The 60,948-nt window shown below is 36.5% G+C and overlaps 3 protein-coding genes across 3 annotated transcripts; all 3 read right to left on the bottom strand.

The window, feature by feature from the left end:
* Window positions 1–11,229: 11,229 nt before the first annotated feature.
* LOC107815092 (uncharacterized) lies at window positions 11,230–13,121 on the bottom strand. Its single transcript, XM_016640608.2, has 3 exons — window positions 12,672–13,121; window positions 12,513–12,586; window positions 11,230–11,749 (listed from the first exon to the last, which is right to left on the bottom strand). Exons 1-3 carry the CDS (start codon window positions 13,000–13,002, stop codon window positions 11,465–11,467), a joined length of 690 nt encoding a protein of 229 aa, XP_016496094.1. The 5' UTR covers window positions 13,003–13,121; the 3' UTR covers window positions 11,230–11,464.
* A 4,249-nt stretch (window positions 13,122–17,370) lies between these two features.
* Window positions 17,371–25,102, bottom strand: LOC107815093 (agamous-like MADS-box protein AGL8 homolog). The gene is given in 8 exon segments (NM_001325944.1): window positions 17,371–17,668; window positions 17,863–17,978; window positions 18,059–18,100; window positions 18,483–18,524; window positions 18,626–18,725; window positions 18,841–18,905; window positions 18,994–19,072; window positions 24,723–25,102. Coding segments are annotated over 8 exon segments (738 nt in total). The 5' UTR covers window positions 24,908–25,102; the 3' UTR covers window positions 17,371–17,559.
* Window positions 25,103–46,627: 21,525 nt separating this feature from the next.
* LOC107819058 (MADS-box protein EJ2-like) lies at window positions 46,628–53,172 on the bottom strand. Its single transcript, XM_016645132.2, has 8 exons — window positions 52,780–53,172; window positions 50,836–50,914; window positions 50,174–50,235; window positions 49,991–50,090; window positions 48,914–48,955; window positions 47,797–47,838; window positions 47,553–47,686; window positions 46,628–46,967 (listed from the first exon to the last, which is right to left on the bottom strand). Exons 1-8 carry the CDS (start codon window positions 52,962–52,964, stop codon window positions 46,883–46,885), a joined length of 729 nt encoding a protein of 242 aa, XP_016500618.2. The 5' UTR covers window positions 52,965–53,172; the 3' UTR covers window positions 46,628–46,882.
* Between the last annotated feature and the right edge of the window lie 7,776 nt (window positions 53,173–60,948).

Here is a 60,948-nt window from a genome sequence, read left to right as displayed (position 1 = left end):
CAGACCATTGACTCATTAACCCTTTCCTCTCTTTATACCCTAATCCCTCACATAAAAGGGGAGCTAAGGCAACAAGAGATCAGATGAGACCCCTTAAGAACGGCGCTCCTCTCCTCTAAAAAAGAAAAGAGAATCAGACCTTCAAAAAAAAGAAAGAAAGAAAACTGCACCTGCTTCCTCTTCAACACTATAATTCTCTGAAAATTTTAGGATCCTTTCTTCATTTTATACATTGAATTCTCGGCGGAAACATTGCATTTCTTCTTATTCACACAAATTTGAGCAGTCAATAACAACTGAAATTAGAGGTCCAGATTTAAAAAAAAAAAAAAAGAAGGAAAAAGAAGAAACAGAGACCGGTCTGTTTCAAAAGCTTTAGTTCCCTTGCATTTTCTAGATTCTTCAAAGGATTATCCCGGTGTAGACTCTAGCTTGTTTGCTGCTGTTTCTCGTTGAATTTCTGGGATCTGAATCTGTGTATTTGTTGATTATTCAACTGTTATTAAGAAAATTTGGCCTAACAGATACCTGCTTATTACTCCTACCTTGTTCTATTTCTTGGTCGTGGTTGAATGAGAGCGTGTTAGTAATAATGGGTTCGACTATTTTTGCCTATTAAACCTTCTTTGTTAGTTTCCATAAAGCTTTAAACATGATATAGTGACTGTATTTTGGTGTTTCTTTTCCAACTCAATTAGGAGTTTTTGGATTCGCATTTCTGTCCACCGTTGATAAGTCTGCAAAAGGAAACAAACAAATACTACTATTTTTATCGGCATGTTAAATCTATTAGAATAATAGTGACTTTGCTAGCATTTTAGATGTCTTTTTTTATGTACTAGTTTCAAGTTAATTTATTTTGGTGACTTTGTTTAAAAATCAGTGGCTATAAGACAATACATCAAATACACTATGTAGCTAATGAACCGTTTTTTTTATACTCAAATTTCGATGCTGTTAGATGCACCGCAAATGAAGTGTTGAATTGGAATATAAGGAATGATCAGATAAATTCATCTTTGTGTCTTACACTCATGAATATTCAATGTTGTCGACGTGGTTGAGAACAAGATTCACCTATTGTAGTTACTTAATTTTGTTGATTTATGCTTCTTGGAATAAATTCAACCTTTTTATAATGCAAATTTTGCTTCATTGGAGTTTAATAGCAGAACAAGACAAGTTTGTAAGAACATTTAGTATTTGGAGCATATGGCTCATTTATGTGAAACTTTAATCCAAGCTCCATGAATTTGGCTTTCACGCTGGAATCAAAACATAGGATATGAACAATTATGAACACACGCTAGTTACTTTAGGCGCGATTAATAAATCATCATGGCCATGGGTACGGTTCTCGTGACATGGTCATGATACGAATCCAATTCGGGGGTGCATTTCATGTGACCCGATTATAACAATTTCGAATAATAAAATCTTTTGAAATAATTTGAGGCATGCCATGCCAAATAAAACCCCTAAATTCATGGCCCTCACTTAATTAATTTTAATCCTTTAGAAATCGAGGTGTGCCATTTAGTTGACTTTTCCATGGCCCTCGCAAACTTAAAAGTGCGTAGTTGTTTTAAGCGCGTAATTTAATTTAATTTCCTTAAACTCGGGTGTGCATTTCATGTGACCCACATCCAAATCTCAACAACTTTAAATAAAATATGTCGGGGACTGCGGGTGCATTTATGTGACGTGGTTCATGACATGTTTTAAATAACGTTGAAATCTTCCTAAAATTTATTAAATAAAAGCGGCTAATAAGTTAAAATGCACATAGGTTAAAACATGTACTAAAATCAAATAATAGGCCAATTATAACAGTTGAGCGACCGTGCTAGTACCACGGAACTCGGGAACGCCTAATACCTTCTCCTGGGTTAACAGAATTCCCTACCCGGATTTCTGTGTTCGCGGACTGTAAAATAGAGTCAATCTTTTCCTCGATTCGGGATTTAAACCGGTGACTTGGGACACCATAAATTATCCCAAGTGGCGACTCTAAATTTTTAATAAATAACCCCGTTTCGATTGTCACTTTAAGTTGGAAAAAACTCCCTCATATATACCCTCCCGGGATGTAGGTAAAAAGGAGGTGTGACACCGACATACCGATACCGTACCAAAATATATATTATATCATGCAAAACACATATTATCAATTATAACATAAATATAAAATATCTAAAATTTTACTTTTCTTTATTCTCAAAGTTCATCAATTAACTCTAAACAAGTAACAAGACATTTCTAATGATCAAATACTCTTTTATGTACAATTTTCTCTATTTGGGTCAATATTTGCTAGTTTTGGACAAAATTTTTGTCAACAAACATTTTCAGTTTTGTATTTTTGAGTACTTTAATTAAGAATAATAGAGTGTATGGCTCTATGCACTAGTTAATATTCAAACTGAATAAACCGAAACCGAAAGGAGAAAAACCAAACCATACCGAATTTAATTAGGTACGATATTGGTATAGGATTTTAAGAAACCGAATACCAAAAATACCGAACCGAAATGTCTAAGTACCATATCGTACCGACCAACGAACACCCCTAACCGAGAGTTACACTCAATTGATGAAAGAATATATTTATTAAAATAATAATTAATAATTGAAAAGAAAGAAGTATCACATCAAAGTTAAAATGAGAATAGATTAATTAATTAAGATTCTAAATTAAATTGAAAATAGTAGTATAAAAATAAAATGATGTCAAATATTTTGAAACTTCCCAACTTTCAAATGAAAACTGATACTCCCTCTGTTTCAATTTATGTGAACCCATTTGATTGGGCACGGAGTTTAAGAAAAAAGATAAGACTTTTGATTTTGTGATGTAAAATGAGGCACATATATTTTGCGTGGCTATAAATCATTGTGTAAAGGTAAATTATTTCCAAATAAGGAAAAGGGTCATTCTTTTTGGCACAGACTAAAAAGGAAATAGGTTCACATAAATTGAAACGGAGAGATTAGAATATATGGGTCCACCAACGTCTATTCAGGTTCAACGGTTACACACAGAGAGAACAGAAGTTAAAAGACAGGAGGAATTTGGCGTTGAAAATTCCCAGCTCAACGGGATTAAAAATCACGATCTACCCTTGTAGGATTTCAACTTCACTACTGAGCAACTTTCAGATTACAACCTATGCAACATAGGAATTTAACTCGTAATCCCTCACTAACTTGTAATACACCTATTACAAGCCACTTTGCAATAACTCTATTACAAAGACTTTGAAACTTGACTAACTCTAGCCAAGACTTAAACACGCAGGTTTAAGGTTTACATAAATAAAGTGCTTCTAAATAAGCTAGATAGGAATTCCAATTTGAACAGCTATTACAAAGTTGCAACTCAATTAAGGACACACAATAACTCGATGTGGAAACTGGTCCGTAGTTGCTTTGTTCTTTGTTCTTGAGGCACTTGAAACTTACTCGCTGAATGGTAACATGAGAGAGCTTTTTGCCAAAATCTCTAAGTGTTCAAGTAAGTTGTTTTACCTCCCGTGAATACATATATACATGTGTGACCTCATCAAGAATGATGCAATCAAGATAGGTAAGAAGTCTTCTCTAGAAAGTTGACCGCATCACTGTTCTGCACAGTGGGGTGTGTAGGCAGAACTTTCCAGCTGTAGAATTGACTTCATACAGTCTCCTCGGGAACTGATAGGGACCTAGTCCCTCAGCTGTTCCTTCCACTCTGAGGAGTTGAATCGTATTCCACGCCGAGTCCCAATTTGGAGTCTTGTGAACTTGAGTTCTTGTGAATGTGTAACAGGTTCCTTGTCTGGTTCTGGATAGTAAGTTTGTTAGATTATCAAAACATAAGTAAAGTACTTATAATTGAAGTACATGTAACCTGTCAATTTCTCCCTTTTTGATGATGACAAACTCATAATTGAAAATCCTAGAAGGAGCCACAAAAGAACCAGATTGTGAACCGGAAGAGCCTTAAGTTCCCCACGAAACTATGCATTCACTCTGTTATTCAATTAAGTTCTTCTCCCTTACGTTCCCCCTGAAACTATGCATTTATCCTTTGTCAGTACCTGAACTTTTGTGAGTTCCCAGTTTCCCTTAGTTCCCCCTGAATGAGGTTCCCACAAAGGAACCAGATTGTGAAGGACCTTAAGTTTCCCCTTTCCTGTCTCTATTTTGTTTAGTCAATTCAATTAATAATCAGCCTCATCTTCCTCCTTTTGGCATCATAAAAAGATAGAACAGGTTAGCAGCATAAAGAAATCTAGCATAGTTAACTCATGTCACTTATATGCTCATAACATGATAAAACACAGAAGTAAAAGAGCAGCATCATAGATAGCAAAAGCGAAACAACTTGCATTAACCAAAATTGGACTATTACAGGCGGGAGCAGAGTCATTGTGTTACACCCACAGTTTAGAACAAACAAAAAGAATTACCAGAAATAACAAAACATCACCACAACAACTTAAAAGGATAGACATTGAAAAACTAGACACCAAGGGGATATTCTTTAAGGGACACTAGAGGAAGGGGGCTTGGAAGAGGAAGCAAGAGTTTAGAGGACAAGATCCATGCGAGCATTCGCGGATAATTGCTCATTGAGTAGTCTTTCCTTCAGGCCCTCCACCTGTTTCCTTAGTTCAGCATTCTCCTTTATTAGGCGTGCAACCTCTGCGCTGTAAGAACCACTGGAACCAGGTACCTCTTGCAACTGATTGAGCTGATTCTCAAGAATCACATTCCTAGCCTTCAACTTCCGGATCTCCTCTGTGGCACTATTCTGAGCATTTATCAGCTAAGAGATTATGGAAGTGCTTCCAACTCCTCCGACTTTATCAATACACTCACACTCCTACAGAGTAATTTTTGAAAAATGTTTCTTTTTGGTCCCCACCTTGGCCTGACCCAGAGGTACTTTGAAAAACTCAAAGACTTTTGTGAGAAGGAACCCATAAGGCAGTCCAGGATTCCCGTCTTTTAGGTTCTCTACCTTCTGCATATGCTCAATTATTATGGGAGGAGAAATCGTCCAAAGTCTCCATAAGGAATAGGTCATCTTTGGATGCAACAGACCTTCTTTCAGCGCGGGGAAGCAATACTTTGTTAACTATCTCAAAGAGCAGCTGATAAACTAGAAGGAGTGCGTTTTTATGCACTTGTTCCCCATACTGTACTGTCTTGTCCTTGACAATTGTATTTCTGAAGTTTGGTGTGAAAGCACCCTGAAAAAATGACACTCCTTCGGTAGGAACACCCAAAATTTGCCCCAATATGGTAGAATCCATCACTATGTCCACCCCATTTACCAACACACAAATTTGATCACCATCTACTGTGAAGAGACTGGTGTAGAAACTCCGCACCTCATCCTCATACACTATAGGAGCCTCACTTGTAAATAAATTGGTCCACTATTGAGCATCACACATAGCCACTAATTGTCTCATCCCAGCACTCTCTAGAATGTCAGAGGCAAGTGTGCGGCCCCACATCACTTTTTGATTCCCCCGCTTCGTTTTATCAGACCTCAGAGTTTCACTCACTTTTCCTTTCTTGACGGAACCAGGTTCTTTATCCTCCTCCTCATCATCCCTCTTTCTTTTCACTAACTTGCTAACAGACTTTTCCTTTTCCAACAACTTGCTCTGTCTATGTTCACCGGATTTCTCCACTTCTTCCTCATCAGACTTGTCACCATGCTTCTTCACTATTTTGTCACTAGAACTTTTTGCCACTTTTTTACTGGAACCAGCAACACCACTCTTGGAAGAACTCTCAGCACCCTTAAAGGTGTGCTTTTCAGAAAGAGAGTGCTTCTTCCTTGAAGACTTTCGGGACAGGGAACTAGGTTCCTCTTTGGTTTCCTCATCCACATTCACTACAGGAACATCCTCTGCTTGTACCACTTTTCCATCTTTGACCAACCTTCTCCTTTTTTACTCCTTTTACTCTTCTTGAGGGCAGACTCTAGAGCCTCCTTTTGCTGCAACCTAGTAGTGGGTCGCTTAGGAGGTGGCCCTGAAGCTACCACTGGCTTAGTCCTAGCCCTGATGAAACTAGAATACACCAAATCATTTGCGTCTTCTTCACTATCAGGATTTGTCTCATGCACCACCATATTCAAGGGCTCAACATCAAAGTGGGGAGAGGGAGCAGGATCAACACTGACTTGGTAAGATGACTCCTGACCTGGATTCTCCATGGAGGGATCAGGTTCATCATTTGGATCCCCAATAATATCATCTTGTGCCGGCTGTTCAAATGGCACAATTGCTCCCTCTTCTTCTGTTCCTCCCTCCTGTGGCTCAAACCCTTCTGCACATTTTTTCTATAATGACCCCTTCTGACGCAATGGACAACGTATTCTCTATTTCCTCTTTTTCTTGTGGTTCCATGGTGATTTCAATAGACGAAGAAGTGATGCCTTCAGACTCATCACTTGTCCAGGAGATCTCATACTCTTCAATATTAGTCACCGGTTCTTCACTCAAGTGCTCAGCCATGGATAGAGTGGAAGGTTCCTGAACGAGGTTCCCTTGTTCACCCTGATGACTCTGTTTTTCTGGTGAGACTAGAGGAGGACAAACATCTTCAGACTTGCTTAGAGGAGAAGTGGACTCAGAGAGGGTATGAATGGTAGTGGAGTGTGGAGAAGAGTCTTCTTTAGGGTTTGGAGAGAGGTTTACCTTTGAATTTCTCACTGGTGAGGACTCAATCGCAGTGTTATCAGGAATACTAAAGGTTGCTTGATTTTCAGACATGATGAGATTTTTCTCGAGGGACTGTGGATTTGAGAAGAGAGAAGACACACAGGGAATTTTAGACTTTGGAAGAGAAAGGGTTGTGATATTGGTTTAATTATGATGAAGGACCCGTTCTGAAACGGAGGCACCCTTTTTGCTTGGGAGATATATCGATTAGAGAAAAGAGTGACGTTTGGGTTGTGACGTATTGGATGAAAAGACACGACTTTAAAGAGACCGTCACACTGATGTTGATGTGGCATTGTTTTTTTGTTCATTTTAAATTATGTATGAAAGAACAAAGAAACCACTAACCTACGTTAGAGAACGAGGTTCCCTGATAGGTCTGGCAAGTGAGTTTTATCCCCTTATTCATCATGTACTGTAGCATCTGCTTCTGTAGTCATCCTGCGTGTCTACCTGTAATGGTATAAATGTGAGTTAGACTTAGCCAGAAAACACTTTAGCTAGCTTTTACCTAACTATGACTTTCATAACCAATAATGAGGAACCAGGTTCTCAGTTGTGTTTCATCATTCCCTAGTGCAAAGTGATCTTTCTCAAAATGCTTTCTTCCCAGGACTTTTGGTGAAGATGTCTACAGCTTGATCTTCAGCAATCACTTTATTTGCGCTTTTTGAGTTGGACTCAAGCTCTTACAATTTGTTGCTTGGTCCATAGCACTTTGTTGCTTAGTCCATAGTACTTGACCACAACAGGATGCTGATTATACATATTTTGCTTCAGCTATTGAGAGTGACATTGAATTCTGCTTCCTTGAGCCTTATGAGACAAGATAGGAACTTAGAGACTGTCCCTCCCTGTCCTAGTTCAGGCGAGCTTTTCCTATCCATTTACTTGGAGGATAGTAGAGAATCAGGTCCAATGTTCTACTAGGATACCTCAAGATACTTACACCATCCTTCAGATGAGAATACCTTGGATTTGACTAAGACCCTGCACATAACTCAACTCTGACCCCGATGTCCAGTCTACTTGTAGTGAGATACAGGAGTGATTCAGAGATGTCTCTATGCAAAAGACTTCTTTCCAACAGCTTATTTTTCAGCTTCTGTTTTTGTAGATGCGGGACCTGGTTCCTAACTGGAATCAATGGGCGTTCTCTACCTTGATCAGTATTTCTATTTTCTTTTGAGACGAGTATGTCAGAGGGATTCCTCCATCTCTTCTACCATAAGATTTTCAAGGCTGACCCTTCCCATTATTGAGAGCATGACAGTTATACCCATATATCCTCACTTGAGTCACCAGCTTTAGTCAAGATGTTTGCTAACCCTTCATCAATCAATATTGACCGTGCCTAGATTTTCAAGAGTCCCTTTCTTCTCTTCAACATAGAATTCATCCACTTATGGCATTGTCCAAACCTATTCCATGATTTAGTCTGATGAAAGCCACTTTTGTTTTTCTTGGTACCTGGATCTTCTTGACAAAAGCCACAGTTTCTTGAAAGATCTCATCTTTGGTTCTGAAGTGCTGTTTGCCTCTTTTTGGCTTGAATAAAGTTCTGACATGCTTTTCTTTTGCACAAATAGTGTACACTTCATGATACTTGTTCCTCAACTTGATTAGACCACGAACCAGGTTCTTCAGATCTAGTTTGTTTAGAGATAGACAATGTGCATGCTCCAGGACTTTGTCCCATGATTTAGTATTGTTTTCAACAGCTTCCAACCAACTTATGTCTCCACTCTGCAGAGGCTTAATCACAGCACCATACGTACACTTGTGTCCTTTTGGCTACAACAACACCTCACCAGTCACATGCTTTGAGATTATGAATAGCCTGGACAAACATTCCACCTTATTTCCTTTGGCACAAATTTTCCAACTCCTAGAGCGTACCCACAACCACCATTAAATCATCTTGTTCATGTTCTATACTAGCAATTTTCTCTTCTAAGGCCTTCTTATCTCTTTTCAGGTTCTCTATTGTCCATTTCAAATCAACTACAACGACTACTAAGTCATCTCTGGTTTGTTTAGCTTTCCCTAGTTCCAAGTTCTCTACCAGGTTCGCTAGTTACACACACACAAAGAACAAAAGTTTAATGACATGAGGAATTTTACGTGAAAAATTTCCAGCTCAACGAGATTAAAAACCATGACCTACTCTTGTAGGATTTTAACTTCATTACTGAGCAACTTTCAGATTACAACCTATCTTAATCCCTCATTAACTTGTAATACACCTAATACAAACCACTTTGCAATAACTCTATTACAAAGACTATGAAACTTGACTAACTCTAGCCAAGACTTAAACAAGGATAAAATTCTTGACCATTAAACCTAGAAGGTCTGTACGTGGACTGGCCTTTTTCGAAGTTTGGAGGAGCACACATGAGGATCCTTTCTAGGTGTTAACCTGATAGAAAGAACCTGCTCTGATACCAATTAATAAAGTATATGGGTCCACCAACTTCTATAGAGAACCAAGTTCTCTATCAGGTTTGACAGTTACACACATACAGAGAACAAAAGTTAAATGACATAAGGAATTTTACGTGAAAAATTCCCAGCTCAACGGGATTAAAAACCACGACCTACCCTTGTAGGATTTTAACTTCACTACTGAGCAACTTTCAGATAACAACCTATGCAACCTAGGAATTAAACTCTTAATCTCTTATTAACTTGTAATACACCTATTACAAGCTACTTTGCAATAACTCTATTACAAAGACTTTGAAACTTGACTAACTCTAGCCAAGACTTAAACACGCAGGTTTAAGGTTTACAGAGATGTTCCTATAAAGTGCTTCTAAATAAGCTGGATAGGAATCCAATTTGAAGAGCTATTACAAAGTTACAACTCAACTAAGGACACACAAATAATTCGATGTGAAAACTGGTCCGTAGTTGCTTTGTTCTAGAGGCACTTGAAACTTGCTCGTTGAATGGTCACATGGGAGAGCTTTTTGCCAAAAATCTCTAAGTGTTCAAGTAAGCTGTTTTACCTCCCTTGAATGCATATATACATGTGTGACCTCATCAAGAATGATGCAATCAAGATAGGTAAGAAGTCTTCTCTGGAATGTTGACCGCATCACTATTATGCACCGTGGCGTGTGCAGGCAACAACTTTTCAGCTGCAGAGTTGACTTCATACAGTCTCCTCGGGAACTGATAGGGACCTGGTTCCTCAGCTGTTCCTTCCACTCTGAGGAGTTGAATCATATTCCACGCTGAGTCCCAACCTGGAGTCTTGTGAACTTGAGTTCTTGTGAATGTGTAACAGGTTCCCTATCTGGTTCTGGATAGTAAGTTTGTTAGATCATCAAAACATAAAGTAAAGTACTTATAATCGAAATACATGTAACCTATCAAAAACAATGTTTAAATAAATTGAAAGTGAATTTGTGATGCCCGTGACAGAGGGCAGGCCGATGGGGGCGGGTTAAGCAGGACCGATAAGGGTAGGTTTCTAGGCTGACAAGTTTCTGAATAAAGGGTGCATATGTCACCTTAAGCGAATCCCACATCCGAATAGGAGAGGAAAATGAAGAACTTTATAAGGCATAACACAAATTCACATAGTACGCTCGCTTTTGGGCTCGACGTGGCTTAGCCCAGAAAGACAAATCCATGTGTGCCTAGGCCCAAAGCATATAATATGTTCCATGGGTTTGGACTGTGACACATATGGTATCAGAGTTGAATCTCCCTCGTTATGATAGTAGGACATTATATATAGACCTTGTTGGTGCAAAACTTGAGTATGATAAACAAGTGTGTCTGTAGCTAACCCCCAGATATGGTGAACTTGCATTTGCTAGGTTAGTGAAAACCAAAGTCTCGTAGCATCCCACAATGATCTTGTAGCACAATCTCCAATATGGCCGCTAGCACAGGTTTCATACTAGCTCTACCTTTATTATTAGCGCCTCGGCGATTCGACATGATAATGTGCACGATTCCATTGTGAATTATGGATCTATCTACTCTCTTGATTGTTGTCTTTCAGTGTTAGCTCCATCACAGCTACAAATTTGAACGAGCTTGGACTTGTTAATTTTCTAGTAGTGAGCGAGCCTTTCAAAAGACATGGGGCAGACTAAGACAAACACTTTTTCTATTGTTTTGTTTGAACAACACTGGAAGGATCTTTGACATATTTTTTTGGGTATGTAATTGTCTCCTCTTGTTGTTTAAATATGAAATGTCATCTTTTCTGGAGCTCAAATTAAAGCATTTTAGATTCTTGATAATATTATATGTCGTATCATCATTGTGTTCCTGTAAAAATAATCAGACATACAAATGTCTTTCTAACATGTTTGCACAACATATATTTTAGAAAAGTCACAGAAAGAAAGGGCAGTTCGGTATACGAAACATCCCACGACGTTAAAATTAGCTTAAGTTTAGAAGGATTTAGATCTGAAAGAACGAACGATCAAAACAGAAGTTTTTGATGCTTTCATCATAAGGCAAATAAGCAGGCAATGAATATGCTATTTCTTGATCAGAAGAATAGAGAACATCTATGTCCAACTAAAATTAGTTCCTCTCACTTTTTTTGTTTTGTACAATTCATTTTCTGATGTAGAAAGCAGATGCTTGCTTCGTGCCAGCACAACAGAATGAAAACTGAAAAGATTCGCTCAGTCCTACGTACAGAGATTTTGTTTACTACTACCATAAATCCAAACATTGAATCAAATTAAAGTAAAACAATTGGATTAAGCTAAGAGCCAAAAATCCTTGTGACGCTTAGTAGTAATGAGATATCCTCCATACTTCCTGCTCTTCCTTCTCACAGCAATTGTCATGCACTTTGCATTCTGAATACAGTGTTCTACTACTCTGCCTCTTGACTTTTTCCCTGTCCAAATCTTGCGTAGGCGCCACATTATCGATCTTTTTCTTTGTCCCAACACCAGTAATGAGACTTTTCTATGCTTGGCTGCTTCAACAATTACATGACCTTTTTCCTTCCCTTCTTGTACTGCTATCTCCACTTGGACCTGTTAAAACACAAATCATCACAATTAAAAGCCGAAGCAGATTTAGGTTTGGTCTTGTGGGTTTAATTGAATTCATCGCTTTCGCCTCTGAACCAAGTTTACATAAGCAAGAAAAAATTAAAATGTAAAATCGATCGAATTGGTACGGAAGTTGTAACATGGGAAAACCACAGAAAACATGACTTATTTGAATAACCCGATGACCTACCAATTGTATAAGTAGAATTTTTGGCAAGCAATAAGCACTAAGATAACATTTATTCTAAAATTATTGGCTTTAAATTCTGAATTCGCATTTAACTAACATCAAGATTGAAATCAAATGCATTTTGTTCTTGACATTTCTCTCTCCCTACCTATCTGTCTATCTCTCTCTCACCCTCAGCTGATTGAATGATTGAATAATGAGACAAATTTCTTAGTAGAAAATAAACACATGCAAACATGAAGCCAAAAAAAGTACTAGGAGTTTACTTGTAGTGTGGAAATGTTGCCTAGAGAAAAAGATTGTTTTTCCTAATAAGACTTAGCCAGTTGGCTTAGGCCAACTAGAAATATTTTACAGCACTAATTAGTTAGGTTTGTTAGTAACTTTCCATGTGATTTGGTACGGACATATTTGGGCTGACTCTGGCCTCTGCATCTAAATTAACACCACTTGGACATTTTCTACAGCTTTCTTAGGTGAAAACAATAGTTTTATAACTTCAGTATCCAATCAATCAAAAACTCAGATGCAAAGCAATTTCAGAACTCAACTCACCCCTGGTCTCTTTGTTTGGCACATACTTTTCATGGAGTTAACAAGTTCATAGGCCCTCTGATTAGTGTTTTCACCTACACATATAAATAACAAAAAGGATATTAGTATAATGAAAGAAATGTGGTGTTTTTTTGGGTTAAAAAAGAAAAATTTACATACATAGTTGAGAGGGCTTGGTTACATAAAGCAGAATAATGGTATCCTGGATTTGAACAGTATGAGTAAGCGCCCATTGAAGAGCACCTTTGGCTTCAAGACTTTGATCAACCACAACCATGACTCTATTACTAGTGTCAGAATCCGGCCTAGATTCGTCGCTGTTGTAGTTCATCTCAATGCTATTTTTGCTGGAAAATTCAGACTTGTTATCATCGGATTTGATCAAACTAAGTGTCTTCTTGTATGGTTGACAAGGCGAACCGCGGGGTCGAACATGGACTACAGTTCGATTCATGCAAAATCCTCGTAATTTTACACGTACACGCATCATCTTTGATGCTTTAATTTGTTCAAAAAATAGCTTTGAGGAAAGGAAAGAAACAGAGGAAAATTTGTGGTGTTTGTGGGAAGTTTAGTGCTAAGTTGTGTATGTGATTTGGAATATGTTGGAAGATGCGAGGGAAGAAGGGTGTGAATTTATATATATGTTATGAGTCTTGTGACCAAAGTTAATGGCTTAGAGGTCATGTCAATCATTTTAATTGAATTTGTTTTTATCTTGGATTTTCCAAAGGGATAGGTGGGCTTCTTAGTTCCTTGACGTGCTTAGCATGAAGTTGGAGTAGACCGGTACTGACTAGTTGTTGAATTAAATGTTGTCACATTTAGTCAAATCTGAGGGAGGAAATATGCATTTCAATTTCACCCAAGCATTACTCATTTTGTCCAAAATTAGTTGTCGGGGCAAACCTTTTTAAAACAAAAAAAATAAGAATCATTTATTACTCCGCTTCTTTTCCAAAATTTATCCTTACTGTTTTAATTAGTGGAACAGGTTGTAGTCATATGTACTCAGCAGATGTATATATACAACATGCATTTATCTATATTCTGAATACAATCCTTTAACAGATTGTATTCATATATGTGTGTGTGTGTGTCTATATATATATATATATATATATATATATATATATATATATATATATATATATATATATATATATATATATATATATATTTTACTATTATTTTGAGAGCGGTTATACATTATCATTTTTTTCAATATTATTTATTAAGTCGATAGTTGAAAGAAAGATAAATGGTAACTTAAATTAGGGACCGACAAACCGCACCAAATCAATAAGCCAAGTCAAATCGAGAAAAAAAATCTGACTATGGTTTGATATGATTTGTTTGATGTTGGAAAAAAAATCCAATCATAATTGGTTTGATTTGGTTTTAACTAAGAAAAGTCAAACCGAAACCAAACCAATCTGATATTACATGTATAGAAGTTTTAAATATATTTAATACATAAAAATATTATTATAGTGTAGTTTATAAATATTTCTTAAATTTTTTCATAATTTTATCTTTTAACATATTATTTCAAGCTTGAACTTATAATTTTTGAATGCTCCAATAAGTTTTATATTCCAGAAATGTTAGTAACTCAAATTAATCCCAAACCAAAATCAAATTAATATTAATGCTAACAAAAGACATTCAATTCAATTATACTAGGAATGACAACAGTGTTAAATATCTATTTTTAAGGCTTTCCATGGTTTAGATAAAATGCGCCACTTAATTTATTTATTTTAGTGTTTAGTTAAGTAAATAATAGTAGTAGTTATTAGTCGTACTTATTTTAGCAACTTAGTAATTTTAGATTATGTTTATTTTCATTATGACTTATTAATAATATTTGTTGTATGTGATTTTGTTATCTTTGTTGTAGAATATTTTAATATATGTACAATACCATTGCTCATCTCATATTTTTTGTTATTTTCTTCAAAAACACCTTATATAGTTATCTCTTACCAGGATTAAAGAAATATTTGGAACTATGAAGACTTCATGAAATAAAACTTGAGAAAAATCTAGATAAAAATATCCGACTTTTAATTGATTTGGTTTGGTCTTTAGATTTAATAATCCGACACAATTGGTATGATTTGATAATTGAAAAATTCGAACCAACCTACACCCCTAACTTAAATAATTACTATTATGATTAAGGCTATTATATGTTTTTTAAAGATATCCAAGGATACTTAAAAAACAAATAATATGGATTGAAGATAGTAACAGGTTCCTTCATAGGCTGGACTCAATATCATTTTGTTTGACATTTTAAAATGAGAAAATTGGGTTTTCCTTTTGATGAAATATAGAGAGTGGGTTCTAGTGATATGACATCTTATATTCAGAGAAAATGAAAACAAGAACTTCTGTGTAAAGATGTCACAACTTAAAAGGCAGAATATTGGAGTGCTCAGATTTTAAACAGTTGTAATGTTCTTGTGACACAGTAAAAAACAATTCATATTCAATAAAATTTAAGGACTTGTTCGCTTGTCACATTATTAATCTAATGGTTTTCGAATTTTTCACGAATCTTTTTTAACATTAGGTGCTGGAAGGAATAAGATTATCTTGTTTTTTGATTATCTGGCAAAGGCGTGAGGAGCTGTTTAGTCTTAAGAGCCAAACGTGGGCAAGATTAATTAGTGGTCGGTATCACAAGATTACAATTCGTAATCTTTTTCTATTTTATATTGGTACAAATCCATGAATGCTGATTTAGGAACATATATAATATAAATAAAGGTGTGGATGGAGTAGTTTTACGACAATTCTGTTCAATGTGATTGCCCCTCCTCCGTAATTATACCAAACTATTTTAAGCTCAAATGTAATGCCACATACTCCTAAATTTTTGGTAGAGTCCCACATACGTAGGATACTGAGTCAATTTGTTGAATTTATCACCCAAAAAAAACAACTAAGAGGAAGCAGGCAAAAGTCAACTTTATTTGCAAGCTGTAGTTTTATTAAATAGTGTTCATTCTCTTTTTCCAAAATTTGTAGTCTAGTTCCAAGAATGTCAAGCTTTAACAGCCTCGATGTCCGCCCGACCACATAAAACCAAAAATTGTTTATGTTCTTTTGTTTGGATTAGGAAATTTAGAGCTACCAGTTCGGCGAAATTCCATATTCTACTGTTTCAATCATGACTTGCATGCATTTCTCATTGTCTTCTTTGTGTCCAATACCTAAATGCCCCAACCCCCACCCACCCGGAGAATGCCCCAGTGGAGATGTCTATAGGTCACATAAATTTCAGTTTCATGGGTAAACTCTTCTCCACCGCTGGAGTCAATTTTTCACATGGGTAACAATGGGGGAGATAAGTATAATAGTATGTTTGATCAAGTTTTTTCGGACCTAGAAGTATTTGTTTTTAAAATAAGCTGATTTTTGAAATTTGGTGCCAAACAGACTATAAGTAACATAGATTTTGAACTAGCCTGTTTGACCAAGCTGCAAAAATCAGCTTATTTTGAGAAGTGCTTTTTTTAAAAGTGCTTTTCTCAAAAGTACTTTTGGTGAGAAACAGTTTGTGTTTGACTAATTAGTTTGAAAAGCACTTCTGAGCAGCAATTAGTGTTTGGCCAAACTTTATAAAACTGCTTCTAAGTGTATTTTTCTCAAAAGTGCTTCTCAAAAAAGTGCTTTTGAAGAGAAGCTACTTTTTTCTGCTTCTCCAAAACTGCTTCTGCTTCTCCAAAATTGCTTTTGCTTCTCCTCAAAAGCATTTTTTTCCTTCCATAAATTTGGCCAAACACCTCAATTTTTGGCCAAAAGTGCTTTTGACAAAAAAAAAAAAAAAACTTTATGCCAAAAATAAGCTTGGCCAAACAGGCTATAAGAGACGTGACCACGGACCATTTTGGACAAAAACCAGTACCTATAGTAGTCAATGTCTTTCATGATAGTCCCTAATGGTCAATTCGAATAGTAATTAGTACTTTTCATGTGTTTCAATTTGCGTGGCACCGTTTGATCGGACATGGAATTTAAGAAAAAATTAATTTTTTGAAAATTATGGTCTAAAATATGCTATCGAGAATAATGTGGGTAAAAAACATCTCATTAAGGTTAAGTAAGAATTTTGAATACATTGTTTCTTTATATAAAAAATGATATTCTTTTTGGGACAAACTAAAAAGAATAAAATGTCACATAAATTGAGACGGAAGGAGTAGTAATATTCTGGAAACATGAAAAAATTAGTTGCTCGAGATGGAGCTAGTGTCGTGTTTACGAGTCAACAAAACCCTGTAGCTTTGGCTTAAACCTCATATTTGTGTTAAAAATTTACTTAATATATATGTATAAATAATTTATCCAGAATCTAATAAACATCATTTTCTAGAATAAAATCATAAACTCAAAATTTTAGCTCCGCCTCTATCCGTTGCCCTTCAGGACTAAAATGGATCCCTTTAATCACTGAGCCCTTCTTGAATTAAGGTGTACCTGTCCAACATCTGATGGAGCCGTGTATTTGAAGAGTTAATCAAAGCCCTTTCGAAATCTATGCTTTTGATCTATCGACGTGCACGCACACACTATAGATATATATATTTTTATATATGTATAGTATCTTTAATTTATTCCTTTATGTTTGATGAAACTATATATTTTTAAAAACAATCAGTACTCGCTTAGCCATTGCTGTCGAAAATCTACTCTAATTATTAAGCAGCAATCTGTCAAGAAAGTCCATGCCATATATACCTTTGACGAAGGCAAGGAAATACATACACTACTTAGATAAACTAATACCAAATGCATGGAACAAATAAACTAAATAGTAGTCATAAGAAGTTAAAAGCCTAAAATATCCAAGGCGAGGATGATATGGTACTACATTATATATATTTTGGATATTGTAATACAACACCAAATATAAATAATTAATTAGGATAAAAGTTGTGTTTGTTTGATGACATATATGTACATATTCTTCCTAATCCGTAGAAGACAAAACATAGCATAATATTGTTCGCTTCACGCTTATACTAAATTAGTATCAGCCATTAAGATGGCGAAGCATCCATGGCGGCATCACAGTGTTTTGTTGTTGTTGCCGCGATGATCCTTCCACTTCTCCGTTGTCTCCTGCAGTCGGGTACGCTTCCCTGCATTTTTCACGTCCGATCAACGTTATATATTACGCGTTCATAAGTTTTTGGTACTTGACAAAACTAATGAAATGGTTGGCTACATGAGATTCTGGCACTTCCATAATTAATAAGCATGTTCTAAGACAGAAATTGAAAGCTAGCTAGCAGTAAGATAGATGATATATATATAAATATATATATATATATACCCGAGGTGAAGAGAGCTCAAGGGCTGTGTTAAAACGAATGAAGATGAGTTGAGATGATCATGGCTCTGTTGCTCCCATTGAGTCTGCTGAGCTAGCTCTTTCTCCCTTTCTTTCACCTTTTCAAGCAATTCTAAAGTTACAACAAATGCCCTTCTTTTGGATTGAGATGTAGACATTTTAAAAATATAATTACTACCTGCTTTGAGAGATTGTTGTTTTGCTCTTGCAATGCCTTGTCCTGTGCCATACAAAAACAATGTTACAGCTCAACTTGTTGCTATCATGCACAAAGGCGAAGGTAGAAGCCCGCATGCGGGTTCGGCCAAACCCATTTATTTTTATTTATGTTAAGAAATTCTTTAAATATGTACAAATATTAAATTTAGAACTCAGTTATTAGCACTTGAAGTTGTCGTTCTAAAATTCAGAAATTATAATACCGAAATCCTGGCTCCCCTTTGATCATGCAAACAAAATTTTCCCTATTTTAATTTTATAGAAATTGGATTGTGGATCATAAACACTAGCTTGAAACCAGTGTATTATGTTGATGAGATTACCCAATATTGCGTTTCAAGGAGATTAAGAAAATTAATCTCTGAAAATCACAAGCTTCTCACCTTCTTTTGCAGCTCAGAAATGGATTCATGCATCAATTGATTCTACAAGCAAAAGATTTTTCAGTTCAAATTAAAAGGTTTCTAGAACAAATTAAACTCCAGAGATGTTTAAAACTATAAATATGAATGCTGTGCTTTTCTACCTTTCTTGATCGAATGTGCTTAAGAGCAGAATCGAGCTGGTGCTCAAGATTCTGAAGCTCTTTCATACTTAATGAGTCCAAATCTTCTCCTGCATAATGCCTGTAATTTAATTATCAACACGGGATTAAATATAAATATATGCCAGTCAATTTTCTGGAGGAGATTTGATATATCAAATACAGTAATTGATCACTCTGGGGAATGTAGTATATACCTTTGGTTTCTTTGCAAAACCTCAAGTCTGGCCTTAAGCTTAGCATGTTCCAAAGTCCAGCTCCCCTGCACAACATTAATTTCTCCCAAAATTTGATAACTAAGTCCACTATAGGAAGCAAAATACTAAAAAATTATCAAGATTTTGGCATACCGGGGTTTCATGATCAGTAGCAGTAAGCTGCCTCTCAGCATATGAGTACCTTTCATACCTTTCAAGAATCCTTTCCATGCTGATACCAGATTAAAAGAGATGGGGGTAATAATAAGACCATCGATTTGGAAATTTATATCAGTACAAGATTTAATGCATTTGCACATGATTTAAAATAAAGGGTGGGAATTTTACAGAATTGGGTAATCAACGATGGATGTTGCAAAAGCAAATAATTGTGTAACAAAGTTCCCAAGATGTTGATTTAAAAATGAAACTACTAAAATTCTGGTATAATAGAGTGTCAAACTTTTTATTCCACACGACTATTTCACCATATACCTAATACATTCTTCCAGCAGAGATACTGGACAATGTTGGCAACCAATGCTTAGGCAAATCGGAAGAATTATCTAATGTTATTTGTCGCCACTAAGATTTGGACCTTTTTTTTTTTTTTAAATTTTGCATCTACTTAAAATTGATCACTAGGTCATACCCTTGAATACTTGCAACGTAAACAATTCTCCAGCAATGTTGTCACTTGTCATTATTCATACTCCTCGTCCGTTCAGAGCATAATTCACCACCATTATAGTGTTCCTTTATGCACTTGTCCATCGATATTTTCTGCAAATACACTATATTTCCAGTATGTTCCCTAAGGAAAATCGTTTCATGATGCCATTGTTTCCAAGGGTCAGGAAAAGTATGACATTAACTAGATTCCAAACAAACAAAGTGTTGTTCCCACCATCATTAGGAAATTAAGGTCCATTCTTGTTCCTAGTTCTTTTACCTACCCAAACAAAAATATCTTAGAGTTTGCTTACCTTAAAACCTAAGGCGACTTTGAAATATTACCTACGGGGCCCATTCTTTTTTATTTTCCTTTTCTTTTGGGAGGGGATAGAGTTGGGATAGGAGTAATGAAAAACAATATCGTGAGATATTATTGATTAAGTTATGAACAATGTATATAACTTAAATTCTTTTGGATATTAGTGACTAAATCTATGATAGAAACTTTGTCCCTTTCTTGGTGATGGGTAATCATTGGTCATATGGTTAATTTTTCTATGAAAATACCCCTATATATCTAAACTCTAGAAGATTTGTCATATAAAAAATACACAAAAAAGAAAGGAAAGTAGTACAGCCTAAAATTGTTAGGGGTAATATGGAAAATTTTATTTTGTGTCTCATACCACTGGTGTTAGTTGTACGAGGCAATTTTTCTGTCTCACAGTTTTGTGGAGCCAAATTTCTGTGGATCCAGAAGTGTAAGATTGGGGTCCACAAATTTGTGAGACAAAAAGGAGCCTCATACAACTAGTGTCAGTTGTATGAGACACAAAATAAAACATCTCGGGGCAATATATACACAGACCACTCAGAAGTTTCAAGAACATGATGTAAAATTTAGAAACACAAAGACGTCGAAAAGAAAAGAAGGAATCAAAAACTCAAACAATCAACTAGAGTATGTTGCAATTAGGATGGAACAACGCGAGTTGGGTTACAAAGGTCCCCAGAACTCGGGCTACATGGTAAGTTGGGGAACTGCGTCCTGTCATTATCTGCCCTAGGGTTTCACGAAAAAGAGAGAGAAAATAAAAAGGAGGTGACGAAGGAGAAACAAGAGAAAAAACAATCCTTTCTATCCTCAAAGGATCAAAAACAAGCTTGATTCTAAGAATAAGGAATGATCATACCTAGGGGTGTACATAGGTCGAGTTGGTTCGGATTTTACAATTATCAAACCAAATCAATTGTGTTGGGTTATTAAATCTAAAGACCAAACCAAACCAATAAAACTCGGGTTTTTCACTCTCGGGTTTTCTCGGATTTTCGGGTTATTCGGATTTTTTCAGGTTTTTTTTCCCGGTAAAATCTTCGTAGAACAAAACATATAAATTGTGCTCAAAATATTTCTTTAGTCCTAGTAAGATACAACTATATAAAGTATTTTTCAAGAAAATAATACAAAATATGAAATATGTCACGGCATTATCCTAAAATATTCAACAATAAAATTATGTAATATAAATATTGCTAATTAAAAAGCCATAATAAAAATAAATATAATCTAAAAGTACTAAGTCATGCTAAAATAAGTAGACTAATAAGGGAGTATTAATTACATGACTAAACGCTAAAGAAAAAATAAAAATAGGTTATACATTTTATCTAAATTAATACAAAACAAAAAATAGATATTCAATACATTCCCGTTCGTAGTATTGAATTGAATGTCTTTTATTAGCATTAGTATTGATTTGATTTTGGTTTGGGCTTTGTTAGCACTATTTCATTTACTAATTTTAATGGCTATAAAACTTATTGGAACATTCAAAAGTTCTAGGTCCAATCTTGAAATAATACCTCAAAAGATAAAATTATGAATTCTTTTAAGAAATATTTATAAATTACATCACAATAAGTATATTTATATATTAAATATATCTAAAATTTCTATATATATAATGTCAGGTTGGTTTGGTTTCGGTTTGACTTTCTTTAGTTAAAACCAAACCAAACCAATTATGGTCGGGTTTTTTTTTCCAACACCAAACCAAATCAAATCAAACCATAGTCGGGTTTTTTTTCTCGGTTTGACTCGGATTATCGGATTGGTGCGATTTGTCGGTTTACTTTGTACACCCCTAATCATACCGGGATAAAATGTGGTACTTATTTTTTTCGGAAAAAAAAAAAAGCAAAGCAACAAAAGAAAACTAGCTAGAATTAGGGGTGTCAATGGTTCGGTTCGACCGGTTATTTTATAAAATTTGTACCATACCAATTTTTCGGTTATTTTATTATATATAACCAAAATTAGACTTTTCAAAACCGTCCCACGGTATCGGTACGGTTCGGCTAATTTTCGGTATTTTTTTTATATCATGTAAAATTCACCAGTAGAAGTAGAATACAATAACATACGTTCCTTTATAGGACTTAGCAAAACTCTCTAGACATTTTTACTGTTTAAAGGGTGATGAATTAAAAAAAAAAGGAAGAGATGGCTAGAGAGCAGATCCATCAACTATTCTACAACAACGTAAAAGAAATCAAACAAAGGCAAAGAAAATATAAATCAGACGAGTTGAAAGATATACCAAGCTGGGACTCAAGAATAAAGTCTATAGAAGATTAAATATTCAAAAAGATAAATCCAAATTATATGAAAGGAAACATATTTAGGAATTAGTATTTTGAGTTTAATTACTTGTTGGCTTATAATAGTTTTCATAATTTCAAGGCCCAAAGAAAATTTAATACATTATTACTTTTAAACTTACTAAATAAATATATTTTCTACATGTAAAATTTATTCGGTACGGTTCGATATTTTTTCGGTTTATTTTTATAAAATAAAAACCTACCCTAATTATCGGTGCGGTTATAGATTTATATAAAAACCTACGGTTTCTTAAAAAAACCTAAAAAGCAGTTCAGTAAGGTACGGTTCGATCGATTTAGTCGGTTTTCAAATATCCATTGACACCCCTAGCTAGTTAGAATCAGGCAGAGAGAATAAAACCCATTTCATATTTAGTGTAAGTGGTGCTGCGACTATTTATACCATAATTGTTGTATTATTTTAATACAATAATCAATATGAGATAACAATACTAGGAAGTACTAATTCCGAGAAAAAATAATTAGCAAATGACAAAGATGTCCTCCTCCTCCCACAGTCCTTTGAGAAAGTCAAAATTAAAACTGAAAAATAAAAGTTTATCCCTTTAGTTTATCAAACTAAATACATGTTTTATATTATATCTCGTATATTTCATTTTTGTATAAAGGGTACTTCGATGCACTAAGCTCCTGCTATGCGCGGGATCCGGGGAAGGGCCGGACCACAATGGTTTATTGTACGCAACCTTATCCTGCATTTCTGTAATAGACTGTTTTCACGGCTCGAACCCGTAACATTCTTGTCTAATTAAATAAATATCTACCAAATAAAAGCATATCCATTAAATAATCTTATCATTATTTAATACTCGTATTATAATCCAAACATTATGATCTCATTAACTTGTTCACACACCAAGAGACTGAGTTGGAGGTATGGATTTCAGGTGGTTAATAATAAACGGTGCTTGATCATATTCTCTTCCATCTCAGAAAGGTTATCAAATATTATAGTATTAAACATAGAATGCGAAACAAGGAAATAAATACATAAAAGAAGAATTATAAGAAGATTATATAAATAGAAAGGAAGATCGTTCTACACATGTTATTACTAGCACTATAGTCTTAATGAATAATTTACGTTATACGTAGAATCATCCCAGAATATCAACACAATTCAATGCTTTTGCAATATTAAAAGGCGTAGACCATTTTTATGGTAAAAAGATTTGAATTCTCCAAAAGAAGTTTCCAATAAAAAAAACATCTAAATTATGACGGATGAGTATTTATTATGCATTTCTTACTTTAAGTTTTCTTATGAGTATTTATTATGCATTTCTTACTTTAAGTTTTTTTTTTTTAATTACTTTATGTTGAGATCTTTGTAAAAACTTGTTTGTGACAAGACTTCTTCTACCACTAAACTACGTAAATCAAATACCGACACTAATAAATGCAAAATCCAACAGAAAACATGAAGAGCTGTTGACCTTGTACCTTCTAATAGTTAGGTTTAATTTATAAATAAGTTAAGCTTAACTTCATATTGTTTGCATAAATAGTTTTTCCCTCCATTGCAAAAAGTTAAATGTTCATAATTCTAAACTCATATATTCAAGTTCATTTCTCTTGTTATCGTCTAAAGCTATATACTTTCATGAAATGAACTTGTTTAATTAAGTATTCTTTTAGTGCATGCTTGTAGCTCCCCACATATTCCCCGCGGTAAATACAAGAAAGACTATTGTGTAAAAGACTGAACCACTGGACTATGAGTACATCGTGCCTTTTAATTTAAAGTTAAATAGAGAGTACTTGGCTTCAAAAAGAAGACTATATTTGACATCAAACCTATTACAGAGTTTTAATTTTGCCTTTACAGGACTCAAGTACTGAATTATAAAAGAGAAACACAGATTAATTAGCCTCGCATAAACGCAGTTGCTTTCTGTAACTGAAATGACTTGTGTTCCAGTTCTAAGTATGTCATTTTTGTTTCTACACTTCCCCAGGCCAGTTGTCTAAGGTGCGCATGGAAGTATATATTCAGCTACTTAGCTTTTCCTAAATAATTAGGTGATGTGTTGGTGTAGGGGTAATTAAGGCTCATCAGATCAAAGCCAGGTAGATCGTTAAAAAAAGGCATAAAGGGTTGAGAAAACATAAGGAGTAACAAAAGACAAGTATTAATTAAGCTTATAATTCTGCACTATTCTTTTTTTTCCAAATAGATCTGTTATGGCAATGCTTCTGTCAGAAACGAAACGAGAAAGAATGGGTTTAAGCCCTCGAAAATTTAATAAAACTATGCATGCAGTCAAGAAATAGAGAGTGTATAGAACATAAACTTCAACCAATCAAACAAAGAGAATTGAAGGAAAACAACGAAAAGCGAAGATCTGAAAAATAAAAAGAACGTGGAGAAGAGAATTTTTTTTTAAAAAAGGAAAACTATTAAATGATCAAGAAATAGGGGTGTAGAACTAAAGATCAAGAAAAGAAAACTGAGTAGAGCATATACATAAATAACACAAAAGACATTAATTACAAAGACAGAAGAATAGAAAGGGACGTACCAAGAATCAGTGGAATACTCAAAGAGTTTGCCTTTAGTAGAAAAAACAATTAAACCAACCTCAGCATCACAAAGCACAGAGATTTCATGAGCTTTCTTAAGCAAACCAGATCGTCTTTTTGAGAAGGTGACTTGTCGATTGATCTTGTTCTCAATTCTCTTCAGTTGCACTCTTCCTCTCCCCATTATTACAAATTTACTTAATTTTCAGACAGAAAAAGAAGAGTACTAAGCTGCACAAGATCGAGTGATAGGGTGTTTTATCTCAATATTTCTCTCTTTAGTAAATAAAATGGTTGTGCAGATGTAAAGAAAAATTGTATTACTATTGGGAAGTGGAAGGATCCCAGATAGGAGGAGAGGAGGGAAAGTGGATGAATGGTATTGGCAAATACCAGAGTGGTTTCGTCAAATAAGTTGTCGATTTATTATTGGGGGAGGATACTGTTGAGTCGTTAGAGTCTAAGTAAAGACCACAAGCTTTGAGTACTGTAGACAAAAGCCGTGCTTGTGGGGTTGTGGAATGTACGGACAAAAGGATCTAATATTTCATTTTGTGTCCGATTATATTCGGTTGATGGTGACGGCGACCACGCCAATTACTAAGTGAAGTGCTCCTTTGGTTTCCAACAATAAAATTCTGCACAAGCAATGCTGCGTTTGGTTAGATTCTTATACTTGCATATACGTAATTATACAGTGTTTGGTTCTCCATTTTGTTGAGAGCATAATAATTCCAACATAATTTATGCAGAAATTTATGTGTTGTTTTGTGTGGGATATAAGGGTGAATAAGAGGGTGTTTGGCTAAACTTATAAGCTAGTTGTTTGACTCAAAAGATGTTAGACTCTTTTTGGATAAATCAATCAAAGATGAAGGGGTAAATCGTAGTTGAAGATAATAAACTCTAGGATGATAAGAATAGAGAGAAGAGAGTTGTTAATTTTCTTTTCATTCAAGGCTAGTAAGTTTTACAAAGTGTGCCTCCCTCCTTACAAGGCTCTCATTCTTCTTATATATTCGGAAATTACCTCCCCCTCCCCATAGAAATGACATGCAAGAGATCCTTGAGGAATATTCTCGACATCCCCTAGATGGGCTTAATCTACCGCCGAGGTTGTATCCTTCTTGGCGTCGACTCGTAGGTACTCGACCATTTGTCGTGCTCATTGCAGGTCGCGGTTGGTCAAATTCAGACCCATACAGTTAGTCCCTCCGCTCGTCGGGGTCACGACCGAGTGCGTCCTCGATGAGCGGACTCTGCCTTCATTGGGAGAAATTTGACCCGTAAGAATGTTGCGACGCGGCCAACGAGAGATGGCTGTCACACCCAGCAGAGCACTGTAGAGTACACGTTGCCCGGGGGTGATGTCAGCTTTACGTGCGTCATTATTATGCGGATTTTCGAGACAAGGCCTAGCGATTTGACGTTTTGATTGTAGCGCTGATTTGAGCTTGTTGCCACGATTCTGGCGCCATCCAACTCTATAAATAGCCGAAAGGTTTGATTTTTTGAAAAACTTTAGCCACTCCCTCTTGACAGCCTCTCAATCTTCTTCATTTGCTCTTACACCTTCTTTTTTCCGTTTACATTCTTCGACGGAAGTTTTATCTTCCCCTTTTTGTGTCGCTACTCCTTTAAATGAGGCTATGCCAAGGTCTCGTCGTGCTAATGAAGAGGTTCCTGAAGTCACCCCGTCAACCACAATGCCTCTTTTCGGCAGCGGAGAGGTGGAGGTAGAAGAGGGTGATAGCCCTTTTACGGTAGAGGTGCTACTACCGAGCCGTCCCCTATCTCGGAATGATTTCCTCACAGATTCGCCTTCTACTCCGAACCCCGCACTTTCTGAGACGAACCTCCGCATAAAGTATGGTATTCCTGCCCATATAGAGATGATTCTGGCGGGGAAAGATTATGTTGATGTCCACAAGCCTAGGTACTATGCTTTCTACCAATATCCTTTCGTGATCGGCTACACCCTTCCTCTCTTCCCTCTAGCGGAAGAATTCTGCAGATTTTACCATGTTTGCCCAGCTCAGCTTTCGCCGTACACGCTTAAGGTGCTTCTGCTATTGACTAAGTATGCAGAGTTGGCGGAATGCAGCGTTTCCGTCCATCATATTTTCACTTATTCACGTCCGGCTTCCTCAGGGGTACCATGGTGCATTTGAGACTTCGTGGTTCAAAAAGGCTGGTGGTCGGGACGGATGACCGGGTGAGCCGTAAGTTTTGGCACAAGTACTTCTTTATCAAGACCGAACACGTCGTTTCTAATCCTGCCAGATTTTCGGAGCGATGGAACGGAACTCGTAAGTATCGTCGTTCATTATTTCCCCCTGTTTTTTGTAATTATTGTAACTTTTGCTCACTCATCGTTTCCCAGCTATGGTACGTCCGCCTCGCCCCATTGCGGGTCTCAAGAGCTGGGTAGCTCGCCTGTTGCCACATGCGGAGGAAACTCGTACTTGGTCTGGCTTCGTGCAATATTATAGCCCTAGGGTTTCCTTAGGTAAATATCTGCTCTACTGCCTCATTGGCCATGCGACTCTACTTATCAGTATGACCCTTTGTGATGATAGGTTGGGGAGTTTCTAGACGGAGGGCGCCAGTTCCTGCTTTTAGACAAGACACTGCTACTGCGGACACGCAATTTATTTTGTACGAGTCTGTTCGGGGGGGGGCCGTCCTCAACTTACTCAACTGGGAGATCCATCTCAAACTATGGCCGTGACGGAAGAAGCCTCGTCGGTACCGGCCTCCCATCCCATTGATGAATCTTATAACGGTGACGAGCCGTTAGAGAGGAAAAGGAGAAGGTTGGAGCTGGGAAAGGGTGTGGCTATAGAAGCCGACGACAGCAGAGCATCCCGGACAGCCCCAGTGCCTGTGTTTATGGCCAATGCTATTTTGTCGGGGAGGCCTCCCCGAGTGGAGGAAATTGGCCTGGGAGCCGGTTCAGCACGCTCCGTTGAAGGTGGCGCATAATCTAATATTGGAGGACCTCGTATCGAGGGTGGCGGCTCGGGTTTAGATATCGACCCGGAGGATGTTACTGAATTTTTGGGTCGCCACCCATGTGGAGATTAATATGGACGGGTCTAACCGTCATGTGGTAGTCCCGGGGAGCTACAACTTGATGCTGAACAGCGAGCAGGTTGCGTCGGCCCTTGCTCCTCTATGTGCCACTCTTGAAAGCGAGATGCTTGGAGCGACGAGCGACGTGGAGTTATCTCATAAGGTCACTGGTATGGCCTTGCAGGTAGGTTCCTTTTTCTTCTCTTTTTGTCGTGAGGTTGGTGTGACAGTCGGCGTTGTGTATTTTGTTCTCTAACTCTGCCCTTCTATTTTGTCAGACCCTCGTCTTGGAGGTAGAGAGGGAGCATCGTGAACGGAAAAAGACGGGCCTCTATAAGAAGATGTCGTCAAAGTATCAGCAGTATCGTGCTAAACATCAGGCGATGTCTGACATCTATCATCGGGATCCCGAGTTCCAGGTTTTTCGCGAGGGACTTATGCAGTGAGAGGACCAATTGGAGCGTAGGATAGAGGAGCTGAGGGAGAGGGACGAAGAGCTTGTGAGAGTTATCGCCCGTAATAGCGAACTGGAGGCCTTCTTTGAGGCGAAGGAGGACGAGCTCGAGTTGAGCAGGGGGTAACGATTGAGAATCCCGACTTACAGCTGAAGGTGGCCGACTTGACCGCCGAGTTGAATGCTAAGGCAGCGGAGGTCGATGGGCTCAAGGGCGAGCTGAATGCCAGCGCTAATAAGCTGGCAGCCAATATTTCTGAGTCGGTATCTTTGGAGGATGCTCTCCGCATTTCCAGGTCAGAACTTACTAGGGAGAGGGAAACCTACGGTCGTCAAATCACAAGGCTTGAAGGGCGTGTTAGGGAGCTAGAGGCGGAGCTGGCCGCATTGCAGGGACAAATGGCTTCGTTGAGGGCGGAGGAGGCAAATCGATGTTCTCAGCCTTCTACGTCTCGTGCCTCAGCTGATCAGGGTTCGCCTCGTTTCTTGTATGAGTTGTGGGTCCATGAGGAGGCTCGGCTCGATGTGTATAAGGCTTTTCACACCGAGGGCAGGGATACAGAGGTGGAGGTTCAGGCAGTGCACGCTGAAGCGCGCGCAGCTCGTGAGTCATGTGGATACGACCCCCTCACTCCTGTCGGGGAAGGTATTAATTCTGATGACACAAATCACCTTGCTTCAGACTCATGGTATGAAGATGCTAACCCCGCTGGGGATGATGTGTAGTCTTGGTTTGTATTTCACTTTTGCTTAGGAATTTTTGGCAGGGTTCGTACTAGGGCCTGTTCGTAGGGACAAATATAAATGATATTTTGCTGCAATGTAAGCTTCACTTTCGTCAGTTTGTGTGTCGTTTTTTTCTTTTGTTTATTGCATATGACATTAATGCCCATGTCTATTTGGATATTGCTTCGACTATCGTCGTAGAACCTCGTCGTGGTTCGAACGAGGTCGAACTTATATTTTCATCGATAGCCTTGGCCATTTGGATGTTGCTTTGACTATCGTGGTTCGAACGAGGTCGAACTTGTATTTTTATTGACGGCCTTGGCCATTAGGATGTTGCTCCGACTATCGTGGTTCGAACGAGATCGAACTAGCATTTTCGTCGACGGCCTTGGCCATTGGGATGTTGCTTCGATCTGTCGTCGAAGTAGGATCCCGTCATGGTTCGAACGAGGCCGAACTCATGCTTTTGTCGATGGTCTTGGCCATTGGGATGTTGCTTCGAACTGTCGTCGAAGTAGGATCCCGTCATGGTTCGAATAAGGTCGGACTCATGCTTTTGTCGATGGACTTGGCCATTGGGATGTTGCTTCGAACTATTGTCGAAGTAGGATCCCGTCGTGGTTCGAACTAGGTCAAACTCGTGCTTTTATCGATGGCCTTGGCCATTGGTATGTTGCTTCGAACTGTCGTCGAAGTAGGATTCATCGTGGTTCGAACGAGGTCGAACTCGTGCTTTTGTCGATGGCCTTGGCCATTGGGATATTGTTTCGAACTGTTGTCGAAGTAGGATCCCGTCGTGGTTCGAACGAGGTCAAACTCGTGCTTTTGTTGATGGCCTTGGCCATTGGGATGTTGCTTCGAACTGTCGTCGAAGTAGGATCCCGTCGTAGTTCAAACGAGGTCAAACTTGTGCTTTTATGGATGGCCTTGGCTATTGGGATGTTGCTTCGAACTATCGTCGAAGTAGGATCTCGTCGTGGTTTGAACGAGGACGAACTCGTTCTTTTATCGATGGCCTTGGCCATTGGGATGTTGCTTCAAACTATCATCGAAGTAGGATCCCGTCGTGATTCGAACGAGGTCGAATTCTTGCTTTTGTCCATGGCCTTGTCCATTGGGATGTTGCTTCGAACTGCCATCAAAGTAAGATCCCGTCGTGGATCGAATGAGGTCGAATTCACATTTTTGGAGACAGATGTATTCCCGTAGGAAGATATCACATGTCGACGATGTCGAACTTAGATTTGTGTCGATGGTTGCATTCCCATAGGAAGACATCACATGTCGACTAGTGGAGATTTGATTCCATACATACAATGGAGATTTGATTCCGTACATATAATGGAGATACGGTTTCGTAGATTTGATTCCGTACATACAATGGAGATACGATTCCACTCATACAATGGAGATTTGATTCTGTACATAAAATGGAGATACGATTCCGCTCATACATTGGAGATACGATTATGCTCATACAATAGAGATACGATTCTGCTCATACAATGGATATTTGATTCCGCTCATACAATAGAGATTTGATTCCGTACATATAATGGCGATTTTGATTATCTATATGTAGTCCCTTCATTGCTTTGATCCAGAGATCACATTGACGGGTCGAGGTAATAAACAACACGTCGATCCATAAAGAGTCCCCCTTGCCGCCTCGTTAGGAAAACCCGATTGGGACAAAACTCGGGTGAGGAAAAAAGAGTACGACTTAGGTGACACCTTTCAGAAGTGGAAATACTTGAGGTGGGTGATGTTCCAGTTGTTTTGGAGCAGTTTTCCCTCCATCGTTTCTAGCTGGAATGCCCCTTTATTTGCTACTGCTACAATTTTATACGGTCCGTCCCAGTTTGTTACTAATTTTCCATCATTTGGATCTTTTGATGCATGTGTTTTGGCCTTGAGGATGTAGTCGCCAACTTTGAGTGATCGCACCTTGGCTCTCTTGTTGTAGTATCTTTCCACTTGCTGTTTCTGGGTTACCATTCTTACGTGGGCCATGTCTCTTCGTTCTTCGACTTCATCTAGGTCTTGTAGCCTACTTTCGTCGTTATCTTCCCCACTCTCGTTGGAGTATCTCAAGATGGGCTCCCCGACCTCGACAGGTATAACTAGGTCAGTCCCGTAGACCAGTGAGTATGGCATTTCTCCCATGCTGGATTTTGGCGTAGTGCGGTATGACCATAATACTTCAGGTAGTAGTTCAGTCCATAGCCCTTTAGCTTCCTCGAGCTTCTTTTTCAATATGTTCAGTATCACTTTGTTGGAGGACTCGTCTTGGCCGTTGGCGGTAGGATGATACGGCGTGAAGAGTATCTGTTTGATGTGCCATTTTTCGAAGAACTTAGTCGTTCTGATTTCCTTTTCGCAGCTGATTTCCTTGGGGATGCCGAAATGGCATATAATATTTTTTCATATAAAGGCGATGACCTCCTGCTCACGTATCTGAGTATATGCACCTGCTTCCACCCATTTAGAGAAGTAGTCAGTTAAAACTAAAAGGAAACGTACCTTACCTCGCCCTGCTAGGAGTGGGCCAACTATGTCCCTTCCCCATTTTATGAATGGCCATGGCAAAGTGACGGAATGGAGGAGTTCCCCTGCTTGATGAATCATAGGGGCGTATTTTTTACACTGCTCGTACCTTCGAATATAGTCCGCGGTTTTTTATTTTTATGGTAGGCCAGTAGTAACCGGTGCGAAGGAGGCATCGAATGAGGGCACAATTTCCCATGTAGGCATCGCAGTGCCCCATAGACGGCGCCAAATTGTTTGACTCAAAAGATGTTAGACTCTTTTTGGACAAATCAATCAAAGATGAAGGGGTAAATCGTAGCTGAAGATAATAAACTCGAGGATGTTACGAATAAAGAGAAGAGAGTTGTTAATTTTCTTTTCATTCAAGGCTAGTAAGTTTTACAAAGTGTGCCTCCCTCCTTACAAGGCTCTCATTCTTCTTATATATTCGGAAATTACCTCCCCCTCCCCATAGAAATGACATGCAAGAGATCCTTGAGGAATATTCTCGACATCCCTTAGGTGGGCTTAATCTACCGCCGAGGTTGTATCCTTCTTGGCGCCGACTCGCAGGTACTCGACCATTTGTCGTGCCTATTGCAGGTCGTGGTTGGTCAAATTCAGACCCATACACTGGTCAAACTAGAATATAATCACTTTTCAGCTTATCTACGCGTTTAGCAAAGTTAAAAGTGCTTATAAGCCAAAAATAAGCCAAAATCCATAAGCTGGTCACCCCCAGCTTATGAATTTTTAGCTTATAAGCACTTTAAGTTTGACCAACATTTTTACTATTTTATCCCTAAAATATTCCTTTTCAAAACAAACTCCTACATCGATACTCATTGCCTCACGTATTTTTTCAACCTAAAGCCCCCGCCAAGTCTGCAATTCTCATTGACTATTTGAGGTAAGCAAATTTTTTATTCTTTTGCATATTTGTATCTATGTGATTGTATATTAATCTTTAAACTGTATGTAATAAATTAGAACATATCAAATTTTTGGTGTATTGGTTTCAAAGTGTTGTGGCGATGAAGATAGTGTTTCTCTTCAAATAGTTTGTCCTATTTTAGGTTTATTTTTTATTGAGAAACTTTGTCAATTTATTAATTATTATAACTTATGATTGTATGGTTATCACAAAATAAATTATATGTATCATAACAATTTTCTTATTTAACCACAGTTGCATTTAAAATAAAATGACAAATAGAATATTTTGTATTTGAATCGATCTGGAATCTAAAATTTTGAAGAAATTACGCCCTTATAAGTGTAAACAGTTCTAAGGTTATTCAAGTCATTTTAACAGAAAAAGAGCTTGTCAACATTTTTTTATCAAATACTGCAGCAGTTTATTATCAATTTCAGCACTTGTATCCAAACACGTAACTACTTATTTATTAAATCAGTTTCAGCACTTAAAAGTGTTTTTCAGCATCTAATGCTTATCAGCTACTTCAAATTAGCTAATCCAAAAGGGCTCTAAGAATATGAGATTAGTAATAATACCTGAATTAAAACAACTAAAATGATCAAAATAACACTCATGTGCTATGTATGGGTCAAAATCCGTCTTTCGAATATTTAAGCCAAACTAGTACTAAGGGAAGAGTTCCCAAGTCGTCATTTGTCGAAATAACCCAAGGAGCAGCGAAGTTTGTGGTCGAAGAGTCAACGAGAGCCGTAGTTGAGGTGTCAACAAGGGTCGAGGCCGAGGTCGAGTACCGTTGACAGAGCTGTAACGAGCAGTTTTCAAGGTAGATATTAAAGAGAATATTCTAGTAGATATTCTCTGCATTTGTATTATTAGGGTTTCTTAGGAACATGTCATATATAAATAGAAAAAGAGATATGATAGAGGACATGTGATATTCATTTTGTAAAAAATACACTTTGACTTGAGAAAGAGAATCAGATCTCGTTTGCTAAGATACAAACATCACATTTTCACTGAGATTCTTGTCTACACTTTTCCACTAGATCCGAGAATAACTCAAATATTCAAGAGACTGTCTATCATTCATCATTGTCAGAAAGAACTATCACGACCCAATATTCTTCTGTGGGATGTCGTGACGACACCTACTCTCTAAGACTAGGTAAGCCTAACATTTACTGAATTATTATAAGAATTTAACCATTAACTACTAAATATGAAATAGAAACCTTTATACACAACTTACAATTTCTAAAATCCGGTAGTACAAGTCATAAGCTCTACTGAGTTTACTAGGAGAATCCCAAAATACAACTATTCAGAATGGAAATTAAGCAGTACAAATATAAATCAGAGGGTGACTCCGAGGCCTGCGAATGCGATTGTAGGCTTACCTTGCATCTCCACAGTAGTGCTTGACCAGCTAGCTAATAATCAACAACAATCGGGGAACCTAGATCTGCACAAAAATATGGTAGTATGAGTACACCACATCGGTAACCAGTAAGTATCAAGACTAACCTTGGTGGAGTAGTAACGAGGAATAGTTAAAACACCTAACGGACTAAATAACCCGAACAAGTGTGAAGGTGAACTGGCATATCAAGAGGATACTCTCGACCCCATATCACCCTGTGGGTAACGGGAAAGTAGAGTCCTTCAATAAATCAATACTAAACATCATGAAGAATAAGCTTGAAGACGCCAAAGGACTATGGCCGGAATACTACCAGAAGTATTATGGGACTACCGAACAACTCCGAAAATGAGCACAGTAGAGATGCCCAACTCTCTACTCTATGAGACCGAGGCAATAATACCAGTCAAGGTTGGATAACCCAGCCTAAGGCACTCCCATGAAAGCGGCACGAGTAACGACGATAGCAGAAGGCAAAAACTCGACGAAATCGACGAACGAAGAGATATGGCCTACATAATAATGGTCGCCCAAAAACAACAAGCAGAATGTTATTACAACAAAAAAGCGAAGTTCAGACCGCTCAAAGTTGGGGACTACGTACTGAAAGTTAAAACTCAAGCGAGCAAAGACCTCAAGGAAGGCAAGTTGGGAACAAATTGGGATGGTCCGCATAAAATCACAACCGAAGCAAATAAGGGTTCATTCCAATTAGAAATAATGAAAGGAAAGCTACTACCAAACATTTGGAATATCAACCACCTCAAATACTTCAACTTTTGAGAGAAAAAACGTCCCCCAAGCCGTACTTTTTTCCCTTCACTTGAGTTTTGTCCCATTTGGATTTTCTCAAGGAGGTTTTTAACGAGGTGGCGAAGGAAGTGCTTTGAGACAAAGTACGCGAAGGTAGGGCCATGGTTACTATTTCATTGTTCGACCTCTTAATACTCTTCTAATCGACAAATAAAGGGACTAAATAGACCGGGACTGGAATGCCAACCAAAACCCAAAATTTTGTAAATCTCCAAGTATATAACAAAAGCAACAATGTCAAAGCAATACAAAGCTTTACGCTTATCAGTACGCCTTTTTTTTGCATTAAGGTTATGTTTGATTACGATCGAACAAACACCTACCGTACCTCGGCCGCGATTTAATGAAAGGTTATGTTCGACCCTGCTCGAACAATCACTTACCAGCTCTCGGCTGTGATTTAATGAAAGGTTATGTTCGACCTTGCTCGAACAAACACCTACTGGCCTATCGACTGCAATTTAATGAAAGGTTACATTCGACCTCGCTCGAACAAATACCTACCGGCTCTCGTCCGCGATCTAACAAAAGGTTATATTCGGCCTCGCTCGAACAAATACTTATCGGCCCTCAGCCGCAATCTAATGAAATGTTATGTTCGACCTCGCTCGAACAAATACTTACCGTCCCTCGGCCGCGATTTAACGAAAGGTTGTGTTTGACCCCGCTCGAACAAATACCTACCGGCCCTCGATTATGATTTAATGAAAGGTTATGTTCGATCCCGCTCGAACAAACACCTACTGGCCTATTGGTTGCGATTTAATGAAAGGTTACGTTTGACCCCACTCGAACAAACACTTACCGGCCCTTAGCAGCGATCTAACAAAGGGTTATGTTCGACCTTGCTTGAACAAACACCTACCGCCTATCGGCCATGATCTAACAAAAGGTTACGCTCGACATCGCTCGAACAAACACCTCTCAGCCCTCGGCCACATCCCAACAAAGAAACAAAAAATATACACAAGTATAAAAAATAAACCACAGGAAGAGAAGAAAATGCAATAAATAACTCTGATATTTCACATACTTAAATGTTTACCATAGGCTCGTGAAGACGCCGACAAAAATATAGAAAAAAACAAAAGAGAAAACTACTGGCCACCACCATTACGACCTTTAACATCCTCGCCGACATAGCCTCAACAACGTCGCCGCCTTAACTATCACTACCCTTGTCATTGCTACCTTCGCCCTCAGAATATGCAGCATCATACCAGGAATTCTTCTCGAGCCGGTCTACACCCTCGTCCCCTTGATCCTCACCGGCCTCAGGCGTAGTGGGATCATACCCACAACTGACTCGAGCTTCACAAGTCTTAACACGAGCATCTTCAAGAGTAGCCTCAATAACGGATTCCGGCGCATAAAAATATCGAAAGACATCTAACTGGGCCTCAGCATGAATCCACTCCTCATACAACTCTCGAGGAATATTAGGAAAATCTAAAATACGGGAAGAGGATAGTTGCACCAGTAATTGTGCCTTCTCGACCTCAAAAGCAGTAACTTGATCGTAGAGGCCAGAAGTCCCTTTCTCCAACTCTCCAATCCTCTCATCGAGCCGCTCTTCTATAAGCTTTGTTGTTGCTAAGTCATTCTCTCGCTCGGAATGGAGAGTCCGAATCACCACTTCAAGAGACTCTGCCTTCCTCAAAACCTTCGATCGAGCGGAATCCGCCTTCTATAGATCCTCTGCCTTCTCGGCGACCATGCCACTAAGAGCCTCTTCCCTGAATTGACACTCCTCAAGCTGGGCACGCAGCAAAACCACCTGAGCCTGTAGATTGCTGCACTGGGCTTCGATCCCCTTGCTAAGCTCAACCTTTTCCTCTTTGCTCCTCAACGTCCCCCCAAGGACGCTGCACTTCCCCACCATCTGCACCGGCCCCTCGTCCCTAGCCTTTAAGTCCTTCCTCAGTTGACGCACATCGCCGCCCTCACGAAGCTGACACCGGAGCTCCCAGTACTTCTCAATGATTCTAAAGTACTTGTCTTTCAACTTAACATAGATATGTTTACACCTCTGCTCCCTACGAACACTCTCAATTTCTAAGACAACCGTTTACAAAATGAACAAATGAAGTTAGAGAATGTGAAAGAACAAAACCAAAGAAAAACAACTAATAGCGAATGTACATACTAGAAGGGCAAGGCCGACAATGTTATTCGACAGGTCGCTGTCATTCATATCCTTGGGGGTCATACCCTCAACTTCAGAACTAAGAGGTATAAAGGAAGGGATAATCTTCTCGGTATCCACGAGAAGATTACGATCCATCGGGTTCGTAATAGTCCTCGAACCCCCTCCAACCTCACTTCAAGTTGAGTAAGCCTCTCATAGATCATATTCAGCTCATCTACATCCATGTCACAATCAGATCCAACATCCTCCTCAGTAGCAGCCTTACTTCTATCATTAGTCGAAGGAGGTACGCCTGCCGTAACACCGAAAGATGAGGCCTCTTTGCGTCTTAGAAGAACACGGCTATCACGGCCCACTACGCCTTCGACCGCAGACCCCCCAAGTAGTATATTCGTATCCTCCAAACAAATGGTCTCGGGACTAGCCTTTGGGCTCTCCCTGATATGCAAGATGGCCATCTCCCTAAGGATAAAGTCGTAGTCTCCCACATCGGTGTCCGCCAACCTCTCCCCTACAACATCCACGAACCTCTTCTTACGAGGCATAAAATCCACATCACTAGCCACAGGCTCGTCGTCCTCATCAATAAGACAATACAAGAGAGAAGTAGAGGTTTCTGTGGCTGAAGTCTCCACTGTCAAAGAAAGACAGATCCAGACGCAACCACTAGAGGGACCGGGGAACAAACATAAGTAGTCGTAGTCCAAGAAGGGGCGGGAGCCGATGACGTAGTAGCTTTTCTCTTTCGGAATGAAGGTGCAAGAGCTTTTGACCTCTTCGAAGAACCCCTGGCAGAAGCAAGGAAAAACACATGGAAAAGGAAATGTCAACTAAGGTAAACAAAAAGAAAATGAACTAAGACACCGACGATAGAAGGAACTTACCAGTCGAAGGGAGAGTAGGCCCAAACTTCTTGAAGAAACCTGACAACTCACGGAACCCTACGATGTATGGGAGGAGCCGACCAACCCAGTCAGAAATGTCTTCGATCAAAGGAGTAGGTGAGGTTTCGACTAAACAAGAAAAGGACAAGAGGTCAAAGCCCATGACCAACCACAAGAGAAAAATTAGATACCTACAAACAAGGAAATTAGGTATTTACGAGCACAATTCCAAGCCCCAGGAAAACTGTCGACGTTCGCCACCACGTCCTCGGTTGTAACAAAGAAGAAATTGAACCAGAATTGGCGGTTGGCTTTGTCATCTAACTTCACCACCAAGCACTTGCCTCCTCGGTAGCGAGGATTCAAAATCTCCCCCTATAAATGCTAGGGGCGAACATTTGTATTAAATGGCAAAGTATGAATTCGACCTTAGCTAGCTCGGCAATTTTGGTAAGCATCCTTATAAGTTTATAAACGTATGACGCGAGCTGAGCTAGGCAAATGCCGTAATAATGATAGAATTCCTCCGCCAATGAAAGGAGAGGGAAAGTGTAGTCTACTTGGAAAGGGTAGGCGTAGAAGGCACAATACCCAACACGGTGGACCTGCACCATGTCCCACCCAGCCGAGATTAATTCAACATGATTGGGAAGGCCGAACTTAGCCTTAAGCTCTTCTAACTCATTCACCGTTATCATTGACCGAAAGGCTCCAGGGTTAGCTTTAGGTAATTTGGTGAAATCGGGTCTTGAATCAAGGTTGAAATAAATTATCTCCTTAACTAACGGGAAGGCTCCATCCTCGACAGTGGCAGGAACATTCTCCTCGTAAGGGGAAAACACTATTGCCAAAAGGATCACATCGCTTTCCTCACCAGACTCATAAAGCATGTTAGACATATTTTGATAAAAGAAAGAGAGGTATCAAATGAGGAAGAACTAAGAGTAGTACAAATTATTGGAATAATGAAGAGAGGTTCGAAGTGAGAAAAAAACAAGAGAGTAATATAAGATTTCTAAACAACAGAAAACTTAAACCTCAAAATCGCAGCCAAATACCTCTATTTATAAGGGTCATGGCGCCAGGACCTAAAACGGTTCATCATTACTGGCACCAAAACTAAAGCGGAAGGTTCAATCAGAGGTCAACGCGAAACGAAGCAATGTATCGAAAATATGCATTATAATGGCGCATGATGTCATCCTAACTCGTGGACAGCATAACTCCGATAAATCGCCCAGGAAAATGGAAGCATTTGAAATGAGCGACCCGCGTATGGACATGTTGCCAATTCGTCGTAACCACCATGACCTGTACAACTCGCTCGATTGTTTCGACCACAACGAACAAGATCCGCTCATCGAACCCCGCCTGAAGCCGACCTTAATAAGCGGAGAGACTAATTGTATGAGTCAAAATTTATCTTTAGAATATTTAAGCCAAGATAATACTAAGGGAAGAGTTCCCAAATCGTCGCTTGTAGAAATGACCCAAGGAGTAGCAAAGTTTGTGGTCGAAGAGTCAACCACAGCCGTAGTCGAAATGTCAACAAGGGTCGAGGCCAAGGTCAAGTACAATTGACAAAGCTGTAACGGCTAGTTTTCAAGATAGAATATTAAAGAGAATATTCTAATGGATATTCTCTGCACTTGTAGGGTTTCTTAGAAACATATCCTATATAAATAGAAAAAAGACAATGATTGGGAACATGTGATATTTATTTGATAAAAAACACACTTTGACTTGAGAAAGAGAATCAGATCTTATTTGTTAAGATACACACATCATCTTTTCATTGAGATTCTTGTCTACACCTTTTTACTAGACTCGAGAATAACTCAAATAATCAAGGGATTGTCTATCATTCATCATTGTGAGAAAGAATATCCCCTCATTCCATCCTTTCTTAGGTGACACATTCATTTTATTTACTTAAATGTAATTTATTGCTATTTATTGTTATTTAAATGCTACATTGTTATTTGTGATTTGTGGAATATTCATTACATACAACCGCCATTGTCCGACCGTACTTGCACAGTACTTATTGCTTCTTTAAAAAGCTCATCGAAGGATATTATTGTTAGCTAAGATTAACCCTTATTTATATAAATTTAATTATTTGAACCAAGATCTATATTTTTTGGTCAAACATGCTAAACAATATTTTTTTTTCAAAATAAAGAAACTAAATGTTTTAAATTATACATCGTACAAGAAATAATACCTTCTAATAATAATCTTCTGCACTATTAATTTATGCATTACAATCTCTATATTACTAATTCACGAATAACTTATCTCTAACCTAGACTATCCTTAAAAGTTTAAAGCTCAATTAATAGGTTTGTGGACGAACTAGGATGGACTAAGGAGTCTGAATATTTTGACTATGCTTATTTTGAGTATTCGTAGTACATTTAGTGATGGCAATGGGGCAGGGCGAGTTTGGCAAAACCCATAAAAATTTCAACCAGTCCTGCCCCGTCCCGTATAGTTATTTTTTCAGTTTTCAACCCACCCCGCCCTGCCCCGTCCCACTTTTTTTTCTTTAATTTTTGTCTAAACCATATTAGTTTGACATTTTATTATTTTATAAAATGGAGAGTTTAATTGAATCACATAAACATAAAATTGAGAGAGTAGTACGCCGATCTTCCAAAATAAATGTGTTACTATTATTTCCTATTACTAATCCGACTTATGCAAATTGGTTAATTATAAATCAAAATAGTATTCGTGCTAGTGAAGAAGAATGTGAAATTGAAGTTGAAATGATTGCTTTGTTTCAAAAAAGATAAAATTCAAAGTTGTCCCGTATTGAACCCGCAACCTGCCCCGCTTTAAAAAATTTTAAACCCCGCCCCGCTCCACCCCATTCCCATCCCTAAGTACATTTACTCTACCTTCTACTAGCAGCTAAAATAGCGGAATTTCTCTCCCACTCATCAGTTTAACCCTCCTGAGGCGCGTATCAGAGTGCTAATTGTGCAATGATGAAATTTTTCTTCGATTTTTCCTAATTACATACATGATACAACAAGCAGCGACGATTGTTTCTAATCATTAATTTTTCTCAAACTAGTTAGATAAATATATATTTGCTCTCCCTGTATTTTAATTCTATGCAGTGCTCTTTTTACTTTGGTATGTTTCAAATGTTTAACAATAAAATTTATACTAACTAATTAACCATAATTTTAATTTTATCGTTCTTTATCACTAATTTAACATTTTAATATTCTAGGTCAAGTATTACACAAACTCATTAAATTGATACAAGAGAAATAAAAACCGTAAAGTGTATATATACACATCACGGTAGTATAACAGCTAGTGTCAGAGTTGCAGCTAGGAATTAAAAGAGCGAGTATATGAGAGGAATGATGATTAGACTATATTTTCTTCTTAGTTTTTCAAAGTACTAAATATTTTAAATACGTCAACCCTCCACCTCTGGTTTCAGCATGTATGATATATTTTAATTTTATATACCGAATGAAAAATTGACCTGGAATTTGTGATATTCTATACTAATTAAATATAATATGTATGTGTACAAATTACAATATTAGCGTGACATCCTTATAATCTGAACATTGTTTCTGCCTAGTATAGTTTTATATGTATCATCACACGTAGAGGTGGCAAAATAGTTAAAAAAAAAAATAGCTATCTACTGATTTTATCCATCAAAAAATGGGTTGGATAATGAACCATTTAAAAATGGGTCGAATATGGATAAAGAATCATATTATCCACTTAGAAAATGATTACCCAAATGGATAACTAATGTGTTTAACTTTTACATTTGTAAAGCCTCAAATTGGAGTTCCTCAAGTTTGGAAGACTATGAATTCTCTCATAAGTTATCATATTTAAGATGTCATGGATAATATGAATATCCATATTATCCGCCGGATAAAACCGTTTTTATCCGTCTCAAATACGAGTCGGGTCGGATAATTTATCCGTTTTTTAAATTACTAGTTTTGACCCGCTCATATCCGACTTGACCCGTCAGTATGCCACTCCTGATCACACACTACTAACATCCGAATCTCATCAACTTTGGCTGTCTAGACAAATTGTTCTCTCATGTTAATTATGGTACTACACTGCTCCACGTAGTTATAATTATCACCTCCAACAAGCTTAATTGTCTGAGGACACTACGTTATTGGTATCAAATTCTTGTTCAATTAAACATGCCTCGTTTCAGTTCTAGCTTTGGACAACATAGTACGAGCTAAACAAAGGCATTGTCTTTATTATTGCTATTTTTAGTATATATATATATTTTAAATTACAGCTACTTGTCGAGCAATATAGATATAGAAGTGAATATAGCTTTCGCGAAACTAATGAAGTAAAAATATTTTATATCATGTAAAATTGAAATGGGATGAAATTGCTTTAAGTGTTATAGTCGTCAAAATGGCAACAATGATATCAATTTGTCTTTTTCTCAGATGGAATCTTCAACGACAAATAGGGCTGCTATCATAGTATTTCGCGTCAGTTATTTCACCAAAATAGCGTCGAAACATACCTTATAGTACTCAATACTAAGCACCAATGCTTTTTCCTTTTTCTAGGAATTTAAGTAGTCCCAGAATACATTGATGATATTCAAAGATTTAGAAGCATATTTAAAAATCTAAATCATGTATATATGGTTTGCACATAAATATTCTTTGCACCTAACTAGAGGTTGTCTTCGTTTAATTTTTATCTTGCTCAGTTCAGTAGTTGCTCTAATATTTTATATTAGTGACTAATAATCACTCTTAATGAAATGAATATCATGAGTTAACGAACTTCATTCCATGTCTTATATTTAATAATCAAAATAGTTAATAACTAATATTACAACAACAACAACAACAACAACAACAACAACAACAACCCAGTGTAATCCCACAAGTGGGGTCTGGGGAGGGTAATATGTACGCAGACTTACCTCTACCCCGAGGGGCAGAGAGACTGTTTCCAGGAGACCCTCGGCTCAAAGAGGCAACAAGAGACACTATATTAGTACTATCAATAGACTCATAATAAAACAACATAAAATACCATAAAATCCATAACATAACATAAATACCATAAAATAACAAAATAACAGCAATATAAGAGATATAGGAAATACGAGAAAGATGTAAGGTATTAATACACAACAAATAAAGCCCATCATCAATAGTTGATAGTTAATAACTAATATTGCATGAGAAAATGTTTTTACATTATTAGCTACTAGAGAAGTTTAAATGTGTTTTTCATACACTATATATAAATAATCATGATATTTTCTCTAACCCTTCGTGGCTTAGAAAACTTTATGTTGGAAGAAATAAAAACAAAGATAGAAACATACGGGTTTATATTATAAAAATTACTTTGTGGATACTTTAATTGTTCAAAAATTAATGTAGTCCATAAGTGAGTGCCTAATAATAAGTGTGACATATAATTTTTGGATAGTGCTTGTTATGTATTTGATTAGGTCTGGGAAGACACCAACAAGGTTGTGGTGGAGTAGTAAATACTCTTTCATCCTTAACTAGAGGTTTCAGGTTTAAGTCCCTAGGTATGGAGTCGCCTTTGTTAGGGAGCGCTTTACCCCCAATGTGAGACTTTCCGGCACGAATCCGAATTTAGTCGGGCCCCAATATGAAACCGAACACCGGGTGGAAAACAAAAAAAAAGTCTAGGAAGACGGTGAATGTAAGCTAAACTTAGTAAAACCCGTAATGGGTCCATTAGGTCTCCCTTTAATCTTTTCATAAAACACACCCTTGTCTTCTTTTTCATAGAGTTGTTTTGAGAATAACAAATATTGTATAATAATTGTTTCATCAACACTACCATCTTGATTAAAGGATATATATAGAGAGAAGAATCTAATTGTACGTCAATCGCACATTGACTCAAACATATATGCCATTTTTCTAATCTAACAATTTATTGTGTAAATTGATACCATCGTCATATTTATGTCATATTAGCCTAAAGAAAAAAAAAAATTGAACAAAACTAAGTGATCTGTCACATCCCACAAAAGAAATAGAAAAAGAAAAGGAAAAAAGAGGAGTGCTAAAAGCTTCTCCGTCCACTTGAAAATGGTTAAAGTGCTTATATATTTCTTTTAGTGTAAACCAATTTGCTGCAAAAAAATATACAGACACGTCAAAAGAGGTAATATAAATGTTACCCCTATTTAATACTATACAAATTGACCGGCAAAATGCAGACACGTGCAGGTGCACCTCCCCTAGTTTCTTTTTATTATGATATATATATGTAAGCCATCAGTATAAAAGAGAAAGAAGAAAATAGAAAAAGAACAACAATAATGTGGAAACCTCAGTAATATTGTCTACTCTCAAATGGAAGTATTTTACTATGCAGCGTAGTAAAAAATCTAAAAGGAGAAAGTGAAAATGGGAAAAAATGAATTTAAGTAAATTTTTTGGTGGTATATTTCCTAAAAAAATAAAGAGGTAGCTGGGCTTTCACGTGGGCTGGGGTCCATTGGATTTGGCTCCACATGCAAGTTGCACTAGTGGGCTTTGTCCATTTTCGGCTATCTTTAACTTTGACTAATTTCCTTTTCTTGGCCTAATGCCCTAATCAAGTAAGAATGAGAGACATTTAAGATAGTATAAACATGGTAAACATATTCCTCCCTTTTTCTCATCCAACCACCATGCTTTTCTTTGTTTCTTCTTTACTATCCATTTATTTAATTGGATTATTAGTTTCTGCTTGAATAAAATTTTAGAAATTGCAATGTTGTCTTTGTTATTTTCATCGACAGAATACCATTAGCCGAAAAGTTATATTGCATATAAAAAATATATACGGAATATATATGTCAAAAATAATTTTTGTACATATATATTAAATCTTGAACGCCCGCCATTAGCTACGTTGGACATGTACTTGTAGTAAGAGAAAGCAAACAATACAAGTCAACTGAAGAAACCTTGAAAAATTAAATCAACTTGTTAGAGCAGAAGGATTTTGCAAGATACTTAACTTCTTTCGATACTCCAAGCATTTTTCTGTGTAGTATAAAGCAAAATGCATTGAATTGGACTTATACATATCTTAAAGATTTGAACGTATTCAGATATGATTATCAGAAATCAGAATCTTATCTCCTTGTCTATACGATGTTGGAAATGAGTGGAAACAAGTGGGTGGGTGGGTGGGGGGTGGGGGGGGGGGGTTGCTTGGCCTTGCAAAGCCCAAACAAGGAAACATTCTTTATTTGTTTTTTCCGTTAGTGGTTTTGACAAGAATTATAAGTCGGTTGATTTTAATCCATTATAGCAGTCGAATTCATCATCCAATTATTTTCAAAGAAGTCAATTTATTTGCCCTAAATTAGGAGGAAACTCTACTTCTCAATTGAGTTTTTAGGACGTTTTCGTTGGAACTCTTAGCAAAGAAAATTCTACTAGTAGTATAATGGAACTAGAAAATAGGCTTGAACTTCAAGAGAAAGCTTGTAAGACAAAACAATAGAATTCTTAAAACCCAATAATGAGAAAGTTGTAACGAATTGAATTACTAGTAATAGATTTGAAAGGAGGGAATAACAAGAGTTGATCTTTGTGTGTTGGATATATAATGGTCATTTATATGTACAAGATGAAAACCTATTTATAGCTAAGAAGGCCAAATTGAAGTCGGGGGCTGAATAGATAAATTCTCTTCCCACGTAACGCTAAGGCAATTCAATAAGATGTTCTAGGGCATATTATTATAATAATAATGTTCGCATTTGACCAGGCTTTTTGGACGTTCCATGATTAAACCGACTAGCGGCACTTTCGAGATGCCACCTTGTTTATAAATATAAAAAAAGTCTTTTCAATTCCATTTGACTCGGGGCGTCAGGGACCCTCCAACAGAAACCTCGTCTTTTTTGTCGTCGATAAGTTCTCCATCAGTGCCCTACTATTCATAAGAAATACTAATTGTTGAGAGACTGATTTATGAAGGCCCGGTGAGGCCTCAACCGACAGATATTTTGAGTCTTATATTGCTACTTTTTTTGGTGAACAAAGCTACAAAAACATTTTTTTTTTGTGGATTCTTATTCTTAACACAAGCTTGCGTCTATAAGTAAACATGTTAGGGTTGATGCCTTCAAGTAGATTGCATTTGATTTGATTCCAACATAATCTCGTTGGAATTATACTTTACCCTTTTAAAGTACTAGGTTTAAATAGTGGTCTTCTTTAATCTTTGTCTTTCTGAACATCTAAGCTCCATCAACCTGAGTCCATGGCGTAACTATACAATGAAAGATGAAAAGAATTCGATGCAGAAATATTTCGGGAGGTTTTATTGCCAATTACAAATTTTTTTCAATTTTCACACGAGTTTAATAAAATATAAAACCAAAGATGAGTAAATTGTATTCATATACGATCATATCTTCTAAATACCTCAAGGTGTCCAATTAGATAAATTTTTCAATTTGTGAATTAAATTGCCATAATTATACTTGGAACCTTGTTCACGTCAAGACCCAAGTTGTCCATAAATAACCAAAGCCCAATTAGTCAATTTGAATGGGAGCTTTGACGTAATTAGTAAAGTTGATATCATATAATTAGGGGGTCACAGATTCGAGCCGTGAAAACGACCTCATGCAGAAATGCAAGATAAGATTACATACAATAGACCCTTGTGGTCCAGCCCTTTCCCGCATATAGCAAAAACTTAGTGCACTGGGCTGCTCTGCTCCCGATTAGCCAGTTAGGGACAAGTCACTACATTTATCACAAATTGGCTGTAGACGACATTCTGCATCAGAAAACGAACATCACTCATCTAATTCCTGTAATATGGAAAAGCATATTTGAAATTTATGGCGTACAAAATCAACACAGCTATATATGATTCAAAGATACAATTAATAATGCAACAATTCCATTTAATTACATGGAATACAAGCAGAAATACATAATGGCCAATCAAGCAGGGCCATTCAAATGTTATGGTAACAACTTATGAATACATATTATTGTCCTTGCCCAATAATACTTAAGAGTTTCTAAATACAATTTGCAACAAACGAAAAGAAAATGCAATATACTATTATTTTATTTCGTTGAAGCAAAGATGGAGCAGCTGCCTTGATTTATCAAATTTACAGCATCCACCCTGGAATAAATCCATTCATATTATGAGCTGATGCTCCTCCATTCACCTCATCCGTGCCCACATGATTGTATCTGTATAAAATAACCAGAATAATAATAAATGTAATTACCATCAAGAATGAATACTTAATTTCATGAAACTGTGTATACTGCTAGTATTGGTCCATAAAGGTTGAAATTATTTACTACCCTAGTCTATAGTATATGTCCTCTAATGTTTTTGCACATAGTTTAAGAAAAGTCATGTAATAGCCTTAATTACGAGTATATGTCTAAACTACTCTTCTTCGGTCGTTCCACACCAAATCCATCGTTTCAGTATAACATATATATTTTGAAGAAAATCGGACATAAAAAGTATACTTTTTATCATTACGGAACAACGGATTTAACGACACGTATAATAAAATTTAAGTAACAATCAAAAAGTAACAAACTGGCTCTTGTTATTCAAAAACAAGAAATATTTTGAAGCAAATTCAGATTGTACAACAACAATAACTCAGTAATAATCCCACTAGTGGGGTCTGAGCAGGGTAGAGTGTACGCAGACCTTACCCCTACCCATGAGGGTAGAGAGGTTGTTTCCGAAAGACCCTTGGCTCAAAAACAAAAGATATGTAACAACAACAAAAAATATCGGAGATTAATAGTTACCCAAATTGAGGAGAAGAAGTCAATCCAAGAGGCTGAAAGAAACCCTCAGTTTGAGGGAGACGGTTGAGTTGCATTGCTTGAGCTCCATCTTCCCAACACAATCGAAGAGGAATTCCAGCTGCACTTTCTTCCAGCTGACAAACGTACACCATAAAATTAAGCACAACATGCATGACTTCAAAACACTTAGAAAAAAGAAAAAGAGACAGAGATTTGATCTGATCGATTAGTTATCTCTTTTTACCTTTCTCCGGAGATGTTTATTAGATTCTGCCAGCATTTGCTCCTGCCAAATTTATAGCTTACAAATAGGTTAATAACTCTCTCTTCCTTTAATCTAGGGATGTACATAAACCGGATTGGTTCGGGTTTAACAATTATCAAACTAAATCAATTGTGTCAGGTTATTAAATCTAAAGACCAAACCAAACCAATAAAATTCAGGTTTTTCACTCTTCGGTTTTCTCGAATTTTCGGGTTATTCAGGTTTTTTCGGGGTTTTTTTTTTCTGGTAAAATCTTCGTAGAACAAAATTTATAAATTGTGCTCAAAATATTTCTTTAATCCTAGTAAGATACAACTATATAAAGTATTTTTCAAGAAAATAATACAAAATATGAGATGTGTCATGACATATTCCTAAAATATTTAACAATAAGAACAATAAAATTATGTAATATAAATATTCCTAATTAAAAAGCCACAAAAAAAAAAATAAACATAATCAAAAAGTACTAAGTCATGATAAAAAAAGTAGACTAATAAGGGAATATTAATTACATGACTAAACGTTAAAGAAAAAATAAAAATAGGTTATGCATTTTTATCTAAATTATTTCAAAACAGAATATAGATATTCAATACATTCCAGTTCATAGTATTGAATTGAATGTCTTTTGTTAGCATTAGTATTGATTTGATTTTGGTTTAAGCTTTTGTTAGCATTATTTAGTTTACTAATGTTAATGGCTATAAAACTTATTGGAACATTCAAAAGTTCTAAGTCCAACCTTGAAATAATACCTTAAAAGATAAATTTATGAAATTTTTTAAGAAATATTTATAAATTACATAAAAAATAAGTATATTTATATATTAAATATATCTAAAAAATTTATATATGTAATGTCGGGTTGGTTTTGTTTCGGTTTGACTTTCTTTAATTAAAACCAAACCAAACCAATTATGGTCGGGTTTTTTTTTTCTAACACCAAACCAAATCAAACCAAACTATAGTCGAGTTTCTTTTTCTTGGTTTGACTTGGATTATCGGGTTGATGCGGTTTCTCGGTTTCCTTTGTACACCCCTACTTTAATCAATAGGAAATTTAAGGATTAAAAGTTATAATCATAATGATTACCCTTTGTTGAAGGTCTGCAAGCTGATCCAGCATGAAGTGTGTCTGCAAAGGGCAAAAACAAAGAATATTGTTGGAGAAAACCTCTATTAATTGAAATCTGTTTTCTTTTCAGTAGAATTGTTTACTTATGATGTGAGACATCTTGCAAACAATCTTAAGTCCAAAATCCTTATAATGTATCAATCAAAATATTCGCAGTATAGACTTTTGCAGAAGTAACACAATTTTTGGTTGGTTATAAAACAAAAACTAATCATTCCACACGTTATGCAAAAACCTGTATTAGTTTATGTGGGATAAAATGTTGAATAAGAAAATTTGTTTTAGCAATACAAGGATAAAAGATATCAAAGATAAAAGAGCTTTTAAAGTAATTTTTTTTTGATAAGTACCAAGTAATAATTGATCTTACATGGTCATTTTTTGTGCAATAATTAATTCTTAATTATTTATTTCATAAAAAATATTTGGTTACACATTAGGGATCTATAACCAAATGAACCTTGAGTATTGAAAGGAAAACAAACTAGTTTAAATCTACATATAATGTTTAAGATGGATGCGTAACTCAACAAGAGAAGCAACCTTATATGCTACTGTAAAAGCTTTTATTATTATAATAGCTTTTCTTTTCCCCTCCTTAATTTAGTTTGGTCCTCCCACACCCACAATAATTGTTAGAAAAATGCTTGAAAGAGAACTGGCCCGAAAAATAATTTATCAGACAGAACCTATGGAGGCAGTAATCAAGGCATTACAGTATTAAAAAAAAGGGTATTAGAATCATTCATATGAGATCAAATTCATTCTCAAGACAAAGGTAAGGTCTGTGTCCATACTACCCTCCTAGGATTCAGCCGAATCCAGTAGCTTTGATCAAAATCTTATATTAATTTTAAGAAATCTATTAAACAATTACAAATTATTAATTTAGAACACAGTAGCTTAAAAGAACTAGAATACCGAACCAATAAGCTTAAGATCTCTTGGCTTCGATTGGCTCTGACCTTCCCCAGTTCTTGTCTGTGGGATTATGCTGGAATTTTTGTTGTTGTGTATAAGATCAAAGTAATTTACCTTCCTTGACCTGATTTGCTTTAAGGACGCTTCTAATTGATTCTCAAGCTGCTCGAGGTCCTTGGTACTTAATGTCCCCAAATCTTCCCCAAGAAGGTTTCTGTGTAATAATTTGAGTTCATAAAAGGTAACAAATCAATGGGCATACAGAAAGCATTATATAATTAAGATTTAAGAACTTACCTCTGAGATCGTTGTAGGAGCTCAACTCTAGCTTTTAGCCTCAAATACTCATGGTAGTTGTTCTGTCACAAAATTAAGCAATTTTAACTTTTCCATGATTTCACAAAATTAAGGAGTTTATTAAATTATACTTGAAAAATATAACTAATCCAACCTGCAAAAAAAGTGTTTTCTTTTGTGTAGTATACTACATGAAAAGAGTCCAATTATACCAAGGGCTTGAAGTTGAGATTATAGATTGTGTAGTAACTCAAGAAAACGATAACGAATATGCGATGTGAAATGCTCATCATATATAAAATGCTGGAAAAAATCACATTCGAACTTTATTTTCATAACTAGGTCTATTTGCATGATAAATTAAGTGCCCTTGGACTGTACGATTTGATGTTCCTTATTTTAAGGCCAAATTGTGCCCTTGGACTTTAGGCTCCCTATTTAAAAATAATCAAGATTATTGCTTCCAAATATAACCAATGTTAAGTTCTACAAAGTAGAACCAAGTTTCAACCAAAGAAAACTGTAAAAACTCAAAGCCTTTTCTTTCCTATAAAGATAGCTATCATCTTATAAAATAACTTTAATTTGTTTTCCCGTAAAGAATCACTTATGGGATAATATAATTGCAGCTGTGATAATGAAAAGAGTGCATGAATACTTACCTGAGTATCAGTAGCTGATTGGCTGGCTTCCAAAGTAGCATAGCTGCAACGTTGATACTTTTCAATTGTTTTCATCATGCTACAAGAATGAAAAATGATATATTTAGCTAGCGTTTGAACATAGATTTGAATGAAACTTGAGAAAAGAGTTTTTCAAGTTGTATTGAAAAATAATTTTTGGAAGTTAAGTTGTGTTTGGACATGGATTTTATTTGAAATAAAAGTTAAAATTTTGTGAGTAGAAGAAAAAATTTTCACCCAGAAACGTACCTTAACCAGTTTTTGGGAAGTTGAATTTTTTTTTTCAATACCTAATAACATTCCATGAATAAACAATGTTTTCGAAAAAAAATAGAAAAAAATTGTAGACAAAATCTATGGCCAAGCTGGAGCTTAATAATTTCCGGTGACTATCTCCTCTTATTACATAGAAATTCTTTCTAACATTTTTTGCATAAGAGATCTACTCTTCAGATTAAAAAGCAATATTTGTTCTAAATTATTCTCTATACTCATGTAATATCAAAGTTCTCTGCAGATTGCGAATTTTAACAAACAGAAAGAGGTTCTTCCTATCAATTAGCAAACAGAAGTCATTGCTCAAAAGAATTTCTCGTTTTAAATATATAGTGAAATAAAAGAAATGACTCGTGCATGTTCTTCAAGCAATTAATTCTTCAATTTACCATCCATGGACATGCACAAAGTTTTTTCTTGTTTATAAATATGATTTGGTCAAATAAGAATAGGTGTTCTTGGTAGATCATCGGTAAATTCAAACTTGAAGACATCTAGGCTAAAACAAGCTTAACGCCTTAAACTAATAAAGGGCCTAAATCAATTATGTAACATGTCTGGATTAACTCATGTTATTTAAATTTATTGGCAAATATAAAAAATATAAGTGAAAATGTATCTATTTAATAATCAAAATATATATTGCTTAACATGGTTCAAGCACTCAAATTACCAAAATATATAGACTCCTGGTCACAAAAATTGACAATTATCCGGTGGAAATATCCCTTCAACTTTTAAATAATGGAGTACATTTCTTATAATCATTATTAATGATCTTTTTACAATGGGATTTAAAGCTTTGGCAGCTTCGAAACTAACATAAGCAGTCTTAGCTCCGTCTTGGGAATCAAAGAACAAAAGTAGCAGTATTTGGACTGTCAAACATGACACCTCTGCAAATCAAATCTTAACAGTGAAAAATTGTTGTAACGTGGAAAATTACTGATTAGGTTTTCAGAATTTTTGGTAGTTTCTTTAACGAAAGGTGTTTAGTGCTCAATAGTTTCATTCAAAAGATGATTTTTTTTAATTAGAAATCAAACTCATAAAAATCTATCTGCAAGCCAAGAATGACTCTACAGGAAAAAGGAAATAAAATTTCAAAAACAGTCAGATATAAAAATTTATATACTAGCAAAGACTGTCCAAAAAATTAAAACGAAAAACATCAATATTTACATATGCAAAAAAGTTTAAAAAACAAATACTACAAGATGATGATAACACAAAGAAGTAGATCCTCCAAAGAACGAAAGAAGAATTGTAAAATAGTTGATATCCCAAATGAAAAATCAATTCTTGAGTATAGAGAGAGAATTCGATCATATATATATATATATATATATATATATATATGTGTGGTTAAAGTACGGCATATTAAGACAAATCAGATCTTGCTTAAAAATTGAAGTGAGAGAGGGAATGGAACTCTTTAAATCAAATTTAATGAAGTAAGAATATGAAGTCATTAAAGACCAGAAATTTGCAATTCTTTTTTTGTCAACTTCCACATATAAGGGTTTCGGAAAAACAGACCCTAGAAAACATAGAGAAGTAGCCAAAAAAAACTATAAAAAAAGAGAGGTTATTATATATATAAACTGAAAAGGATTTAGAAGGAAGAAGTGGTTATTTTTGTAATACCTTGAAGTGCTGCAGAACTCATAGAGTTTACCACGATTAGAAAATATGATGAGAGCAACCTCAGCATCGCACAGAACAGAAAGTTCATAGGCTTTCTTGAGAAGTCCATTTCTTCTCTTAGCAAAAGTAACTTGCCTGTTTATTTTGTTCTCTATTCTCTTCAGTTCTACTCTTCCTCTTCCCATTTTTATTCTCTTTTCTCTTTCTTTCTATCTTTGTAATTTGCCTGAGAGATGATATAAGGGATTATTCCACTCTTGGTTAGCAGCTGGAACTACTTTTAGTAGTGCAAAGAATAAAAAAGGGTACCAAATTAAATGAAATGAGGGAAATGAAAGGGGGAGAGAAGATGAAAAAAATGGAAACCCTGGGGCTTCTGTATCTTTGGTCCCTTACCTATAACCAGATGGTATTTTTCTTATCCCCTAACCCCACCCCCCCCCCCCCCTAAATACCCTACTTGAAAAAAAAAAAACCTCTCACTAAAAACAAAAAAGGAAAAGAATTAATAAATCAGGTTAATGATTATATTTATTCTCAAACCAGCCAAGTCATCAGCACCTATGGATCTCACCTGAGGAAAGTACATTTATATTTTACCCTTAGAGTCAAGTGGCCCTGCATACCCTAAAAAGTGTATCTAATTTCTCTATGTAGAAAAAAAAGACTCACTCTATATAAGGAGTATACGAAATATATATAAATTTATACTTATTGGATTTTAAGTTTTATTTAGTACAGAAAATATTTACACATTCAAATCGCTTATGAGTTAATTATATAGAATTAAATTGTGGGATAAACATTAATTGATAAATCGGAAACAACCTTTCTATCTTCACCGATAGGGGTAAGGTCTGCGTACGCTCTATCCTCATCAAACCCTACTCATGGAATTATATTGAGCTAGCGTTTGACAATAGATTCCCAAATTCATTTTTAAAAATCTGATTTGGGTGAAGTTTGGTTTGAAGAGGAAAATCTGTTTGGACATAATTTTTCAAAATATATTTCACTTTTTTTTATATAAAAAAAATAAACATGAAATGTGACTTATACCCATAAGTTCTAAAAACTATGAAAAATACCCAACAATACCAAACAAACAAACTTGGTAATCTTGTATATGCAGAACCTCATCAATGTCATACATTATCATTAACATAAACCATAGTCCTGAACATAAATAAGTTCGGCACAAAATTATCATTACTACATAATAGACTATCCTAAAACCATAACCTGTTTTTTTAATACCAACTGCTAATTACACAATTACTACAACAACAACAACAACAACAACCCAGTATAATCCCACAGTGGGGTCTGGGGAGGGTAATATGTACGCAAACCTTACCCCTACCCCGAAAGGTAGAGAGGCTATTTCCAGGAGACCCTCGGCTCAAAAAAACAACAGGAGACGATATATTAGTACCATAAAAATGCATAATAAAATAACAGCAATATAGGAGATATGAAATACAGAATACGAATTACGAAATAGATGGCTGGTATAGTAAAAACTAGCAGATAAAGCCCTGCATCAATAAACGACCAATGACATTCTTAGTCTAACTCCTAACTGGCTAGTCTCACTCTATTGTGCTATAGAAATATTCACAATTTTCCCCTAACCTACAACCTTAATGCTCGACCTCCATAATTCTCTGTCAAGAGCCATGTCCTCAGTAATCCTAAGTCGCGCCATGTCCTGTCTGATCACCTCTCCTCAATACTTCTTAGGTCGCTCACTACCTCTCTGCGTGCCCACTACAGCAGTCTCTCACACCTCCTCACCGGTGCATCAGTGCTCCTCCTCTGAATGTGCCCGAACCATCTGAGTCTTACTTCCCGCATCTTGTCCTCCATGGGGTCCACGCCCACCTTCTCTCGAATATCTTCATTCCTAATCTTATCCATCCTTGTATGCCCGCACATCCACCTCAACATCCTCATCTCTGCTACTTTCATCTTCTGGATGTGTGAGTTCTTTACCGGCCAACATTCAGTTCCATATAACATGGCAGGCCTAACCACTGCTCTATAAAACTTACCTTTTAGTAACGGTGGCACTTTCTTGTCACACAAGACTCCCGACGCTAACCTCCACTTCATCCACCCCACCCCTATACGGTGTGTGACATCCTCGTCAATCTCCCCGATCCCCTGAATAACCGATCCAAGGTACTTGAAACTACCCCTCTTGGGAATGACTTGAGAGTCAAGCCTCACTTCAACTCCCGCTTCCGTCGGCTCAACTCCAAATTTGCACTCGAGGTATCAAGTTGTGCCATTTATTACAAGATTCACCTGTCCAAAAGAAAATGATACTAGTAATTAGTTGGTGGATTAGTTAGGTCATAATAGATGGTGGGATTTTCTATAAAATACAAAAGTTTGAGGTAATTTTTGAAATTGTGAAAAGAATCCAACACTAATATTTTGGGCCAAAAACAGGTCTAGTTCTAGTTTTGAGATTTGGAAATTTTGTTTTCAAAATCTGCCAAAATATGGATAAAATCTATAAACAAACATATTTTGCCAAAAGAATTTGAAAAAAACTTGGCAAAATCTATCGCCAAATGGGACTAAGTTTGTTGTTGTTATTATTGTTATTATTGGTAGAAATGATAGCTTAAAGTTTAGTATATTGTAAGAAAAAATTGCATCGCCACTGTATATGTACATAGTTTTTAGGTGAATACAAGTATAGCTATTTGGGTGGGGAATGGGGATGAGGGTACATAGAGTTACCCTGCTTAGTTACAGTTAGCTATAACTGAGGGGTAGTCTGTATATTACTTACTATTACTTTCCAGATATTTTGCTTTTTGTGGGTTTTGGGTATATTAATGTTTCACATCGTAATACCTATTGGACATGAACTACAACCTTAAAAGTGACACTCTCGACCTTTTACTCTCCGCTGCGTGTCGACGCTTCATTGGAATACTCTCTCCCCACTATCCTGAATATTTTCCCTTGGCCACGTTCTTTTTTAACTTTCTTTTTCTTTCTTTCCATTTACAGATTTACTCATTATATTGTTTTGGCAAGGGCAACGTACGGCAGCTTACTCTTTATCTCCGGTAGGAATGGCAAAAAGGGGGTCGGATATGGTTTGGGTCAAAAATGGATAATAAAAACGGATTAATTATCTGATTTGATCCATATTTAATACGGATAAAAAACGAGTTAACCAGCGGATAATATGGTTACCATATTATCCATGAATTCTTGAGGCTTTACAAATGTAAAAGTTAGACCAAATGGTTATGTAAAAAAAGTACGGTATAGCCAGTTTTCGGACTGGTCATTCAAAAATAGTCAGCATTTTTACGAAGTCAATGAAAAATATTTTGCTGCAACAGAGACCGGTCCAGCATAATATACTGAAGTTCGGTGCACATGTGTATGAACTCCAGCATATTATGCTGGACCGGTATACTTTGCTGACTCCAGTATAATATATTGGAGACTAGAGCACTGGTGCTCCAAACTCCAATATATTATACTGGACAATTATACTTGCTGGAACTCCAGTATATTTTGTTGGAACTCCAGTATATTATGCTGGAGCTCTAGTGTACTTATGCCGGAGCTCTAGTGTACTTATGCCGGAACTCCAGTATAATATGTTGGAGTTCAAGCATACTTATGCTGGAACTCCAGTATAATATACTGACGTTTTTTGTGGGTTTTGAACAGTGTTTTCGCTCAGATTTATCTTTATATGAAAAGTGGCTAACTTTCGATTACTTTTGAAACTGTGTTATTTTTGAACGACCAGTTGTAAATCTGACTATTTTTTAATTTCTCCCAATGGTTATCCATTGGTTATCATTTCTAAATGGATAATATGATTCTTATTCATATTTGACCCATTTTTAAAAAGTTCATTATCCAACCTATTTTTTAGTGGATAATATGGGGGGAAGTACATGGTTAGCCACTAATAACACATGTATTTACTTTTAAGCCACTATTTAAAATGTCTTTAGTCTTTAGCCACTGCTTTAATAAACTTTAACTGCCCGGACGAAAATACCCTTCTACTCATGTCCTTAACTTTTGAACTTAACTTCAGGACTTCAGGACTAAATGTCCTTAACTTTTGAACTTCGAACTCTAAGTTCAGGACCTCAGGACTACATCTCCTTAAATGTTGAACTTATAACTGGAAGTTCAGGACCAAGTGTCCTTAATTTTTGAGCTTGTTAGTCTAAGTTCAGGACCTATTGTCCTTAACTTTTGAGCTTGTTAGTCTAAGTTCAGGACCTATTGTCCTTAACTTTTGGGCTTCTTAGCCCAAGTTCAGGACATATTGTCCTTAACTTTTGAGTTTGTTAGTCTAAGTTCAGGACTTCAGGACCTATTGTCCTTAACTTTTGGGCTTCTTAGCCTAAGTTCATGACCTATTGTCCTTAACTTTTGAGCTTGTTAGTCTAAGTTCAGGACTTCACGACCTATAGTCCTTAACTTTTGAACTTATAACTGTAAGTTCAGGACCTATTGTCCTTAACTTTTGAGCTTGTTAGTCTAAGTTCATGACCAAGTGTCCTTAACTTTTGAACTTGGAACTCGAAGTTCAGGACCAAGTGTCCTTAACTTTTGAACTTCTAACTCTAAGTTCAGGACTAAGTACCTACCACAACCATGACTCATTATGTCTTCTGCTATGCATTTTATGTAACCCGATAATACCTCGAATTGCACAGACTGTATTTGCCTCGCCGAAAACACCATGATTACAATTATCAAAATCATTGTTAACAGCAAAAAGTAAAATATCTGGCCACTTTCAGAACTCAATAAAAATGCTTCTAGAATCATTTAGGTGAAATTTAAAGAAAAAAGGAATGATATAAGCAGGAACTAAAATACATGAGTAGTTTCAACAAGAGAAGAAATATTGTTAAGAAAGAGCATCCAAGGTTTTTAATGATTTGAAGTTTGGACATTGACGAGTAGTAGATTTAGAATATCTTTTTAGATCAAATTAATTCCAGTATTTACCGAAGACTGGATAGAGACTTTTATGTCAAACCCGGACTTGATAGAGGGTTTGAGAAGGAAAAGAGATAGAAGAAAGGGTAACACAGTCTTTTCATATTAACTTTAATAGACTAGTGGCTACTATTGCTAAGCATTAAAAATGCTGGATAAAAAGTAAATACCACCTTAAACAGTGGCTATCACACGCCATTTCTACGACAATATGGGTGGTAAACTGTTTTCTTTTAACCATTTTGCCTCCCCTAATTTCCAGAAATCAAAAAATAAATAGATAAATAACTTAAACTTTTTCCTTCTAACTACGCTTTTGAATATGGAAAAAAAATGCGGGTGAGATATTAACTTATCTATTATTACGTGAAATCATAATCACAAATTCAACATTATTTATTTGAATATTTTATTTTAAATTTATTAGCCTTGTCTTTGTCCTCAGTAGTCCTTCTTGACAGCAATCACATGGTCAAGAAAATTTGAAGTACCAAACTTGTTTAGAATATTAGCCGTACGAAAGGAAAGTATCATTTTCGCATGTTGTGGCCAAAGTTTCTGAAACAAATAAGGACCAAATATATAATAATGTAACAAAGTCCACCAAAAGACATACTCTTATACCAAAATTTTGTTATTCATTAACGCTATCAAATAAAGTCCGTCCTTTATGAATTTGCCGGGGTTGCACCAATTAATAGTTACTTCCCTCCTTCCCAATTTTTGGATAGTATTCAGTGGAGTTTAGGAAAAAAAAATAAGATTTAAAATTATAATATATCATAATACTTTGGTAGCTATAAATTATTTTATTAAACATAAAATGCAAAGAAAAAAGAGAGAGAGAGAGAGAGAGGAGTACTTCCTCAATAGTTCAATTGTATCTTGTCCTTGAGATGCCATTGGATTATCCTCCCTTAGTGAAACTCGCACCAAAACTCAAGAGAACTTCCATCATTCGCCTCCCATCAGAAGTCCAATTTTATCCCCCTTCACATTTACATAGTACGTAATTTCAAAATTGAAAATACTAAACTTAAGAAGTTCAAACATCATTTTAAAAGTTAAGACCAGAATTTGTCTTGCCAAATTTAGTTGGAGAACTACAAAGCATGCATAATTCTTCAAGGAATCAGCAATTGTAGTGTCCAAATAAGTCCATATTTGTATTGCCAGATACATTAGTAGCATTTTTATCTCGCCTGTCAGTGTAGGGTTAGCATTGAGGATGTTGGCCCACAATTCTCTTAGAGAAGACCATTCATTCACTGGCGTTGCCATATTTTTCGAAGGGTGGTCAAGCGAACACTCTTCTCCGAAAAATTATGTATATAGGTTAAATACTAGTACTGTATATGATTATGTACATTATATTTTGAATTCTCTTAATACAATTGAGTGAGATATCTTAAAAGTCCAAGGTGTTTAAATTGAGATGTTGTTCACGGCTCGAATCTTTATTATCTGCACATTTTGTTTGTCAAAACTAAACGCAGACCACTGTGTCTGGCCTATTTGACTCTTTTTTTAATCCAATTTTTTTTCTAATAAATAACACATAAAATTTAAAATTTCTGTTAAAAAAACAATTAATTCTAAAAGTAATTTTTTAAAAATTAAAAGCTATTTGTTAAATAAATTTTATAATTTAAAAGTCAAGCTTTTCAAAAAAATCTCTCTAAAGAACATAAACTTTTAGACTCAATTTTTTCAACAAAAGCTCTCTACGGAGTAGAAAGTAAAAACTCTCTAGACTCTTTCTTTTCTTTGGTTGTACACTTACTCTCAGTTAAATATTGCATAATTTAATTTAAAACTTTAGTAAAGTTTGAATACCCTCGGCGAGTATCCGGGGTACGCCACTGCATTCATTTGTTTATCCATGGTTATTATCTGAGTTTTTGGCAAAAATCATCCCTTAACTATAGTTCAAACCTAAGGTACATCCTTGTGTTACCTCAATACACAAAAAATATCCCTATATTATCTAAAAGGTGGCAAAAATCATCCCTCCGTTAACTTTTGTAAAAAAACTAACACCATCAGCAAAAAAGCATGTCAAACACGTGCCTCTCCCCCTTAATTTTCCCATTCTAGCCCTTCCATCTTCTACCTTCAGTGAAGCAAAGGCTTCTGAGCACCCAATACTCATTAACCATCATGATAAATATGAACTGATACATACAGTTGAAGAACCTTCTATCTTCCTACCTCATAAGACATGTGATCTTCGTCCATATCTCCGTGCTGATCAGCATGATCACGCACTTCATGGTAGCCAGGAACTGTGGCGGAGGCAGGATTTCTACGAAGAGGATTCGAAAAAAATTTGTAGCTAATGGAAATTGAACCTATAACCTTAAGAAGGTTTTGAACTCCCTTGACCACTAAGCTATACTTTTGGGTTGTGTTAAGGGGTTCAAAACTTAATATATAGAGGTAGAAAAATAAATTTTGCCTTATATATATAGTGTAATTTTTCGGCCCTTCCGTCCCTCTAAATCTGCCCCCGGCCAGGAATATCCAACATTGTCACTCCCTGCATATAACCACCAACAAAGAATAACCCATTACATTCAACCCCATAAAATTTATTGCCCGGAATTAGACAATTATGTGACAAAAAAATTTGGAAATCTGGCCAAACAGAAACATATTTTACATTTTCAGGAAGAATTCTCATGTTAGGTAGGTTGTGATGTCTAACATTTGTTTCATGCATAAATTCTCCTCGTTGAGGCATGTACAATCTAAACTCAGTTGGTGGGAATGGTCTAATGTATCTAAGCTTTGTTTCCACAAGGGCGAATGGATTGATAGAGCTGTTCAACGAGCTACTCGGGAGGTGTCTGTGTGAAGAAGCAGTCATTTGTGGAGGGAGGATGATAATGTGGGGTGTCACTCCCTGAACATTTGGGGGCAAATGACGAAGGTTTGGGGTGCTCGGAAGCCTCTGCTTTGCTAAAGGTAGAGGATGGAAGGGATAGAATGGAAAATTTTAGGGGGAGACGCACGTGTTTGACATGCTTTTTTGCTGATGGCGTTAGTTTTTTGACAAAATTTAATGGAGGGATGATTTTTGCCACCTTTTAGATAATATAGGGATATTTTTTGTTTATTGAGGTAACCCAAAGATGTACCTTAGGCTTGAGCTATAGTTAA

This window comes from Nicotiana tabacum, chromosome 6 (assembly GCF_000715075.1).
Source record: "Nicotiana tabacum cultivar K326 chromosome 6, ASM71507v2, whole genome shotgun sequence".
Classification (NCBI taxonomy): Eukaryota; Viridiplantae; Streptophyta; class Magnoliopsida; order Solanales; family Solanaceae; genus Nicotiana; species Nicotiana tabacum.
Note: the sequence above shows the minus strand (reverse complement) of the source record. Positions and strands in the feature narration are given on the sequence as shown.

Excerpts from the sequence above, each read along its gene's own strand:
- LOC107815092 (XM_016640608.2), bottom strand. The coding sequence starts at position 13,002 with ATGATGCGTGTACGTGTAAAATTACGAGGATTTTGCATGAATCGAACT. Across the intron at positions 12,587-12,671 it reads AACCAAGCCCTCTCAACTAT|GTGAAAACACTAATCAGAGG; the intron begins GTATGTAAATTT and ends TTATATGTGTAG. Across the intron at positions 11,750-12,512 it reads GCCAAACAAAGAGACCAGGG|GTCCAAGTGGAGATAGCAGT; the intron begins GTGAGTTGAGTT and ends GTGTTTTAACAG.
- LOC107819058 (XM_016645132.2), bottom strand. The coding sequence starts at position 52,964 with ATGGGAAGAGGAAGAGTAGAACTGAAGAGAATAGAGAACAAAATAAAC. Across the intron at positions 50,236-50,835 it reads AATCAGCTACTGATACTCAG|AACAACTACCATGAGTATTT; the intron begins GTAAGTATTCAT and ends ATTTTGTGACAG. Across the intron at positions 50,091-50,173 it reads CTCCTACAACGATCTCAGAG|AAACCTTCTTGGGGAAGATT; the intron begins GTAAGTTCTTAA and ends ATTATTACACAG.